General features: G+C 33.6%; 3 protein-coding genes across 3 annotated transcripts; all 3 read right to left on the bottom strand.

Moving 5' to 3' along the window:
- Window positions 1–25,549: 25,549 nt before the first annotated feature.
- On the bottom strand, window positions 25,550–27,358 carry LOC145283910 (uncharacterized). Its single transcript, XM_080133010.1, has one exon. The coding sequence runs from the start codon at window positions 27,356–27,358 to the stop codon at window positions 25,550–25,552; it is 1,809 nt and encodes a 602-aa protein (XP_079989136.1).
- A 24-nt stretch (window positions 27,359–27,382) lies between these two features.
- Window positions 27,383–28,378, bottom strand: LOC145283911 (uncharacterized). Its single transcript, XM_080133011.1, has one exon. The coding sequence runs from the start codon at window positions 28,376–28,378 to the stop codon at window positions 27,383–27,385; it is 996 nt and encodes a 331-aa protein (XP_079989137.1).
- A 95-nt stretch (window positions 28,379–28,473) lies between these two features.
- LOC145283912 (uncharacterized) lies at window positions 28,474–31,182 on the bottom strand. The gene has a single exon (XM_080133012.1). It carries the CDS (start codon window positions 31,180–31,182, stop codon window positions 28,474–28,476), a length of 2,709 nt encoding a protein of 902 aa, XP_079989138.1.
- Window positions 31,183–52,500: the final 21,318 nt, after the last annotated feature.

Raw genomic sequence — 52,500 nt, forward strand, 5'->3', positions numbered from 1 at the left:
TTAAAATATAATAAAACCATATAATAGACAATACTCACCGGAAGCATCTGATCAGCTGACAGAAGTACATGTGAGTCACATGGTTCTAGTTAACTGAGACAAATAATTGGAGTTGGAATTTGGACGTTGAGCAGGGCGGACGGTTTAACAGGAAGAATACCAAATAATGGTATAAATTATTTTTTATTATTTTTTCTGAAACGTTTGTTGATATATACCTTTTTCAAAATAAGATGTTTCTTTTTTGCTTTTCATTCTACTAGTGGTATTAATTAAAAGATGTAGACTCCTCATAGGGAGATAAAAATATACCTTCAATCCTGTCAACGGTTTTTGAAAGTTTGAATTCGATGTGTTTGCATGGTTAGCGTGAATTTGGACTAGAAGGAGTTTACTGACATCTTTGAAAGCATTATTTCGTAAATGTATCTGAGATATTTTAGAACACGAAATAATGCAATATATCTTTTTAGTAAATGAATAGAATATTTTTCTAACTATTTCTACCAGAGACTTTCGGTGGTATACATGTTTTTCAAAAAGATTTTTCTATTTTTTTTTTTCATTTTTATTGTGCTGATGATATAAATTGCTATGGGTTTTATTAACTGTTTACCGTTGATCAGTAGAAATAAAATCTATATTTTATTAAATAAATTATAGCGTTGAGAGGTGACTGTGTCTGACAATTAATAGACACGTCAGTGAAAGCGAAAATAATAAATATAACAAAATCCCTGGTTGAAATAAATCCATATGAAACCAAAAAAATACTTTTAATTACTATTTACCATATTATCGTATACCTTTATTCGCATTTCATATCTAAATGGCATTAAAGTTTTTTCTATATTTGCATTTTGCATTATATTGACTCTTTTCTCTTCATGTGAGAAGCTTTTAGCTTCGAAATACTTTGACCTAAAGAGGTTTTTTTCTTAATTTTTTCCTTAATATTTACTTATTGTTGTGATGATATAATAAAGTTATATATATATATAATTTTTATTCCTCGTCTATCATTCAATATTATCGTTTGCCCCTCTTAATAGGGTTCGGTTTTTCTTATATTAATCAGTTTTTCTTTTTTTTTAATTTACTCTTTACTGGAGAATATCGAAGGAAGGTACGAAAATTTTCTTTTGAAACCAAAGATTTCTAAAGGTGTGTTGTATTCCTACACGTCAACAAATAAATAAAGAAATGGAATAAACATTTATACCTTTTTTTTATTATCTTACTCTCTCTCTCTCTCTCTCTCTCTCTCTCTCTCTCTCTCTCTCTCTCTCTCTCTCTCTCTCTCTAGCTAGCTAGCTAGCTATCCTTATCTATGTATCTTTAAAAGTAAGAATGTGTGTGTGTGTGTGTGTGTGTGTGTGTGTGTGTGTATGTGTGTGTGTGTGTGGACACTTCTCAACTTATATACTCAACGAATTCTTTTTTTAATCTACAGACTTAGAATTATCTATAGAGTATACTTAGACATGTGGAAAATTATTAATCGGTTCTAATCAAGAAAAACGAGCTGCTAATGATGATGGTCAAATTTGAAAAGTTGTTACGTGGTTATCGGATCTTTAGCTGTTTAACAACCGTTTCACAAATGCGCATGCGCAATATATTCATTATGTAAAGAATAAATAGGTCCGAAAACACTTTATGAAGGTCATATAAAGCTGGCCTAATGGTTATCGTATTTGACTCGCTGTCTTTAGGGTTTTGGTTTCGATCTCAGCTCGAGTATTTTTTATATGCACATATCTTAATTTTTGTATGAAGTCAAATATAATATTTATGCGTATTTTACTATTTGGCAACGTTGGGCGGCCTATATATATATATATATATATATATATATATATATATATATATATATATATATATATATACCTTCTTTTTGATTTTGCATAGGCAATAATATGTCGCTACACATTCATGATCATGTTTCGGATTACAAACTTTGCTTTCATATAAGCTATATCAACTAAAGAGGTCTCTACTTGCTAGTAACTAGCTGACCGAAGCATGCTCGTGAATGTGTAGTGCCATATTGCTTATGTAAAATCAAATAGAATGTATACCTTGCTCTACTTCGGTATTGAGCACTCTTGTATTAACCTCGTAAAACTTCATGTGTTACTTTATCTCTGGAAAATATTAGCTTTATATGATATATATATATGGACAAATGATTAATAAAACATGTTAAAAAACATCTTGAAAAAGAGTTAAAAAATATATTTAATTTTAAAAAGGAAGCACAAGATAAGTGGATAGTCCTTAATCCGGGGAGTTTCGAAGAAATACTCTCCTTCTCATCAGAGGGTAGGTATTATATATATATATATATATATATATATATATATATATATATATATATATATATATTCCTGTAGAAATATATTTTTCTAATATATACCAATCCTTATTTAAGAAGCTCAATGTAATTACAGAGCAATATAGAGAATAAATAACAAAAAGTTCTATTCCAAAATTCATGATGCTTACCATCTTATAATTAAAAATAATAATAATAGATACAAAACTAATAAAAAAACTAATAATAATAAATAAAATATATAATAATAATAATCATAATAATAATAATAACAACAACAATAATAATATTAATAATAATAATAACAACAACAACAATAATAATAATAATAATAATAATAATAATAATAATAATAATAATAATAATAATAATAATAATAATAAAAGTACATAGGATAAGGGGGTTTAAAGTATAAGAAAATCGGAGTTGGACATGGTCTATAATTTTAGTTCTAAACAATATTTATAAATCTTATTAACTTGAATTAAAATTAGAATTAGTTTTCACTTAAATATACATTTATTTAATTTTAATTAAAATAACATGTTATCTGATTAAGAAACTCTGAAACATACTTATTAGAAAATTAGTATATATATACAATGTTAAACTTAAATAAGTAATAAGTTCGTAAAATGTTTATTAATATTAGATTGTCGTATGTTGAACTGATTAAAGTTAGTGAAATGTAAAAATAAAAATTATTATTTTCAGTATAAATAATAATGATGGTGGTGATATTGATAATAAATAATATAAATAAATATATAAATAAATAAAAAATAAAGTGAATGTAAGTAACCAATTAATTCACAATTCAACATTAGCAGAAATGAAGTATAACTTAATAACTTATGACTATCGATTGAACTGATTTTTAATACTAACATTGTATATTGGACAGATTAGTGAATTAATTTATAATATAAACCGATTAATTTTTTAAATAATATTTAGTGAAAGACATTAAAACTATATTAAAATCAATTATTAGTTGAATATGGATTACCATGGGTTATGAAATGTTTATAACATGTATGTTAAAAGAGAAGAAAAATGAAATTAAAGACGAAAAAAATAAAAATAAATATAAGAAAAGTTAATATCTCGTTAGATTTGTTCCAAGGGAAGTAACTCTGCCTCGCTGTAATTCAAATAAATTTAATTATTACAATTACGATTAAAACGAGTTTTCAGATAATTTAACGTAACTTAACGTAAGTATAGGTTTTAAATTGTATGATTCTAAACATTATAATTGTAATAATAATAAGCTTGATTATAATAGTCAACAGAATGAATTATGTATGGTTTTCAATTAAAATCAAATGATTAATTATAATAATCGTAATAATAAATCGTTTTTTAAGCTTAGTTTAGTTTCGTACATACAAAGATGTATAATAGTTTATAATTTATTGATGTTATTTTCATAAGTATGTATACACAAATTAGAATAAATAAGTTTACTAATTATTGAATAGAACATCTTGGTAGAAGATTCATAAAGTAATGTAGATTGTTAGTACGAATAGTTGGGTTTAATAACTTTGTTTGATAAAATTCAAAATGGCGTAATGGAAAAACTAAAAAAAAAAGGTATATGCAGCGTCTCTTCCAATTTTCGGATTTTAACCATGTCAAATCACACTTCATTTCCTTTTGACGGATTGATTGTTGCTATTTGGTCTGATGAGTTTAGGGCATAATAGATTCACTGATTGATATAACAATTAAGACATTGATTTTGCGCTACGAAACAGATACCGTCAAGAATTGTATAAGTCAACTGAATTAAAGGAATAAATTATAAGATAGTCAACATCATGAATTTTGGAATATAACTTTTTGTTATCTATCCTCTCCTTCTCTCTCTCTCTCTCTCTCTCTCTCTATATATATATATATATATATATATATATATATATATAATGAAGAAGAAGATTAGTAATAAAAGTAGTAGTATAATTTCGGCATAAGATAGTCAGATACCAAATCTCCATAGATAGATAGATAGATAGAGAGAGAGAGAGAGAGAGAGCAAGAGAGAAAGAGAGAGATGAATAATAATAGAGGGAGAGGTATACTTTCGGTTTTAAGCAGACAAGTTTAAAATATCCATTAGTATATGATGCAAAAAAGAAAGTCATTATTTATCCGTTACATATTTTAAAGCCGCTATAAAGATTGCCACGAGAGTCCATCATATTAAATTGCAATTCATTCTGATACTACTAGTTCTCAAAATGAATGGTAGTTGGATGAAGATGATGTTCTTTGGGGGCGATTTACTACGCTCAACATTCACTTTGATTCGAACTTGTAAATGTCAGCTTTTCGTAAATAAATACGTATATGGTAGAGATGTTTATTATGCACCAGGTACAAATAATTGCAATCTTAAATAAGTGTAGGCAACATGTGTTGCTTTGTAGTTAATTAGAAGAAAAGGGTGAAAGTTGGACGTTTAGTGGTAAGGAAGATGCCTTAACTGAACACTGATGCGGACGTGATAAACACAGCCATGATTAATGGCTGCCCTGACCTCACCTCAGAACGTGCCGCTTGGGTTGCCTTAATTTAATCACCTTTCCAATTAAATAATTTGGCTATAAATAAGGAATCGATAAATCCAAGACAGGTTTGACTCGAATTTTATTGAGGTTAAGGATTTGGGAATCTTCAGAGATTATTGGTGACTTTAATAAAGAGGAAGAAGTAGTGCGTTGTAACTTAGAGTCATAAGAATATCGGTCGCTAATTTAAAATGCGCTCATAAAATAATGTCACTTTGAAAGTGGCAATCTTGTCTGACTTGAACGATACTACCTCTACTGATTAATATGTGCTTCCACTAAAGATCAAGGCAAATTCAATGCATTACGGTTTTATTACTATAAAGAGACAACGTAGAAGTAATATAATGATTATCGGTGCTAATCGTGAGATCAGAATGTCGTGTTCAAGTTGCGTTGCAGTCGTGAAGTAACTTTCACTTATATCTACGGCTAAAGCATGGATCATTGTTCACTCCTTTAGTTTACGATAAAATTATTTAGTGTAAAAGTATTTATATTCGAATCATTCTAGAAGGAAACTTCTAAAATAATACCTTCATTGAGGTATATTTCTTGTACATTGCTGTAAAGTATTCATTTGCATGCTACAAAGATTTTGTCTTTATTTCCACGATATCCAATTCATATGTTGATAATTTCTTGTTAATGTTCAGTACTCTATTCGTCGAAATAACAGGTAAGTTAACTGCTGTGGAATTCAGTTTGAATCTCAAAATGAGCGTTCTAATACGTTGATTGTCATTTGAATCGCCTTTAGATTTTGAGCTACAGTGTGATTTTTCTTGAATTCCGTCTTTTTTTACCATGATCTATTTCGTACATAAACCTTACCTTACTTACAGTTTTAGCATTTGTGTTCTCTCAATCATTCGTGTCGTTGTCATGACCTATTTGTATATTCGTACCAATATCTAAACCACTTCCACGGTTTTGAATACAATATTATTTCTTTTGCACTTCGTCTCTTTGCTTTGAATTGTTTTAGATTTTTTAATCTCATTATGAAATATTTTACAATTAACGGTTCAAAATGAGTTATTTCCCCATTCTGATCATCACTTTGAAACTCACATGGATCTGCTTTACACTTTGCATCTCACTATGCTCTCTTAGATATTTGAGCTTCAGTATCATGTTATTTGTGGAATTGACATCTATATTTACTTCTATCTTATCTGAAAATGTTCAGTAGGGTCCAGTAGTCCTGGCGACTATGTCGGTTACCTGCGACTCCGTGTAAGCATATTCTTCAAAGCTCTGTGATAGAGAAAATGAACATCGTATAACAATTAGATTTGATGAAGTATAGAGCTCAGTCTATCAATCGATATCTGGCCCATATCTCTACACAGTGCCGACCCCAAAAGTGATATATATATATATATATATATATATATATATATATATATATATATATATATATATATACACTTGTGCCCGATATTATTCATACCCCTCCTTGAAAATTGAGTTTATTAGGTGTAACTTTGTAAGAATTTATTGTTTACGTCCATATTGATACATATTCTTTATAAACCTCTTCTGATCATTTTCGCCATTTTAAAATCTCGGGATACTTGTAATAAAAGAAATATACAGCTATTTATAAAATCTGCAATGTTCAAAAATAATCATACCCCCTTATTTTTTCAGTATTAATCGAGTTTCTGACTGTTTGTTTCCTGTTTGATTCTTATTTTGAATGCTTTTATACAACCTTTGATTAATTTCATTTCGTTTTTTGCATTTTTCAGAAATTAAAATGATATCAACTGAAAACCAATAAAAGAATAAAAATTATTAGAATGGGGAAGAAAAAAGAGCTTAGTAATGATCTTAGGACTAAAATTGTGAATTCACATAAGGATGGTTTAGTTTACAAGTCAATTTCCAAGAAATTTGAGGTCCCTACAGCAACAGTACAGAGCATCATCAAAAAATTCCAGAGCCACCACACAACAAACAACTTGATAGGTAGAGGAAGGAAAACGAAACTGTCTGCTAGAGCCACCAGGAATATTGTAAGAAGTGTTAATGCAAATCCAACCACCACTACTAAGGATATTTTAGAAAATCTGGAGTCTTCTGGCATAAAAATATCAAGGCAAACATTGCAAAGGTCTCTGCATGAAAATGGTCTGAAAGGAAGGAGACCAAGAAGGCTTCCATTGCACACCGGAAAACACCTTGCTGCACGTCTAAAGTTTGCTAGGACCCATGTGAATTCTCCAGAGTCTGTTTTCTCAAGTATTTTGTGGACTGACGAAACAAAAATTAAATTGTTTGGCCATATGGATGCTTCTTACGTTTGGAGGAAGAAAGGAGAAGCTTACAACCCAAAGAACACCATACCCACGGTGAAACATGGTGGTGGTAGCCTAATGTTTTGGGGCTCCTTTTCGGCTAGTGGTCCAGGTAGTTTGGTCAAGATAGATGGAACCATGAAGAAGCAGCAATATTTGGAGATACTCCAGAAAAACATTAGACAGGATGCGGAGAAGCTCCATTTAGGACCAAACTGGGTCCTTCAACAGGATAATGATCCAAAACATACTGCCAAAATAGTCAAGAAATGGTTTGAGGATAATCAAATTAATGTTTTGGAATGGCCTAGCCAGAGTCCCGACCTGAACCCTATCGAAAACCTCTGGCACATATTGAAAACTGAGCTTAAAAAGCGGAAACCTAGAAATTTGAGGGATTTGGAGAACTACTGCATTGAAGAATGGTCAAAAATCAGTGTTGATGCTTGTAAAAACTTTGTTGATAAATATCCAAAACGGTTACAGGCAGTTATTAAGAATAAAGGGCATGCTATTGACTATTAGTAAGAGAGGTATGAATAATTTTGAACTAGTGCCATTATTGTTTTTCTTTGTATAATGTTTCAAACTTGCATAACTTATTTATTTGTTGAGTTTAAATTAAATACTTATGCTTGATTTATTGTTTGAAATCCCTTTAATATTGTCTACCTTCTGGTTTGAGCAATATTCTTATAGAAATCTCAAAGATCCGAGGGGTATGAATAATATCGGGCACAAGTGTATATATATATATATATATATATATATATATATATATATATCACTCATTCCGTACATATATAAACATACGTGCTATAAATCGATGCGTTGCTCGGGAGTAAATGTTTTTGAGCGAAGCGTTGATATATCTTATAGCTTGATCCTCATATTTCTTTTATCATTTTTCACAAATTTATAATATTTATTCGGTTTTATTTTTATTTTACGTCATTCCTTAACTGTTAAACTACGGTTTTTAATCCAGTATTCAATAATACTACTTAAAAGGTAAAAATCCACATGTATCCTCCATCTATAACTAAAAGTCTGTTCAACACATCGTATATAATGACTCGATTGAATTAGAAAGTGTTCACCGATATTAACTAATTAAAAATTTTGATGTGCCACTAATCCAACTAATGAAACTAATGAAACGATCGCCAACCTGATGGGTCCTGAACTGTCATCTATGCTTCAGCCTCTGTCCCATCGACGTAATGTTACATCCCTCTGCCTGTTCTACAATGGTGAATGCTCGGACGAGCTACAAGCCCTTGTACCCCCTCGACGTAAACACCCCCGTCAAACCCGATAAGCAGCAAAATCCCACCCCTTCACAGTAGAGATTCCTAGATGTAAAAACGCCTTCTTCTCCAATAGTTTCGACCCAAGAACTGCTAGACTTTGGAACTCCCTCCCGAGTTCCTGTTTTCCCAACTGTACTGACATTCAGAAGTTCAAGTGTAATGTGAACAGATATCTCGCTGCTCAACTAATGTCACTAAAAAATTAAAGTCCGCATAGCCTTAAACGGTGATTTTTTTTCATTTTTTTTTAATGTTACAATCAGCAAGATCGCACATGATCCGTGCAAAATGAATTCGATATATTTTTCTCGGTATAAACATTGTGTTAATTTGAATTAAAATTCGATAGTTAAAAAGACCACTCAACGCACACTTTATTCTTCACAAAATATTGTAATGTTTACATTATGTTCATTTTCCCTATCACAAATCATTAATTAAGAACTTTGATTTTCTAGTTACACCATGTCGCAATGAAAATAAAACTAAAAAACAAACTGATTTCACGCCTAATGAAGACGTATATAGTCGAAACTAGGTTGATTTTACTGTTTTCAATAAATATCTATTTAAAAGAAAATTTGCGCTTCGTATGGACTTTTAACCTACAAATTCAAATTTACACAACGTTTACAAGACAAAACTTCTTATTAATTAAGCGTATCCGTGTGTGTCAATTCTATATCATAGCCATTTTTTCTCAACATATAATTCGCATCTTCAAGAGTACACTGATCCTTTCTTTAAGGTTTTGCCAAAACAAAAAGTTCAGTAGGGTTAAGTCTGGCGAGTGTCGGCTACCCACGACTTCGTGTAAGCATATTATTCTAAGCTCTATGATAGAGAAAATGAACATCGTATAACAATTATTATATTTGATAAAGTATAGAGCCCAGTCTATCGATTGATACCTGGCCCATATCTCTGCCGCTATCACAGCATACACAGTGTCGACACCAAAAGTAAAAAAAATATTTATACCCCACTCATTCTGTACATATATAGACATACGTGCAAGAAGTCAATGCGTTGCTCAGGAGTAAATGTCTGTTTGTGGTCATCCTGTATTGGCATTGCATTTTTATTTTTTACATTTTAACATTCAATTTTTAGATTAGGGTTAAAATATGTACTAAGAATTGATTTGGGTTAAAGGTGTATATGTAAATTGGAATTCATTAATATTGTTCTCTGTGGAAGCATAGTCTTTAACTCATCGACGCATACTCGGCGTTTTCCAGGATAATCATTTAGGATTTTTCTGTACTCTTGCTTAAAACTCACCCCTACTATTAGCATTTTTATTCCTCCTCTTTTTGTCTAAAGGTTTCAAGTTATAAAATAAATTAATAAAATAGTTGTATTTCGTTTTTCAAGCAGTTTAACGCGAACATAGAAATCAACGATAATGTTTAACTATCTACGATAAGTATGTATTATAGCTTATTTGGCTTAACGAAATAAACATTCACTTTGGTTTATTTTCAAAACAACGTCAACAAAAAAACACAAAATGTGCAACTTGAATATATGTCTGTGTGCGTGTGTGTATGTATATATATATATATATATATATATATATATATAAATGTGTGTATGTATGACTATATATATATATATATATATATATATATATATATATATATATATATATATATATAGTAATTTATAAAATATATATGGCGATTAAGCTACACTGAATATTCGGCGTTTCATCCACTCTAGGATTCCTTACGCTTATGCGCATAAGCCTGAGGAATCCTAGAGTGGATGAAACGCCGAATATTCAGTGTAGCTTAATCGCCATATATATTTTACAAATTACTAACTAGCTCTACCTACGTATTGAGCACTTTTGAAGTAAATACTTAAAGTTTACGCATGAATCTATACTTTCGTATATTAATTTTATGTGTGTAAATGAACTAGTTATTTATATATATATATATATATATATATATATATATATATATATATATATATATATATATATATGAGCAAACAGTTAATAAAATATGTTAAAAAACACTTTGAAATGAGTTAAAAACATATTTAATCTGAAAAGGAAACACTAGATAAATGGATAGTCCTTAATCCGCGGAGTTTCGAAGAAATACTCTCCTTCTCATCAGAGGGTAGGCATTAGCAAAATGCGGGAGATCGGATTCATATATATATATATATATATATATATATATATATATATATATATATATATATGTATATTCAGCTCATTTGGTATAGATATATAGATATAAAAATGACTATATAAATGCATGATTAGGATCAAAAAGGTATTTTATTTGGAAGGTTTTTATCTGTAAAAAGTTTATATATATATATTTATAAAAACAACTAGCAGTTTAGCCCGGCTTTGCTCGGGTCCTATGTAGTTCATAACTTGCCCTCCGTGTGAATACACTTTATGTAAGATTTCAAATGTTTAGACAAAAAGTTTTCTGAGTAATTTCGTAGGGACCGTAGATGTCAATCTTTTAAACTTTGAGCGCAGTTTTGACCCCTTAACATGAATTATTTTGGTCTCAAATCAAAACACAATGTTTTATCCATGTCCAAGTTACCTACGTCTAAAATTTCAAATGTTTAGACCCAAGATTAGCGGAGGAATTTGGTAGAATCTGCAAAGGTCAACTCTTTCAACTTTGACCTTTTGGCAGCCAAACTTTCGCACCAAAATTAATTAAACTTCTTGTCGCATGTCTAAATACTCGTTATGTATAAATTTTAAATGTTTAAACCCAAAATTGGCTGAGTAGTTTGCTAGACATCGCAAAGATAAAATCTTCTGAACTTTGAACCCTTGGCGGCTCAAATTTTCGACTCAAACCGATTAAAAATCTTGCCTCATCTCTGATTATTCTTTATGTAAAATTTCAAATGTTTAGACCAGAAATTGGCTGAGTAATTTGGGAGAGACCGAAGAGGTCAATGTTTTTAACTTTGACCCCAATTTTGACTCCTTAACATTTATTTGTTGGGGCTGAAACCAAATCAAAAAGTCTGACCCATGTTTAAGTAACATATATTTAAAATGTCAAGCGTTTAGACCCCAAATTGGCGGAGGAGTTTGGTAGAGTTTTCAAAGGTTCAATTGTTGAACTTTGGCACTTTGACAGCTAAATTTCTGACCAAAACCCGAATAAAAAGATTTTTTCAATGTCAAATCTCGATTCTCTAGACAGAAAATTGACAGAGTTATTTAGTAGGGAAATATACACAGGCACACACACACAGAGACATTTTCACTTTTATAGATATATAAATTAAAATTCAATGTACTTTAAACAGGTTAACTTTTATGCACTGGCAATGCCTTCTCGAGAAAAAGCTGTTGCTATTTTGTATGTAATGAACATATATATTATTGAAAATAGTAAACAAAAGTGTTTAAGGTAATGTAGGAAAAATTGTTTCCTGGATTAATATATATGCTAGCAGTTCATCCCGGATTTGCTCGGGCCCTATGTACTGTTCATAACTTTCTGTGCATATGTATATGTATTAAAAGTTTGACTCATCTTCAGGTAATCTACATCTAATATTTCAAGTGTTTAGACCCAAAATTGGCAAAGGAGTTCGTAATAGTAAACTAAGGTTGACTTTTTCCACTTTGACGTCTTGGCAGCCAAATTTTCGTCCAAAAACTGATTATAAAGCTTGCTGCAAGTCTGATTACCCTTCATGTAGAAATTCAAATGTTTAGACCCGAAATTGGTTGAACAGTTTGCTAGAGACCGCAAAGGTCAAATCTTTTGAACTGTGCCCCCTTGGCAGCCAAATTTTCGATCAAAAACCGATAAAAACTTGGCCTGTGTCTGAATATGCTTTTATGTAGAATTTCAAATGTTTGACCAAAAATTGACTGCGTAATTTGGTAGAGATCGCAGAGGTCAAGATTTTTTTTTAACTTTGACCCCAATTTTGACCCCTTAACATTTATTGTTTTGGGCTTAAATCAAATTAAAAAGTTTGATCCATGTCCAAGTAACCGACATTTAAAATCTCTAGTGTATAGACCCAAAATTGACGAAGGATTGTGGTAGAAATCATTGAACTTTGACCCCTTAACAGCCAAATTTCTGGCTAAAAAATGATTAAAAAGATATTTCCAAATCTTAATACCCCTTATGTCATATATATGTGTGTGTGTGTGTGTGTATGTGTGTGTGTGTAATCTTCTTCTCTTCTCTTCTCTATATAAATAAAATGAACTCATTTTTTCCCGTCTGATTTTGACATTAATAGGATTAAAAATCAAGATATTTCATGCAAATATAATATGCACAAACGGCAGAACAATATCTGAGGTGTGTTATAGGCTTATTATTTCTCAAATTCCTCGATAATCTTAGATTTCTATACTTTTTCTGCTGAGAAGTCACGGCCAAAATCGGTTAAGATCAATGGAAGTGGTAAAATATTTTCTCTCTAATAAATTCCTCCTCCCCCTGCCACCACTTAACACCGTTTGGGGATCGTTCACAAGGAATAGTTGAGAAGAGAACACCGATTTGGCTTCGTAGTTCTTTCATGTGAAGTTATTTAAAATCACAAAACTAAGCTGCAGTGCTCTGTGGCATAGTGGTTAGCGTGCTGGACAATTCACATTATATTTTCACGTTCGCGCCAACCTACCGTAGTCGTTTTTTTTTGTTTTTTTTCCTAAACAACTGGAATGGACTTTTCTTGGTGGCCGAACTGTTAACGTTGCAGATGTTTTTTTTTTTGTTTTTTTTTCACACTTTATTTTCCTACTTTTACTCATGACTCCGGGTTTGATCCTTCCTACTTACCTACCATAACATTTTTTAAAACTCCCCCCCCCGTCCCGGAAACAAACACTCGGGCAACGCCGGGTACCCCCGCTGGTATATATATATATATATATATATATATATATATATATATATATATATATATATATATATTAACACAATTAAAGTTGCAACGATTACATACATTAATTAATTACGCCCATAAGTATATATATACAAGAAAAAGAGAGAGAGACAACTAGACATATAATGTATCTGTCTAAAGCATTCTATTACTGCTACATATTTACACTTCTAATATATCTTACGTTTATACATTTGCTTTTAATGTTTATTTAGGATATCTTTAATTCATTGATAAAGATTAGTAGTAGTAATATAAAAGTAAGCTTAAGGCAAGTTTCTGTTCATTCGGGCATTTTATCCTGACGAGTCTCTACTGGGTTACCTAGGTCTACCAACGTATTGAGCACTATCAAAGTGAATAATGAAGATCGCTATATAAATATTATCATATAATAGTTTATGTGGCTACATGGAATATATATATATATATATATATATATATATATATATATATATATATATATATATATGGAGGGTGTTGATGTGCGTGGAAGACAACCAATGGTTGTGAATCAAAGGAAGAAAAGTCTTAGTTGAGTAAATAAGTATAAATGCATATTTTTCTCTCATTCTGAAGCGACAATAGTCTGTTTTCCATTTTGGCATTGCATTTCTCTTTTGATAGGCCATCAAGTTTGATATAAAAACTTCTTCAATAGTCGCCAAGAATATCTCCTCATTAATCACCGCCCCTTGGCGAGAGTAGTCTCACTCTTTTAGTTTATTACATTGACAATAGAAAATGATGAACGTTCATTTCTCCTGTGGAACTTTAGTCCAACGAATTTATTGCAGGAAACTTTGTATTTTATTATTTCTCATTAAGCGTTTAAATGACGCCTTCTGGACACAGAGATATATGTATTTACGGGCCATTGTTTATTAGTTTATTAAATGTTACAAATTGACAGAGTACTAAATTTATTTTCGAAAACGTTTAACACAATATTGGGAGTATGAGGCAGCGAGCTAAGATTGAACCTGTGAGTAACAATGTTGGATTTTCCGTGGCGATCGTCTGTTCGGCTTCATATGGTATCTCTTGCTTCAGTTTGAAATTAAATTTCTAGAAGCCATCCAACACATGTAAAACCAATGATCTGCATAATGATCATGATTAGCTGTTCAACTAGTGACCATTCCTGAATCGTTATCTTATAATCATTTACTTTTTCGTAGTGGTTGGTTTACAAGAAAAAGGAAAATAAGAATTGCTAAACATTGATACAAAGATATGTAAAAAGAAACAGAAAAAATATGGACAGAATTGTATCCAGTTGGCAAGAAGGTTTTTGCGGTTTTTAACTTTTAAATTTAAATGAACATACATTGGCTCAAACAGAAATTTATTGAACGAAAAGAGAAATATCAGAATTAACACACTTTTGCCAACGCAAAACAAGTAGAATTCTGTCAGTAACGTGAAAATCTTGCGTTCTGGTGGCGATGAAGTTGCTAAATGTGTTTTTAATATCGCTTAGAGTTTAGAAAATTGTCAAGATGCTTGAAAAGTGGTACTGAGAAGGTGAGAGGTCTGGAGAGTATGGCGGATGAAACTGGCTACTAAACAATAAGCATGGCCTTCTTTTGGTGCGACTCTGGCTTCGGGGCGTATAGCAGAGCTTCGACGGCGGCTAACTATTGAGCTGGGCGTCGCCTTTTGTTGTAAACAACACATTTTTTCATTGCAAGTCACAACCTGGTCAATAAACGGGTCGTTCTTGTTGCGTAAAAGAAGAGAAGATGACACTTTATAATAGAGTTGTGTGTGTGTGTGTGTGTGTGTGTGTGTGTGTGTGTGTGTGTGTGTGTGTGTGTGTGTGTGTGTGTGTGTGTGTGTGTGTGGTTCAGTTCGTTAGGCGCCTATTTATAAAGATTTTTGTTTCCAATCTCTTTCAAGTGGTTGGAAATCGTCGTATACGTTACATATAATTCAAAAGCACTTTATCGAACAGTTGTGTGTGGAGTGACTTTAGCCAAGGCTCTTAATTGATCGTTGTCATTATGTGATGGCCGACTACGCCGCTCATCATTTTCAAGATTCTCGTTGCCACCACGAAATTTCTTTAGCCACCATTGTGCTGTGCGTTCAGTAGTGGTTCCTGAGCCAAACGCTTCACGGATATCGCAGGCTGTTTCAGCAGCATTTCAGCCTAGCTTGAATTAAAATGAGAAAATTGTTCGAATTTGCATTTTCCTGTTGTATTCAACGTTCTAAAATGAAGAAATTATTGTTTTAAAAAGATTGTAATTAAAACGATTAAATAAAGCGAAAGGCGCTCTATAAAGTGATATACGAAGTGAATGTATTATAACGAAGACTTATTTGAAAATACATCCTTTGAAATCAAAATTAAAAATTCAGTAATAACTTTCTTAGAATGTCTGTCTCATGAATTTATGGAAAATTATCTGTATTAACTAAGGTTTCATTAAATTTTAAGCTCTAGTTGTGTACTATTGAGCTATAACTTCACAATAATCATGTTGAAACACCAGTTCCCATCAAATCTCTGAAGTGAAGCAACGTTCATCTTGGTCAGTACTAAAATATTATTGAATATTCTAAATGATGTATGTGTTTACCACTTATCTCGGCATTGTTTCCTAAGTGTCCATATGTGGGTGTGGGTGTCATACATGTATTAGACACACCTTAATTTCTACTACACCGTTGATCTTGTAGTCCAACTGGGTTTCCTCTGTTCTCGGAGGGAAGCTGGAAACTGTTTGAACGAATGCATTTCACTCCAAAACGATGGTTGGTTTTATATTAGTTTTTATTCACTTTCCAAGTGTCTAACGCAGAAGAATGGAAAGTGAGTTTATTTGCTTGTGGTTAGTTCTAACCTCCAATTTGAAGACACTTGCATAATTTGACCCGAATTGTTCAAATGTTGAAACACCAGCTCGACTTTTTATTTTATTTATCTATTTTTTTTTCTGTTATGTTTTTAGTAATTTTTAAGGTGATATTAAGGGGGTGACTTTTTATTTTCTGATTAGTTACTTATTTATTATTTATTATTATTTTTTAATTGAATTTTCGGGAGTTTGGTTAGCAAATGAAAAGGCGCTATCTAAATGGAAGCAGACGACATTCGAATTGGAATAAAGCGACTAAAAAAAAGCTGACAAATATATTTTCAAACTCGCCAAACAGAAAAATGACCGACAAGAAAATAAATCTATGCGTGTTAGAAAAAGAAATGAAAACATCGATGCAGGCAATCTCTCATTTGTCAGGAGAAGAAATTGCCGTCCCAAAAAATGAGGTGCAACAATTGTAAACACAAATCTTTACTTAAAAAAGTGGTCGTGTGTAAAGGATGGTTTCTCCTGGAGATGTACAAATGGGCAGTGCCACCAAAAGAACTTGACTGAACAATAAGTCTTGAAAATAAAAACAAGAAAAAAATACGGTTACAAAAAAGAAAAGAAAACAAAAAAAAATTGTACTTACACCTAAAAATTATACGGCTAAAAAATCTTTTCTTGTAGAAAAAAAAACTTTCTGTTGATAAATAATTTGCAAAAAAATAGATATAAATACTAAAATGAAATAAACATATTTTCATTTTTCAAGGTAGTTTTCTTTTGTTATTTTTGATTATTGCATTTGTATTTTTTCCGTTTTTTTTTTTTTGTTTTGTTTTTTTTTTTTCATTAGTCTGCGTCTGTTACAACCATCGGCTAACACCGATGATTGCCGGTCTCACCTGATCCATGCTTGACGAGAATTCCAGTGTCCAGTCAACGTTGATTTCAAATAGGGGATTTTGCCCTATTTTTAGCCCCTTTTTGAACTCAATGTTGACTGAACCCTAACAACCTTACTGTTGGAAACAGAATGTCTGAGGCCCCATCACTCTGAAAAACATATTTAGTATCAACAGATGTAAAAATAACATTTCAAACTCTCATTTTAAAAAAAACTTTTTACGAAATTATCTGAAGATAGCAAAACAAAGCTTGAAAGGCGTTACAAAAATATTTAAAAATAGAAATATGATAAAAGGCTGAAAAACACACAATTGTTGATGGCTACACTCTTTTAAATATATATTTTTCTCTCGTTGGAACTACACAATCATCACTTTAAATATATATATATATATATATATATATATATATATATATATATATATATATATATATATATATATATATATATATATAATAGAATACCGGTCCCAATACATATATAAACGATAGATATAATATAGGTTTTCAATTGTAATGTTTTTTGTTTTGTTTTGTTTTTTTTTGTTTGTTTTTGTTTGTTTTTTTTTTGGGGGGGGGGCTCCCATAGTGTTTCAGTATACTAAATCGTATATCTATATAATTATGAAACTCTGTAAATGGTCCGGGTGTATAATAAATTGTATAATAATAAAGTCCTATTTCTGTCTGTTCTTTTGTTCACAGTTTGATTAATATGTACATAAGACACACTGTTTCACAAACAAATTTTCATACTGAAAACGAACATTTATGTTCCAGCATGATTTCTATATATACTATGTATTCAAAGTGAATCCACATTCAAGTAACATTGTCCTCATTGGTCTATTTAAAAAATATTATTAAAAGTTTATTTATTTTATTCATTTTAAATCAATTTATATCTTTAAAAACAAATGAAGTATTTTTATTAAATCCGAGGGTTGTTTCCCCTTTAAGCTATTTTCCGATTAATTTTCATAGATGAAAATTGATGTATTTTATGTTTCCATAAATCCAACGTGTCATTAACTTTCAGAAAAATTGTAAGACGTTATTATATACGTTGTATCTTATATAGTATGGGACTAAACCGCTAATATGTTCCAACCTGACAACGTCGGGTATATATGTCTAGTTAAAGATAAAATAATATGGTAATGTTACATACTCTCTTTCTCAGAATACATATTCGATCAATCTATATAATTATAAAACTGAAATGACCTTGTAACGAGTGATGTAACCCACTTTCCGGTTTACGACATCTGGTTGCGCATGCGCGCATAAACATTAACCCATAACAACGTAAGAAAATAAACATAAATCGATTTTTTTACAGATTTTGACCTGCGCACTAAAATATTAACGTTATTATTTCGAAATTATTATTTAACATGTGAAGAGTGGAGGGCTTTGCAACTATTCTTTATTGCAACTATACTGTCGCTATTTTCTTACAACTAAACAACTTTAACCCGTTGACAAACATAAGAACAATTGTAGTAAAGCCAAGACTACTACTACTACTACTGCTACTACTACTACTACTACTACTACTCTCTATCCGTCCCTTTTCCTTCCTTTCTTCCTTCTTTTTTTATTTTTTGTTTACATTTCTAGATACAAAATAGTTGTGTAAGAACGGTGAATTTGTTGACACATTTACTAATCTGTTTCAATATTAGTTATATTTTATTTTATTTATTTAGGTTTTATTTTTTGTTTCAGGTTTCATGAATTATTTTTTTATAGATTTTAAGTTTCTATAACTTGGTTGAAGGATTCCAATATGGGGTTTTATTTCTTATACTTCTCATCGGTAGGTTCATGTGCGTTTTTGCTGCTAAATGATTTCGTCGGCGTTCGATTCGTAGGAAAATCATGTTTAATTTTCGATTTTTGAGCGATTATTCGGAAAAATAACTTTATGCGAATAGGGAGGATTTTTTTTAATGTTTGAGTGATCCATCTGGGATTTTTCATTTTAATATACTTTCATAGAAATGTTTCTGTTATGTCAAAAAAAAAGACTCATACATAAATTCTATAGCTAATATAACATACTGACCCAACAGGTCACGGGTAGTCTAGTCTATATATCTATAAAAGTGAACGTGTCTGTGTGTCTGTGTGTGTGTCTGTTTGTGTGCCTGTCTGTGTACATTTCCCTACGCAATAACTCTGTCAATTTTTAATCTACAGACTTTAAATTTGATATACAGGGTACTGAGATTTGGGAAAATCTTGTGGAACTCTGTTTCGCTGGCCTGCTTTCAAGCTGACTACAATAAAGTCGTCTTTAAATTCAATAGGAATAAGTTTCTATTGAGCCGTCTCCTTAAATAATCAAATTATACTCAAATTTATACCACTAATAATTGCTACACTGTTGTGCCGGTGTCCACGTATATTTATTGACCTTTATCCTCGTGTGGCATTCGGACCTTGATAAGTGTTTTTTTCTTTGTTTTTGTGTTTTTTTTTTTGTTTTTTGTTTTTTTTGTCATATCAACTGTGTTTATGTCCCTGGGTGTATTCGTGTGTACATACTAAGATATGACAATTACAGGAAAAATGTGAAAGCGAGAAATTATAAAACACATTTTTGAAAAGCATAGACATAAAACTGTGTATATAAGTGAGTGTATGATAGAAAAAGAACCATAAATACGCGTGTGTTTTTGTAGTAAAAATGACTATTTTGAAACGTTTAAACGGTTAAATGCTACTTGATGTTTTAACCTTCTATCAAACAAAAAAAATGAAATATGCTTAAATGAAACATGCGACCATATATCGATGATGATTAATACTTAAATCTTTCATAGAAAATATATTTTTACAGACAGAAAAAAAATCAATCTAATTTTCAGGGTCCTATCTATATATCTATAAAAGTGAACGTGTCTGTGTGTGTCTATCTGTGTACATTTCCCTACGCAATAACTCTGTCAATTTTCAGGCTACAGACTCGAAATTTGATATACATAGTACTGAGATTTGGGAAAATCTTTCTAATTGGGTTCTGCTAGAAATTTGGCTGTTAAGGGGTCAAAGCACAGCAGCAAAATATACACTATCTTAAGCCAGCAATCCCAGACACAATTTAATAGATATACCTTTTCACTAAGAAACAGCCACACAAGTAAAAACACATACACGTGCATGACAATCCCACTGACACTCCCGTAACCGCACCCGATGCTATTGGCACGGATCACATATTTTTCAACATCACAGCATATTATCGACTGCTTTTAAATGTTACTTTTTTACTGCGAGTACACAAATAAACATGGCAGATTCGCCGTTATTATGGCAACGCATTTATCTTAAGTAATAATGCTGCAAGCACATACTTTTAGATTCTAGAAGTTATTTTAGTGGAAACGATATAAATACGGTTTTCATGATTATGCACGTTACGTTATGTGATATGTATTGTATTGTAAAAAAATAAGGCACATTGCAACTCTTATTTCTAACGACATAAATATCTACTAACTGTTGTATAGTAACAGAAAGGGGTAACGTGAGATCTCGTGAGTGACGTCACGAACGAGAAGTGGTTGACAACAGTTGATCTCCTTGGAGCAAGAACCTGATTAATACACACGAGGCGCTTGTAAAAAAATACACTCCAACCAGGTCAGCAAGTCATTTATAAATAAAACCGCAGTTTTTGAAGAGCAATGGGTCACGAAATAATGTAACTGGCCAGTTTATAATGAAGAAATTGAACCGTATTGTTAAGATCGTTTTCTTTGCTTATCACAATGTGACTGCTGAAGATTAAGTTCTGCGGCACAAGGTAGACAAATAAAAATGAAACAACCTGAGCAATTAAAATAAACAATGCAAACACAGAGTTATTTTCAATCGGGAGGCCTTTAATGTGATTATAAGGTTGTGTGAAGTCACTCATTTGTTAGTATTGCGTTGTAGTAGTAATTCTTCTAATGAACTACCATCTAAAAGATAGATCTGCTCTGTTTGCTCTCGATACGCGAGAGATGGAAGAAGAAGAAGAAGAAGAAGAAGAAGAAGAAGAAGAAGAAGAAGAAGAAGCGGTGAGCGTGGTTGGTTTTATTGGGAAAAGGCGAGACTACCGGCGAGAATTCCCGAGATTTCAGAGAAATAAAAAATAAATAACCAAACTCGGACGAATAGGCAGCTGTTTTTTTTTCTTTGTTTTGTTTTTTTGTTTGTTTTTTATTTTTGTTTTTGTTTTTGTTTTTTGTTCAAAGCAGTAAAACAGTAACAAGAGAAAAAAAAAGTAAGTATCTAAAGAAAGTTCCGGGGTGTGAGACTGAAGGAGCCAGCAGTTTTCAAGGTGCCACAAGTGTGGAGGTCCCAATCACTTTTCCAGAGACTGCCAGCCAAGCAGGTAGGGTTCTTCCGAAGATAGACTATTATAACTGGTGCTCCTCGTCATAAAGGTAAGTTTCGATGTGCTAGATCGAATAGCCTTGGTGGATTCTGGCTGCTCATCATCGTTGTTAGTGGGTCGTTATGTCAACCCAAAGAATACTGCAATTGTGACGGCAGAACAGATATGTCTTTGCAGTATAAGATTAACATTAGCCAACAGGAATCTCCTGAAGACTGACTTACTGGTGGTAAAAATCATTGGGGTTTGACCTCCTTCTGGGGATGGACACCATCAAGAAATTTGGCGACGTGCATATTGATAAGAGAGGCAAGTTACATTTTGTTTGGACGGCTTTTGCTCTGGATGCGATAATTGAGCTGGAGTTCGACTAATGCACCAGAACCTGGACCGTGTTGTGGAAGTGATCCGGTGATCAGCCGCCACAAAAATTATGCAATAGAGTATAAAAGTATAACATTCCTGCAAAAGCCTGCGCAAACTATGATACTGAGCTACAAGCTTGAATTAATAATGGGTGGTGTGTCCCGTATCCAGAGAAGGAATTGGGGCCCCCAAAGATCCCGATCCCACTAATGGGAGTCATTCAGCAGAACCAACAAAAAGTGAGGCCGATGCTCGACTATCGGGAATTAAATGAACATGTGAACCCATTTACGGTCCTCGTAGACATATGCACCGAAAATTTGAGTGAATGGCGGCGGCGGAATCAATTGTATCGGTGTTGGACTTTCGCATACCTTCAAGTAAGCATACAAAAATCACTGTGACCCTACCAAAGTGTAATAATCAAGGAACAGATGTATTGCCTGACTTGCATGGGGTTTGGACTCAATGTGGCATCGTCCATCATGCAAACAATTACTGATGCTATCCTGACGAAGGAGAAGGGCACACAGCGGGCAACATCCGCTTATACTGATGATATGTATGTGAACGAGAGTTTTGTGCCTGCAGCACATGTGAAGAAGTATTTCTGCAACGTCGGACTTCTCAGCAAAGAACCAGAAAGATTGCAAGATGGTGCGCGAGTGCTTGGTTTGCAGGTCTGAGGAGAGGATAATTTCGCACATATTTTATTTTACATTGGAGAAGAGGGAGCAAAATCCCAGACATACCTCATGTCGACATGTGACATGTCGACATGTGGAAAGTTGGCAAGAATTCCCGAGACTTCAGAGAAGTAAAAGAGATAAAAGACCAAGCTCAGACAAATGGACAACTGTTCTTTTGCTCAAGGCAGAAAAACGGTGAAAGAAGAAAAAAGAAACTATCTAAAAAAAGTTCCGGGTGTGAGGCTGAAGGGCCCAGCAGTTTTCACACGTCCATGTCCACTTTGACTTGACCTATTAGTACCTGTAAAGGTCACGTGTTAGGGTTAAATATAATATCTTCTTCGTATGGCATGAAAAGACAACCTGTGGTATAGACATGGATTTACATGAATAAATACTGAAAGAAAACTCCATATATACATCTTTGAATAGAATTAGTTTACCGAAGTGAATGGATCCGGTATTTAATAAGTTTTTTACAAGAGAATCACCTTTATGTACAGAATAATCATGTTGACACCGGTTCTCGTTAGATTATCAAAGCTAAGCAACGTTGAGCCTGGTCAGTACCAGATGGGTGGCTAAATTGGGATTTCTAGACGCTGTATATAGGAGGACGTCGACATCTTCCAGTAAGAGTTGCAAAAGTCTAACGTCGTCATCTCCCCTAACGGGGATACACATGCGACTAGGGAGCGCTTGTAAATTTCATACTCACATGGAACTTCCTCCTTTGGGGGAAGCCGGTTAAACTCGCATAGAGTTAGTGCTGTTTCCATTTTTTCCAAGGGAGTCACCGCTTACCAAGGCCAGAAGACAGCTCCAGAATAATGGTTAATGATTATCAAAGGGTCGGTGCGGCAACACCATAATGATGAGTAGTGATGGGGACTGGATAGTATTTGATTATTATAGAAGACAGCTCAGCAAAAACTTGTATACATTAGCCCGATCCAAAAGGGTTGATATGCCGCAAAGAAAAAAATAACAGAGTAAGTTATTATTCAGTATGTGACCGTCTGTACGCCTTCTTTAGCTTTTAGCTTAACAAAGAATGCTATTTTCTCAACCTCGAGTAAGAAGTGATTTTAACTCTATTCAACACGTAACTTGCCTGGGCGCGTTGAAAGTTAAATATGTGGAGCAGAAGGAGACTTTCGGAACTGGTTTTAAATGAACGAAATCGATAAGAAGATCTACTTAAGCTGAAGTGTTATAGTGAAGACCTAATCATTACGCTCGTATTGAAAAGGGGAAAGTCCAGTTGACAGGGGAAGAGCGAAGATAGTGTGGAAAGTTGAGAACATGCCTTATTGTACAAGATCGTTGAGAAAATAATAGCAAGACGATGTGCAAGTTGATTGAGTAGACGCAACTGACACAGGTCACGGCACTTGAATAGATGACAAAGTGGAACGTCCAGTCAGAATGCTCAAGTGAATACGATAGACAGTCGACGTCACGTTCAGCCAATTTTCGAGAACGTATCAAGGATAGAAGAGTAGGGGTGTCGTGAATCGTTAGACATCATGTTCCAATTCATCTAGTGTTTACTTTTTAAGAAAAAAAGGCTGCAGTTTTTGTCTATACTGACTGACAGGTTATAATAATATTTTTAAATGACATTTCTTTATATATAGCTTCATTAACAATGTCCTATATTTTATATACTTCATCAAATAACAATAGAGGGGCAACACCGATTTTTCGGCACCTGATGTACTGTTCCTTTTTTAACCTGGAGAAAACAACGAGAGCGAACTAAGTAATCATATTGCCGCCAAACTATGTTATCGGGCATCAAACAGATGTCTGTGTGTGCCGCACCAGAAATAGTTTCTTTACACTGCACCTGCCGGTGGTAGTCTACAATAGTTTGCATCTGTATAAACCATAAAAGAAATAATGTTTGTTTACAACTAGCATAATTTATTAAATATTCACTGTTATATTGATTGTATAATCGATAAACATTATTTAATAACGGTGTGGAGAACTACAACAATAACCACCAACGATTGGCGTGTGCCTTCTGTAAAAAAAAAATGTGTTGGCATTCGAACTCGAAACCCGTCCGTCACGAGAAATAAGAAGATAAATGTAAATTTAGACGCTATCATGATTCGAGGCGGCAGTATAAAAAGATGTCTGGTTGCTTTCGCTGCTGCTGCTGCTGCTGCTGCTGCTGCTGTTGCTGCTGCTGCTGCTGTTCAACATTTAACAACAGATTATCCCGAAATTTCTGTCAGTCAGTAAAGAGACAGAAAGAGAATTACGACAGCGGCGGCGACGATGAAGGAAAAAGAATAGGACGCGGATTGTTAAGAAGATTTCTGAATTCGATCCTTTTTTTCTTTTTTCACTATTTTGAGAACAAGAAAACGTTACGTCGAGCACGAACACGACTTGTACGTCGGACGAATTTACGTGATTAAAATAGGGATTAATTCCCGGAGACAAACTACCGACAACTGTCGATATTTCCTACCGACGAGTGTGGGGGGGGGAAGAAAAGACGTTTAACTTGCAACGAAAAATCACCTCGTTGCTTACAAGCAAACGTATTCTTGTAAATGTAACGTGCTGTTAACAGTTGTCGTACCGGCCTGATAGATCTCTAACAACGATAAGAACAAAAAAACTACAACAACTACAAGCCTACAAAGGTGACTGTTTTTATAGTCTCAATCTCTCGTTCAGCGAGACTGAAACGAGACTGGAATGCCCATTTAAGCCACAAGGAATAGACATCCTATTTTCTTCATTAACAAACACCAGGCCGGCCCGTCCACAGGCATGAGTGTCTTTCCCTTCCCACCGAGCCACCCTCGGTAAGTCAATCAATTTAATTATCACACATTCCCCACAAAAAAAATAAAAAATAATAAAAAAAAAAATCTTGATTAAGGGAATAAAATTTCATTTAGACTCCTGATAAACTGGGTCTACCAGGTATAACTCCTTGAGGGTCACAAGTTGAACAGAACCATTGTTCATCTTCTGGTAGTGCTTCAGTTAGACCCACACAGCTGAAGTGGAACCAGTCATTACATCTGTCGCAGGCTATCATAGGTCTGCTATCCTCAGGTCTGTTACAGGTAGGACAGATCCAAATTGTAGTACTCTCTCTCCGTTGTGGGTCCTGACTCATATCCTGTGAATTCGGAGGTTCCATGCTTATAGGATCGGCTTCTCCAGGCTGTGGAGAGAATTCCAGCGGAAAGAGATGTTTAATAGAATATATGTCTATAACTCCATTACCTTTCCTCACTTTCATCATACGCACCAAATTGTCACTTCCTTGGATTAACTGCAGAACTTCACCTAGAGACCAGAAAGGTCTCGTCTTCAGAGGGCTTTTTATGAGCACTATGTCCCCTGGTTTTACTTTATCTTCAAAAGAACAATCAGCTAGGATCAGAGCCCTTTCTCTGAGACTCAACAAATAGTCCTCATTCCAAACCTTCCTAAATTTAGTTAGGCTTTCTTCCCGGGAACGCAGGGTTTGAATCAATTCACTTCGACTTAGAGGGTCCATTGTTTCCAGGTCCTGGTTTTCAACCCTCATCATTATTCCCTGACCAATATTTGCATTCATGAGAGAGTTAGGGGTTAAGATATTTAGCTCAGAGTCCTCAGAGCTCCTATATGTCAGGGGGCGGCTATTTACTGCCCTTTGCACGTCAGACAAAACTGTAAGTAGGCCAAAATAGTCTATTTTACCTCTTCCTATTGTTTTATATAGGCAGGATTTTATGGTCTTGATAGACCTTTCCCAACTACCACCATACCAAGGTGAAAACAGTGGAATCGTACAATGCTTCAAGTCATAAGAACTGAATCTTTCTTTGAATTCGTCCGCTAGCATTCCCCGGTTAATTATTCTGGCAGCAGCATTGAATGTGCGAGCGTTATCCGAATAAAGGTGCGTGGGTATTCCATTCGCGTTCGTGAACCTAATGAATGCTTGAATAAATGATTTTACAGTCATATCCGGAACCAGTTCCAAATGCACAGCCCTAATACTCATACATGTAAAAAGAAGAATGTACATTTTGTAATCTCTTTCTTGTCCTTTAACATAGATATGACTGGTAAAATCCACACCAGTATGTAAATAAGGCCTGACAAAATTCACTCGAGGGGCTGGTAAGTTGGTCGAATTTGGTACTGAGAAGGAAACGGCATTATATTTTTTACACTTCATACAAGTACCAACCACATTTTTAATAGCCTGTCTAGCTTGTGGTATCCAATAACCGCCTAACCTTATTTCATTCAGAGTAGTGGCTAAGCCTAAGTGTTGGCTTCTCTGGTGGTATTCTTGAATGATCAATTTTGTCAGGTAATGTTCTTTTCCTAATAAAATAGGATTCTGTATTTCATATGGGTGATATTCAGAGTTTCCTATTCTTCCTTTTGATCTTATGATGCCTTTGGGGTCTAGAAAGAGATTCAAGTTTTTGACCAGTTTCGGCATGCTCTTTCCTCCAGGGTCTAGCAGGAAGTCTAACTCTCTTGAAAGGGATTGTTTTTGCATAGTCTTGATCAGGTAGGCTTTTGCCTGTAACTTGGGATCCATCTCCCTCTTTCTTAACCTGTTGATGAATTTAAATACCAGTGAAGTCACACTGATCAACTTACTCAAACTAGAAAATTTTTCCAGTTTGATTTCTGATATAGCCACCTCATTCTCTGCGGCATAATTTACTGGAGCACTAATCCGTTCCATTTGAGCCTTAGAAAGGCAGCCCAATTAACGATGGCACCAGGAGGATTCTTCTTGCTTTATCCATTTAGGTCCCTCATACCAAAGATACAGTTTTTCCTTAAATTTTCTGATGGTCAAACCTCTGGTGATGTAATCCGCTGGGTTTTCAATTGTCGATGCATACTTAAAGTTGACTTTTACGTTGAAATCACATTTGATTTTCTCTGTCATTTGAGCTATGTCCTGTAATCTATGTTGTAAAAACACGTTTTTCGTTTGGACAAAATCGGACAGAATCCAGGACAGAACCACCTGAGCATCCGTGATTACATAGACATCCTTAATAGTAATGTCCTTTAGTGACTCCTTTATAAAAGGGAGGCACTTCACGGCTAAAAATACCGCTAGAAGTTCTAACGTCGGGAGGGATTTTCCCTGCAAAGGAGACATTTTTGCCTTTGCAAAGACCAAGGATGAGTTCCCACCCTGTACAGCGTACACCGCAAACCCATATGCGGCTTTAGATGCGTCGCAAAAGAAAAATAATTTGGTATCCTTTCCTTCATCTAAAGCTCTCCTTGAAAATGATACAGTGTTTAACGCGGACAGATCCTTTGCCAGCGTTCTCCAAACTGAACTCACACTTTGAGGAACCACATCATCCCAATTTAATTTTTGTTTCCATATTTCTCTCATCAAGAGACGACCTCGCACTGTCACAGGTAGATAAAGAGACAAAGGATCAAATACTTTGGAGGTCTCAGACAATATTTTCCTCTTAGTAGACGCCTCCACGTCGCATGATGGTGGGCAAACACTTATTGAATCCTGGACAGGGTCATATTGATATCCCAACACTTTTTCCCAACCAGAGTCGAATCCTGACAATGTTCCATCTGCCTTCATTTTCTTTTGGAGTGTTACATAGTTGGAATTGCAAGATTGCAAATCAAAATTTCCTTTCTGTAAACGTTCTCTCACAGTAGTATACAAGGCAGATAGGTTTTCTGCATTATTTGCAGTTTTCACCAAGTTATCCATATAAAAATTGGATTTCAATGTTTCTGAACAGTCATCCAAAGGGAACTTATCCGCATGAAACTTTAATACATAATTTAAAATAAAGGGACTTGCTTTCATACATAATTTAAAATAAAGGGGCTTGCATTGAAGCCAAATATAATGGTTTTGTACCGGTAGCAATGCAAGTTTTCACCTTTCTTTAGAAAAAAGCAAAATCGATTACGATCCCTTTCAGATGCCAGCCGAATCATCAGAAATGCTTTCCTAATGTCAGCTAGCAATGCGTATCGGTTTGTTCTGAAGCGGATCATCAATTTTATCATGTCTGTCATCAGGTTTACTCCAGGATATGCTGCTTCGTTCAATGATACCGAGTCCTTATTCTTATATGAACAATTAAACACTGGTCTCACTTTGGTAGTAGTCTGGTCAGTTAGCTTTAACACTGGCCTATGAGGTATCCATATATAATCTTTAAATTGTTCAGGTGGCACAATTATCTCTTCGATAATGCCCTCATCTTCTTGTTGTTGAAAAACTTGCAGATATTGATTATACAAGTTTTTCTTCTCCAGATCTTTGGTAACCCTTTCTAGAACTCGAATAGCAGCATTGTGATTCGAAGGTACTGATTTTATTTTATCTTCATACCACTGAAGTCGCACATGATAAAGACCATCTTTAAATGTGATGGAATCTCGGAATTGCTTAACTTTCTCTTCATCCAAGGTGGAGAATTTCTCGTCAGTGGGTAATCCAATGGATTCAAGGTTGAACATGTTCTCCAACCCGCGCTGGACATTACTTTCTTCGAACCAATTTTTTAAAGGGTCTGGGTAGGATTCCTTTGGGTGAACCACATAATTGATTCTGGCAGGTGGAAGTTCAGGAGTTCTAGCCAACACTTCTGCATAATTAAGCTGTGTTCTTTTTTGGTTTATAATCTGGTGTTTATAGAGAAAAGAACACCTGTTTCCAAAGAGGATTAATCCTTTTTGTGTCTCGAATGCCACTCCATACATGCAAGGGATTACCTTTAAAGGTTCCAGGTACTGGATTGCGTCGAGTCCTAGTAACCCATCTATTATAATCAAATCCCTCTTGGCATCAAACTTTGCAGCCAGCCTGCGATTTTTTAAATTCCCAAGAATCTGAGTAAGTCCTTCAAGGCGATAGGATAAGTTCAACTGGGTTGCTAGAATTGGGAGAGTATGAGTTCTCCCAGTAACCAAATTTAATCCCACAGAGATTTCCTTAAAATTTTTAGGACTAGTGCCTAAAAAGGTTTTTACCTCCATTTTTTTATCCTTGACTAAGGAGAGGCAATTCAGCTTTTTTAAAATTAAAGTGTCAAAATAAGTCCGTTGACTGCCAGTGTCCAACAGGCAGTTCACCTTCACCTTTTTTTCGCCTCTTTTCACTATTATGCCAATTATGGGTGACAGGAAAGCATCATTATAGCCCTTTGTATGCAGGCAAGTATCAACCTGCATACCTCTTGTAATGGTTGAGCACATAGCAGTTATGTGTCCCTTCGAGTTGCAATGATGACAACAAATTTTTCTTGATGTTTTTAATGGACACATATTCCCCAAGTGAGACCTCTTTAGGCACCGAAAACAGAGACGCAACTCTCTACACCTTGTTATCCTTGCTTCATGAGTAGAATAGCTGTCACAATCTTCAGACAAATGTTTATTCGTTTTGCAAAATTCACATTTTGCCTCGGATATTAACTTAGTATTAAAGGTTTTGAGAGACGAGGTTTCAATTGTCTGTTCTGGCTTAAACTTAGGTTGGAGTCGAGTTTTGGCCATTAGTATCTTGGTCGGCTTCCTGGCAACCAGCATCCGTTTTACTATACTTAGGGTTTCCTTCAACAGTGTAGACAATGTTGGGTATGAACTCCCGGAAATTCGTAACAGTTCTTCCCTTATTTCAGGAGGGAATTTCGTAAATAACACTTGTGATATTATTATCGCTCCAGCTGACTTATCGTCATATAAGTCACAATTATAAGAGGCCCTTAGTTCCCACATATCTGCCTGGGTCTTGATCATAAAATTTTTTAATCCTTCCAGGTTTTGGGGATTGTCCAACTGAAAATCTAATATTTCCTGAATTATTTCCCCTATTATCTCCTCCTCGTCTAAATACTGGTCCTTCAGTAGCTTCAGAGCCATCAAGTAACTTTCGTCAGAGGGTGAAAGATGATTTATAAGTTGGAGTGCTCTGCCTTCCAAGGAACATCTCAAAAAATAGAGATTTTCAGTGTCAGACGTAATGGATTTGGCACAATTTTCAAATTTTGTCAAAAAGTCCTTGAAGCTCCTCTTGTTGGTCTCAAAGTCCTTCTCATCAAAGCGTGGTCCCTTCAATTTTAATTTGAATGGCTCCACTGCAAATGAAGAATGGGCTTTTGGTTCGAAGGGTGGTAATCTTTCAGTGTTTGGAGTAACCGGGTTCTCCTGACTTGGAGTAGAGTCAATATGTCCTTCCATTAAAGTGGCTGCTGGGTTCTCACTCTGGTCAGCTTTGTGCAGAAAACTTAAACGTTGCCTGGCTTCATATTTGAAGCGGAAGGAAGCTAGACTTAAGCTTGCCAATGCTTCTGCTTCTCCCCTTGCAGCAAAGTGTTCCTCCATGCCAAAGGAGACTCCTTCCAGCTCTTCTAACCAGTCCTCTATTTCACGTTTAAATAGAGAAACCACTTCTTCAGAACTCTTCTCCTCCTTTTCTAACCCTTCCAGGGTAGTCTGTATTTTTCGTTGAAGAAGTTTCTGTTTCAGCTTCAGTTCCTCCATCGAGACTGAATCCTCCATGTTGTTAATTCCGACTTATCTCGAGAATAATTAAATTCTAAAGTTGGTTGAAATTCACAGCCGGACGATTTTTCGTTGCAATGTGTCGATATTTCCTACCGACGAGTGGGGGGGGGAAGAAAAGACGTTTAACTTGCAACGAAAAATTACCTCGTTGCTTACAAGCAAACGTATTCTTGTAAATGTAACGTGCTGTTAACAGTTGTCGTACCGGCCTGATAGATCTCTAACAACGATAAGAACAAAAAAACTACAACTACAAGCCTACAAAGGTGACTGTTTTTATAGTCTCAATCTCTCGTTCAGCGAGACTGAAACGAGACTGGAATGTCCATTTAAGCCACAAGGAATAGACATCCTATTTTCTTCATTAACAAACACCAGGCCGGCCCGTCCACAGCCATGAGTGTCTTTCCCTTCCCACCGAGCCACTCTCAGTAAGTCAATCAATTTGATTATCACACAACCTTTCACATTATTAATAGCATCAAAAACTGATTGGTACATAGTTAATTAAAATTTTCACTTCAAATACATAGTGTGCATAGACTTTCTTTTATTTAGACATAATTAATTTATTACAATTTACAAATTACATAAAATAATCACGCACGTAATAATCTTCTTTCCGTCTATAACGTCCCTCTCGGATATGAGAAATACGCATAAACCAATCTAAAAAAAAATCGATACTGTGTATGGGATTTAAATATAAACACTTATTAATGTAGCAGAATGAGGAACTTGCTCGTGAAATTTTAAACCATTATTTAGTTAGGATAATTATGTAATAATTACTTAAAAGAGTGTCCCACGTAAAATATCTTTGATTATTTACGTCTAAATATAATTTTCACAGCGGTTTTAAGTCATAGTTGCTGTGAGACTACTAGTTGTGATGTGCTTCTCTTTCCATTTAGCTGAAATTTCTTTACTTTCACTTGCTTAATAGCTTAAGCAAGTTATGGATTATAATTCCAAAATGGCAACATTTACATCTCCTTATAGATTTTACTTAACTTTGAACGGGTTCATGATATTGCAAACTGGGAGTTTAAATAAACTCAAGGAAAATAATGCAAAGTAGTCAAAATATACAGTTTTAAAACAAACCTTACTAAACTGTTTCTCTACTGATAAAATAGTTTGTGCCAAAACACCATGCATTTGTGTATAGAAATGTGTATGCAGATTCATTTGTTTTGTGAGTGTAAATAGTTTGTTATTGATGAATTTTATTTTTTTGACAACAGTAATGTGTTCCAAGCTCAAAATAATTTAAAGCAATCAAACATATATCCTGTTAAAATAAGATTTATTTTAATTGGTACGATTGTTGTTGATAGTCATGTTACAGTAATATAAAATTAAAACTAATCTGGTTAAATCCACCTTATAATAGAAACGTAAAATATAAACTGAATATATTCTTAAGAATATCAGATAAGCATTTCCTTAAAGAATTATATTACATAATATTAGTAATAGGAATAGTATTAATCTTCGTTATTTCTGAATGAATACTATGCAATACATAATTAACCCAATAATAAAAGGGTTATCAATAGCAACATAATTTTGATACTAATAGATTTCGTATTAATATGACCAAATGATGCAACTGCAGTATTAATAAACAATTCTCAATCTATATAATTATAAAATTTAAATGACCTTGTAACGGGTGTTGTAACCCGTCATCCCGTTTACGACTTCCGGTTGCGCATGCGTACAAAAACCTGAACCCATAATAGCGTAAAAAAATTAACACAAATCGCTGGACCGGTTTCGTTCGAACAAACGGAAGTCCTTAGAAAAGCGAATATCTTAAATTTATTGTATAAAAAACTTCAAGATATGGGAAGCAAACGCAAAACGTGATTACAAATAATACTTATAATCATTGACCTGTTTCATATATACGATGTATATTATACTAAATAATCAACGCGACAATAAAACGTATTGTTTTACTGTGTACGTTTTCAGCATCTCAATTTTTTTTCGCGTTTAAATTTTCCAACTAAACAATTGTTAATACTTTCTCCATTTTTTTACATTGTTCATTTCCGTATTACGTTTAAGTTATTTTAACGCAATTTTCTTACGAATAAATCTACTTTAACCCGTTGACAACCATAAGAGTATTTTACAACAGTGATTTACCCACCGCCTTCCTGTTTTTTTAATTTATTCTCAATTTTTAATACACCTTTCTTAAAAACATCCATACATTTTCTTCTACACTACCAACATAAATAAATAACTCTGAAAATGTTTTTAATTGCGTTACAAATAAATAATCAACGCAACAATAAAACGTATTGTTTTACTGTGTACGTTTTCAGCGTCCCAATTGTTTTTTTTCGCGTTTAAATTAAAAGATATATCAAAATTTTAATTTAACTTTAAGTATTATGGTATCTGTTCAGTACACATTTATTTTAAGTATGGCAAACCATTTATAATGAAATGGCTGTAAGTTTTCTTTTTATTTCAAAAATAAACAATTATAAACAGAACAGCTCATAGAAATCTATCTATATTCTTTTTACATTTTAATATACCTACTTTCATAGAAATGTTTCTGTTATGTCACAAACACTATTTTCTGTACGTCACAAGTGTAACGCTCATACATTAATTCCATAGCTAATATAATATACTGACCCAACGGGTCACGGCTAGTCTAGTAATTAATAAATGTATAACAAAAATATCAGATACAAATCAACAGTAAATAATGCTAATAGTGACACCATGTATAAATTCATATACAAAACATGTAAAATAGTACGTAGATAAATTTAATCTCTGATCTGTTCTTGTTTGCTGACACAACAATACATAATACTGATGATTAATGAAACTGGAATAAAGAAGTAAACGATGTGTAGTTTATTATATATGTGTATATATATGTATGTATATATACATGTCTGTATGTACATGCATGTGTGTGATTGTGTGTGCGTGTGTGTGTATATCATCTGTTATCTATTTTTCATTTTGTTTGTGTGTGTGCGTGTACTTATGCTTGGGTGACTGAGTACATGTATGTATGCGTTTGGATTGGGAAGGACAAAGAAAACTTTAACCAATATATGTGTGGTGTGTGAGTGGGTGGGTGGGTGTGGGTGTGCGTGTGTGTGTATGTGTGTATATGTAGATGGGTGTATGTATCTGTTCTCCTGCATGTGTTTCTGTATATATGCGTATGTGTGTATGTGTGTATGTGCCTACATGCTTATGCGTGTGTATGTATATATATATATATATATATATATGTGTGTGTGTATATATGTGTGTATGTGTAGGTATATATATATATATATATATATATATGTGTGTGTGTGTGTGTGCGTGTGTATATATATATATATATCATATGTTAACTATTTTCCATTTTGTTTGTGTGTGTGCGTGTACTTATGTTTTGGTGACTGAGTATATGTATGTGTGCTTGGATTGGGAATCGAGAAAAAAAATCGCAGATCTTGACCCACACACATTCACGCACACGCGCGCACAACAGACAACTCTCGCCTTAACACACAGGCACACACTGACACACACATACACACACATCAGAAAATAAAGAAAATCATAAAAAAAACATAAAAGGATTCACCAAATAGACCAAAAGCCTCCTCGCCTACTAAATGGACTTAACTTTGATTGAACTCTAGAGCAACACACCGACTATTGGTGACAAAAAGTTTGAGATTGGCATTTCTCTGAAAAACACAATCAGTGTTGTCAGAGTTAAATTTTTTTCCAAAATGACATTTCAAACTTTCACTTAAAAAACCCTTATATAAAAATATCTGAAGAGAGCTGAACAAGGCTTGAAACGCGTTATAAAAATATTTTAAAATAAAAAATGATAAAAGTCTGAAAACCCCACAATCGTTGATGGCTACACTCTTTTAAATATACATTTTTTTCTCTCGTTGGAACTACACAACAATCACTTTAAATATATATATATATATATATATATATATATATATATATATATATATATATATATATATGCTCAATAGATATTTATCCTTATAAACAATTTAAAATTAACTAATAAAAAAATCGATTCTAACAACGGCATCCTTATTTTCAAATAAGTAGATTCATTTTGAACGGCAGTTTCCCCATTAGTCCAGAACATCAAGGTTTTCAATCGTATCTTAAATCTCCCAGGACAATGATTCAGCAGAAAATTTATAACTAGAAAAGCATCAAAAACAATCGAAAACATTACATTTAGATCGCGTTTTGCTAAATCTCTCGTGTATTTATTCCAAAACTAACGCTATATTTGATTTTACACACACGCACACTATATATATATATATATATATATATATATATATATATATATATATATATATATATATATATATTGTGTTATTTTCAATATCTTTCGGTTGATATAATCTTTTTGGGGTGTATCTCTTTGAACTCGGGAATCTTAGCACTTCTACAAGGTCACGGCTGACAGAACGAGAAAATGCTATGCCCGTGGATTAATTTAAAGGGGTTCGTTCAGAATTCCGTGCAAATTTCTGAGTCCGCCATTAAGATTCCTGAGTTTGACATTAAGATTCCTGAATTCGACAGAAAGATTCCCGAGTTCGACAAGTAGTTCTAATAAAGATAAGAAGTTGCATAGATCTAAACCTTGTGAAAATAAGACTCAAGATGAATATGATAGTTTTAATAATTCAAATACGAATTATCAATCCTTAGCTTTAAAAAATCCTCATAAATACACCCACTTTACGTCCATCCTGTTTCATTTCTACTTCGGTCCGCCATCTTTTATTTTTATTTTCACCAGTTGTAAATTTAACGACGTGTTCTAATTTTTTCAGCTCTGTATTATCACCACTTGGGAGATCGTGTCTTCCTTGTAATTTGTTCACGACATGATTAGATTCCCCTGCTCTATATTTATTTAATTCTATTTTGTTTCTCTTTGTTAGTTTCATTTTGTCTGTAGATTTTTGTTTTCTTTTTTCGTGTATGTGTTTCTTTTTAAAAACGAACTGTAACGAATCGCTATGTCCTTAAAGTACACTCCCAGTGTTGCCCCTTTCCTTCCTCTTTATTTATATCCATTAGTGTTCGCAAAAACAACGTCGTTTCAAGATTTGTTTTATGTAGCACGTCTCTTGGGGCATTTTGTGGTTGTTTTCTTAAATAGAAATGGTACAGAAAAAGCCGGTTTACGTCTTTTTTTCCAATTTTCTTTGTTTAGCCAACAATCAAAATAAAACATGCTCCAATTTCTCCATTGGTCATTAATGAAAACTGAACCAGAAAAGAATTTTTTTCCAATCATATATCCCTTGCAACAAAGATAACGCAGTTAACTCTAGAAACCAGATTTATTTTGTTACGGAAGGATATAATAATCTATAATACGTTTCCTCAACGTTGCTAAACACTGACACAGTTTTCAATCAGAACATACGACGGCATATACTTATATTCTCAACGTCATTTCGCACATATTTTACTTATATGGAGCATGGGTGTATTATAAATGTACTGTAATATCAAAATAAGTCAGAAAAAGGAAGTGTCCATTAAAAGCAGATAAAAAGTTACGCTAAAGTTTTATCATGAGAGGAAGTATGTGTCAGAGAAGCGCGATTGATTCTGCGTTTTGGTTTGTATTATTTTGCTTACTCGGACTACTATTCTCATCTTGAGTGTTATTATCACAAATTTTCGACCGATGTCACCTTCGAACTTCTTCACGTGTCTCTTGTCGAATTCTGAAATGTACACAAATGAAACCCTTTATTTTATCCACGGGGTTAGCATCCTCTCATTCCGTCGACCATGACCAGGAAAAGGTCTTTAGCAATTTACAATTGTATTCTGAAGATTAAACCTTACACATTCAGAAGAATGTCCTTACACATGAGCGTCACCTATTACTTTACTCGATACGCTATGGGTTCTTGTGGAGAATTCTAGTATGAATTTTGGTGTTCGGCCTCAAAGCAAACAAGATTGGTTTCCAGGTATCAACAACTCCTACGGGCATTAGCCAGAAAGATACAGTTCATGTAGACGTACATATTGCCAATAGCTGTAAAAAGTGAACTAAATCTCAGAAAAAATAATTTAATTGTTTCTATTATTCAGTCACAAAAGAAAAAAAGAAGAGAGAAAAGTCAACCAACTTCTACCAATATTACTGCCACCAATGCTAAAAAACGTCACTGCACTATAATTCAACTACTTACGACGTGTTAACGAGGGAACCACCTGTCTTCTTCCAATATTATGAGTATGGTCTCTCTGGTAAGAATGTAGGAACTCGGCTCGCAATATTACGTCTTGGCTTCTTTAGTTTTCTATTTAACGAATATGCGGACGTTTTTGTTTAAGACATATTTTGTATCCATATTTTATATTCTACGCACATTTTGTTTCATTATATTAGATAGGGGCGCAGTATGAGAGATGCCAGAGACCATGATTCGAGGAACAAGACTATATGCAAAATAAGTTAGTACTTAAGGTTGTCTGTGTATCACATCTCAGTAAAGACAGGGTGTCTCAAAAAATGTACTCACACTTTAACCGTTGCTAACATGCTGTCTTTTTTGTGTTGCAGGTGTGAGGTGTGAATCACAGCATGGCAGGAAATCAACTTAGCTTGGAAGAGAGGAAGTTTGTCCTGAAATGTTATTGGGAGACAGAAAACGCCTTGATGCAGCTTTTCCAGACACATGAATTGGACGAAGGAGTGCCATTGAATACCCTGCACGTTCCCCGGACCTCACGCCCATGGACTTCTTTTTGTGGGGATATCTCAAAGACAAAGTTTATCGCACTAAACCAAGAACAATTGATGCATTGAAAATGGAAATTGAAAGACAATGTCGCAATATTCCTAATGACCTGTTTCGTGACGTTTACGAATCCCTTGGTGCGCGTTATCAGTATTGTCTGGACAATAATGGTCATAAATTCGAACATTTGCGAACATGATTCTTTAATCACATTTATCTTCTGTATTTGAAGCTATTCCATTTCACTGTATGTTCATAAATAAAGTATTTCTCGTCATTGAAAGTGTGAGTACATTTTTGAGACACCCTGGATATTCATAGACATTTATGACACAACTAACCGACCAAGTAACAGATGATAAGCTTGCAAAATTCAATTAAACACAGATGCATCAATTAACTTACTCGTCACTTTCTTTAAAAACAAAACTCCACCCAAGTGTTGATTGTTTTGTAGTGTCGTGTACTTTTGCAGATTATATTATTTATCATAGGCATATAAAGGATCGAATAAATATATGAACCTGTACACTTGTATGGTCCTCTGTTCACAAGAGCACTGCGTTTTGTGTTATCAAGAATCTTTTTATGTGAGGTCGCCATGGTTTCTTTGCCTAAGCAACCGTGTTCGATGGTCGTCACAGAAAATACAATTATTCGTAAAGAGTAGTCGTGTCCTTTCAGTGTTCATGCACATTAACAGCTAACCTCGCGAAAGACGTTTCATCACTAAATGCGGACGATCATTCATTAATCAGAGGTTGTATTTTTGTGCGTGACATAGTGTTGAAAAGAAGAGAAATTAATCGAGAATATCTTAGTATTGTACTCTATAAACTCTTTAGCCATTTATAATTTAATAAAACATTCTCAACTCCGTAATAAAGCCCAACGTTTATTTTTTTGTATATTAATAAATATACTTCAATCCCATTACATAAAAATTAGCAAGCAAAAAACGTGTCTTTTTCCTAGCGTTCGGACAAAACATTTTCAAATAGTGAAAGAAAGCGAGAAAGCAAATAGGAAGTCAGACAACTGCTTACTCCTGAAACGAAATCAGGAAGAAATCCTCCACTCTAAAGAAAGGTTAACGGGATGTGTTTTTTTTATTCATGAAGCCATTAAAGTGGTAATAATAAATTATATATGAAAAATTAAATCACTCAAAATTCTTTGATTTTATACAAATATTATTTCGATTACGGAAGAAGCATAATATTATCCTCATAATTGACAAAAAGTGTACACTAGTATAACGTATATTCAACGTTGTCAGTATTCATCTATGCGTTTCAAGCCAACTTAAAACTTAAAACCACGAGAAATAAAATGCAAGATGTTAACGTAACAGTCTACACGTAGAAGGTGCATATAGCAGTTAAAAACATTACAATATTGTAATATGTTGTTTAAATCAATAAAAACTACTATAACATGTTTGTATTTTATTTTATTTGAATAATGCTCAGCATAGGGAAATAAAAGTAAGGACCGGGGAAAATTTAATTTGTATAAATAATTAATTGTAGGGATTATTGTTAGACTGAGTAAGCTTTCAGAGTAGACGGAGAAATGTGTTTAGTTTTTTTCAGTCATGCATTAATGTAAGCATAAATGAATGTTTCTACGTATTATACTTATTAGAAAATTATAAATTACTAGCTTACCCTATTCGGCGTTGCCCAATATTATTTTTACTTTTATTTATATATTTCATGATTAAAATGTAAACAAAATTTTGCATCCTTTTAAAAAAAAAAGTAAAAAATAAATCAAATAAAGGTAGATAATTTTGTGTGACTAATACAGAGTTACTTCCGTGTCAATACTAAAAAGTCGAAGTAAGTGTCTCTGCATTGACGAATACAGAGTTATATCCCGTGTTTCTGAAAATCATTACCATAAAATAATTTTGAAAACGAATTGAATCGAATTACATTTTTCTTATTAACAACATGCACCAACGTTGCACCAAAAAGTACTGACAAACCAGAAACAAGCATTATTTTTGTAGGATGAAAACTATCGGTGATCAAAGTCGACAAAAGCTTTATTAAAGATTAGGGTCGTCTGTAATTATGGAAGTGTGATTTTCAAAAACGATTGCGTGTCGGGTATAATACTCAAACTTGTATTTTCTCGTTCACGCACACACGCAATCTAAATTGAAAAGGCCTCAAATCTAGGCCATTATTCATCCATGACAGTGACAGAGTGGTTGAAATGGAATACTTTATTTGAAAAGTCATAACTTTTTCTTTTAATTTCAATAAATTTACATATTTTAAACAGTTTAAATACGACAAACACATTCATCATTGAAATGACAAAATCTAATTATTACTCGAAAATGTTTATATTTGTAGACTGATTTTGTTTCGCGTTTAGCCATAACATTATTCATCAATTAAACCGCGAAAGACAACACCAAAGAATGAAACGTTTTGATCAAAGCCATTTCTTCACTTTGCAGTTCATTTACTTAATCCCTTGTCTTCTACCTATTCTTTCATCGAATCACGTACTCTCACACGTTAATATGGTAATGTAATCTAGAATAAAACGTAGTTTACTTTTATCAGAATTTTATCAAACAAAAAGCTACCCGCCGTCCGTTGGCTATTTTTATAATAGTTATTTTTATTTTTATTCTTTTCTTATGTATAATATTAGATCATTATTCTTTTCTTATGAATAATATTGCATATCTGTCATATAAAAACTAATAAGTTTTGCTTAAATTAATCAACATAATATTTAAGAAAGGGTTTGGCTGTTTATCCTTATATCACTTTAATTAGTTATTGTTAATATCGGCACAAATACATGAGCAACGCCGGTCGGCCTTCTAGTATTAATTAATTACACATTAATAAAAATGAATAATAAATAGACATAAAAATATTGAATTTGAGTCATTGCTCTCAACTACATATCCATCCATAGCCCTTGAGCTCCTGGAGGGGCATAGGCCATCCACAACTTTGTAGATGCTTTTATATCGAGGAGTTCTTTTTTCGGGATGAGGGTGCTGGCTCCACGCCCAACTTTCCCAGAAGGTACATACAGCGCCTAGCCTTTCCAAATGGTTACCGAACTGGTAATAGCCAAGCTCAACTTCGGTGATTTGGCGAGAACCGGTGTGTCAACGTGATTGTGCCGTACTTTCAACTCCATATACAGTATTTAAAAAGACCGTGTTATGAACTTGAAATGAACGTCGTATTTTTAAATACCCAAAAGATGTACATAATAACTTCGCCTCACAACATATGATTATCATGTTTAAGTTTAGAAGCAATGCATATTTTTTTTAAATATATACATTTTGACTCTTACCACGTTTTATGTAAGTATGATCATGTATGTACTTTATTATAATTAGCTAATTAATACCACAGATTAGCTATTTAAAAAAACATGCCTAGTATGTGTTTCACAGTTGTATAAACTGCGGGTAGGTGAGCTTTACTGTTGACATTAACTTGTTAATAGTACTATGATAACAGGTAATTATGTGGAATCTAAATCCTTTCTTCTTTTAAAGTTGTCAGGTCGTAAAATATGCATAAATATTTATATTTTAATTCATGCAGAATTGTTTTTTATTACACACAGAAATACATTAGGTATTAAACGTAACGTTTAATTCCTTTTTAAAAATGAAGTAAAAAACGGAAAGAAATTAGACATGTACATGCGAGTATTATGGGGATTTTTTTTTTTAACAGTTCACTTTTTGTAATAAAAATATATACGAACTGTGATTGAAACCCAAAAAGGGTGAGTCAAGTATGACAACTGTGAGAATTGAAACTCTCAGGCTAACTCGATTGTTGCCCTTTAACTCTGATAACCGGAGAGCGACACAGCCACGTGACTTCCTGTTTCTTATATATCTCCCTCTTTTCCGCTGAACCCTATACCAGTCAACATGTAACCAAGAACTACACCGGTTGGAATTGACACCCAACCAGCGCTCCTGACTAACCCGTCAACCTCTCATCAATCGCAAGTAACGCTACTCCTTTCTCGACGAACTCTCTTTCTCAACGAACTCTTATTCTTACTATCTTTATTATTTTTTCATGTATATTTATGTAAATAAATCTATATTCTTTCACTAATATATATCGGTAATTTTTCGTCATCATTATGCGATCTTTTACTTTTCAATCACTCTACCATCCAATTTATTACCAAAGCACGAGAACAGGATCGTCTATAACATAAGCCGACCATCATGTCCTCCCACTACACAACCATTAGGCCAGCTTAGTATGATTTATAAATAGTGATTTCAAACGAACTTATACTTAACATAAAGAAGCTGTCATGTTTCACGACCACGCATGCACAGTCGTAAAACTGTTGAAAACAGATAAAAATCCCATCACCCTCTACGTACCCATTTTTCAATTGTGACTCCTTGGTAGCCCTTTAAAACCGATTAAAAAGTTTTCCACGTCTTTGAATATCCTATAAACCAACTTTAAAGCTGGTAGATCAAAAATTCGTTGAGTATATAGGTTGAGAAGTGTCCTAACGCACACATTTTCACTTTTATAGATATATAGATTACTATTTTTATTACTCTAACCAATGAATTATAATCAGAGCCTAATCCATGCATACACGAGATTAATTTATGGACAAGAAAAAAAAGAGCTTATTTCTAACCTTAATTAATTTCGCAATAATTTTTATTCGTTAAATTTTTAAACTTGTTCAAAATAGTTATCTAATAGCAAGGTGACTCGCCGTTGCTCGGGATTGAATGGGGATAAACGAATGTTTCACCCTCTAATAATTTATTGTTATCGAAATCAGTGAAATCGCCCAATTTTTAGTCAAATTGATTAATTGCTTGCTCCAGTTGGGGATCCACCGCAGTGCACCGGAAGGAAGCTTTACATGCCTCTCGCAGTGACTTAGTCCACAATACATTGTAGTTTACATTACACTGTAGAGAAACTACTATTGATTTTATAAAATTATTTTTATATAATAGCTTGAATTAAAGTTTAAAATGCGAAAGTCGAGTATTATCATTTAATTGTGCTCTAAAGAGAAACAGTAAATTCGAACGCGCCCCTGTCATATCAAAGAACCTACTGTTGATTTAATATTCCTGGCCTTTCTGATAGTGTAATAATAAAACTTATCAAAAGCACTTGTGATGTTAGGAAGTATAAGGCGTTATTTTTAGTCAAAATTGTCTGTTATTTCTTTTATAGAATTTTTTATGTCATCGATTATTGATACTTATCAATACCATTCCCATACAAAATCTATCTAAGATCACTGCCAGGTACATAAAGTACATTTGTAGAAATTTTAAAAATAATCAATCCAGCGGTTTAGGAGTGCATTACGATTAAGTCTATGGTTACAGTTTGCTCCGTGCCACAAATCCAGGCTCTTCCTGGTGATATGAACAAAATGAAAAATAAATGCCACTGGAGAATGTAACGCGGAATGGTGGACAACTATTTGTGGGTTTATGTGAATAAAAAAAACTCTGAAACGGTTTTTATAAAAAAAAGTCATTTACATGAATGGATTTCAACCTTTTAATTAGGTAATAAATCTTGTTTATTTCTACAACCCGAATTTCGCCCGTTTTTATATAGTAGAGGTATTGTGGGAGCTGTCGTACAAAAAAAAATTATCGAATAACTTTAAATTATATTGGCCTTGAATTTATTTTAGTTTAGTTTTAAAAGTTAAAGTTTGTGAAATCAGGTTATGGTTTTCTTAAATCGTTTTATCTTGATTGCCATTAATTATGGATACGTCAAACACTTTATGTTTTGTTACTTTTTGCTACGAACCTAAGTCATATTTGCATAAACTTTTGAGATCACAACTATATATTTAGTACAATATAATAATCAATGGAGTATTTGTTCTACAATAATAAATACGAAACTGCATGAATTAAAATATTTTTAAGCGTATTTTACGACCGGATCACGCTTGTGGGTGGCACTACTAGATATTGAGTAGAATATAATAATCAATAGAGAAGTGGCCCTACATTAATAAATGCTAAATCTTCATGCATTAAAATATCATATTTAAGCGTATCTTACAGCCGAGCAACTTCGAGCGGAGTTCTAGTATATATATCCTATATACATATATATATGTGTTATGTGTGTGTATGTATGTATGTTATATATATATATATATAGATATATATATATATGTATACACTAGAAAAACTGATGCACCTATCGTGCTCAGATTAATTAAATCAGAAAATTGAGTTTTAAAAGCAAATTAAATATAGCAACATAAAAAAGACAACGTCGAAAAATTATCTCTCATCCTCTCCCTCTCTTTCTCTTTACGTTTTCTATGCCTTCTTTTCTCCCTGCTCCCTTTTTCAATCTCTCTTTTCATCTTTTTCCATTTCTATCTTTTTTTCTATCTTTTTCTTTCGTATCAAAAATAAGTAAAAAGTATTTATTTATGAAGATCAACTTTTTATAATTACGGATGACGGAAATAGCATCTGAGTTTTCTAAACCTTTCCAAAAACAAACATTGAAGATCGGATATAGACATCGAATAAAAATGTAGGTCTAAATAAGTCACGCATTTATTCATGAAAGTCAAACTAGTTTAGTTAAATGCTAAACTATATCCACTTTAGCATTAAGAAAAAAAACGGATGAGAATTCACTGATAGATCATTCTTTTAAAAGTATTAGTTATGGAAATATTATTTGTGAAAGGCATTAGTTTATTAATTTGTAATACGGTGTCTGCTTCACAGAATATAAACATCTTTATTATGAAAAATTGACTTTGCATTTACAAATAACTTTATTCACAAAGCAACCATCTATTTTACACGTCCTTTCTTTCAAATTTCTGTCCATTCACCTAAGGTTATATATATATATATATATATATATATATATATATATATATATATATATATATATATATATACATATATATACATATATATATACATATATCTATATATACACACATATACATATATATATAAATATACATATATATATACATGTGTATATATACATATATATATCCATATATATGTATATATATATATTCATATGATGATGATGATTGCAACGTCTTGTCAGACGAGTGCAACTCCCTCAGACATTTAAAATCTATGAGCCCAAATGCCTGAGGGAGTATCTATACAAATATGATGTTACAGAGTCTTAGCTTTGTACGACAGCTAAGTCTCTCTCTCGGTTCAAAATGTTGAGATCCAGCAACAAGCAAAAGCAAGATAGCCAGCAACAAATTAAACTGCAGACCAGCTTAATGCGGGTAATGGTTTTCCGCTTTATGGTTTTTTAAATCAGAGATTTGCTTCTCCTAGAAAGGTTGCCTTCACCACGGCTTACGGGAGCCCTCTCCACCCCAATACGCATATACACACACACACAAATATACACGGTGCTAGTTAGCCGTTGACCCCGAAAAAGGGTTCATTCGCCCTTTGGAAGGTCTTGTTTTTAATCCTTCAGGGAGACTAGCCGCCCTCCTCACCAAACAAGTCTGGTGGGGGAACCAGTTTAGTCGCCGGTGACCCGACCATGAGTCAGGTAGTACTGGGTTACATGGTACTAGTAGAACATGACATGACCTGACATACAAATATACATATATATACGTATATATATATACAAGCGTATATATATAAGTATATATACGTATATATATATGATGATTGCAACGTTTTGTCAGACGAGTGCCACTCCCTCAGACACTTAAAGTCCATGAGCCCAAAAATGACTTTTTTTTAGTCCTACCGTTGAATTCACACGCTCAAGCAGGCATGACATTGAAGACAGTCATTGAGATTAATTATTACATGCTTCCAGCATTTCAAGCCTCCACGCGTCATAACGTTTCCATCGACACAGGACCATTTTTATAGACAAATGCCTGAGGGAGTATCTGAAGACAGATTATGTTACAGAGTCTTAGCTTTGTACGAAAGCTAAATCTCTCTCTCGGTTCAAAATATTGAGATCCAGCAACAAGCAAAAGCAAGATAGCCAGCAACAAGTTAAATTACAGACCAGCTTAATGCGGGTACTGGTCTCCTGCTTTATGGCTTTTTAAATCAGACATTTGCTTCTCTTAGAAAGGTTGCCTTCACCACGGCTTACGGGAGCCCTCTCCCGCCCAACACGCAAACACACATGGTGCTAGTTGGCCGTTGACCCCGAAAAAGGGTTCATTCGCCCTTTAGAAGGTCTTGTTTTTAATCCTTCAGGGAGACTATCCACCCTCCTCACCAAACAAGTCTGGTGGGGGGACCAGTTTAGTCGCCGGTGACCCGACCATGAGTCAGGTAGTACTGGATTACATGGTACCAGTAGCATATGACATGACCTGACATATATATATGTGTGTATATATATATATATATATATATATATATATATATATATATATATATACTGATCTTGGTAAAATCCGTCGCCTCTCTTGAAAGTTTAAGGCAGACACGCAAACAGACATACATCCATACATCTATATATTGGTAACTAAAAACTGATGAAAAAGCTTGCCCTATCTATGAATACCCTTTATGTAAAATTTAAAATATTTGGACCAGAAATTGTCTGAGTAATTTGGTAGAGACCGCAGAGGTCAACTTTTTTAAACTTTGACCCCTATTATGACCCCTTAACATTTATTGTTTTGGACTCAAATAAAGTTATTAAGGGACCTATATCTAAAATATCAAGTGTTTATACCCAAAATTGACGGAGGAGTTTAGTAGAGTTCTCAAATGTCAAATCGTTGAACTTTGGCCCCTTAGCAGCCAAATTTCTGGCCGAAAACTGATGCAAAGATTTTCCCAAATCTCACTAGCCTGTATATCAAATTTCGAGTCGGTAGACTGAAAATTGACAGAGTTATTGTGTAGGAAAATGTACACAGACAGGCATACACACACAGAGACACTTTCATTTTTATAGATATACTAGCATTTCAGCCCGGCGTTGCCCAGGTGTTTTGAGATGTATGTTGAGCAAAAAAAAAGAGGTTAACTTTTTAAACTTTGACCCCTATTATTACCCCTTAACTTTTTTGTTTTCGGCTCAAATAAAGTTATTAAGTTTGATTTATGTCCAAGGAACCTATATCTAAAATTGCAAGTGTTTAACCCGAAAATTGTTGGAGGAGTTTGGTAGAGTTCTCAAAGGTCAAATCGTTGATCTTTGACCCCTTAACAGCCAAATTTCTGGCCGAAAATCGATCACAAAGATTTTCCTAAATCTCAGTACCCTGTATATCAAATTTCGAGTTATTGCGTAGGGAAATGTACACACACACAGACACGTTCACTTTTATAGATATCTAGATAGATGTGTGTGTGTGTGTGTGTGTGTGTGTGTGTGTGTTAAGGACGACTGGAAACAATGCTGAGGTAAGCGGAGAGCACAGAGGTTTGGATTTAAGCCAAAGATAATGCTACAGAAACTATAGCGAGGTAAAGGTAGATAAATATGTAAATACTTTAAGGCCAACTACACACCATATTTAATCCATATATTCAATTCTCTAGTACACAATAAGAGTAAAATAAGAACAAATTGGATTAACAGGAACCTGTTCTAATTGTGCTTGATCAATAAGTATGTACCTCTTTTATTTCGTTTAAAGACCTTAACGATTTATTCTAAGAACAAGCTGAATGATGAAATTAAATATATAACCAAATATTATTGAATAAACTATCGAAAATAAAATTTCAAATTTTCATCAAACTAAAGCAGCTTCTTTTGACAGAAGTACCATTTACCTTTGCTTATTTTTGGCTCCGTAATAAAAGTGGTAGATTCGCAAAAATACTTCCGTATAACAATATAAATAAACTTTGTATACACGTGTTGTTTTTTATTTATTTATTTAAATATAGTTTCCGTTTACATTACGTTGGGCGACGCCACAAAGAATACACATTCGGGTTAAATGACACGTGTCCACAAAATATCACTAGGTAAATTATTTACCATGAGATCTTCTTAAAAATACTTATGCGTCACCCATCGCCGAACATCTTATAAATAACGGTTTTCTTTGCCTCCAATTATAATATTCACTTATTTTCCCATTCTCAGCGATTCACACTCTCTTTCATCTCAAGAATCTAGAAACCATTTCGATTAAGTTTTTGCAACATTCTTTTCGTAAGCAAAGTGGAAATCTTCTCAGACTCAATGTAATTTCTATTTGATTTTTCTCCCCTTCCCTCACTATAATGTCTTATTACTATTTTATTTTCCTAATTCAAACCTCGATTTAACTGTGTTGAGCAAGGTTTGAAATCTGTTACCCAGCCCTTTGAATTTTTAAATTCACACACACACACACACACATATACGCGCACACACATATACGCGCACACACACACACACACACACACACACACACACACATATATATATATATATATATATATATATATATATATGTATGTATATATATACCAAGGAAACAGCATCATTTTTGCTGTTACCTTGCAATATATCGGTTACGCAATCGAATAGGTAAGTACGGAAGCCAGTACAAATTAAGCAAGGTCCGCTAACAAGACCGAAACAAAAGAGTCGACTACCAGCTTTTTATGGATAATTTTAAAGTATCTACCATCTTAAACACTGATTTAAGTCAACCCGTGCAGGTTGTACATATTTTCTCCAACAATATTGTAAGGAGTTTGGATTGAACAAATGTGTAAAGTTCTCTGTCAGAGCTGGAAAAAAGACTCACGCGTAAAAAAATATACAGCTTGATGAAGGGACTGGCATCAATGAAGAGCAGAGACAATACAAATACCTTGGTATCGAGAAAAAAGATGATTCATTTCAAAATGAGAAAAAACTGACAGACGATATGTACGCTATGTAAGAAAAATCTTCACAGCTTACAAGTAAATAGAAAATAAGCAAGATTAACCAACTTGAGATAGTTCTGGATATGAAACTATATCCGATGGTGACGCCCCAGCTTGCAGGCCTCAGGGAGTGTGGAGCCACCCTTTAATTGCCATTGCTCCCAGGTCCACTCTGACCCGGATTGGTAGCACCTGTTAGGGTCCCAACTATGGGTTAAATAGAATACGACTTTAAAAAAAAACAAATATACTACATTAAAAAATCGTTCTTCAAAATCACCAGATTCGGCATTAAATAACCTGAAAAGAGTTGATATGCCGTAAAACAAAACAACCAACCAACCAACTTGAGATGCCGGTCATATCTATAGACTCAACACAAAAGGACATTAACAGGCTAGACATTAAAACAGAAACTACGTTGACACTGTACGGAGTAATTCATACGGAGGTGTCTCTACCAAGGCTGGATCTTCCCAAAAAAGCAGGTAGTACAGATATTAATGATCAACGTCGAGTCACTATAGTAAGTACTTACGAATATTTGGTTAATTCCAGAAATCCAAGTCTTAAGATTGGACATGAATATAAAAAAATTATTGTCAGTAGAAAACTTTCATAAAAAACTGATTAATATTTTGGACAAAACTCTTACGAATGGAACTAAAGCACTAACCATGCATGCCACAGAAATAATCCTAATATATATATATATATATATATATATATATATATATATATATATATATATATATATATATATATATATATTAGGGAATAAATGGCAAAAGACTATATTCCAAAATTCATGATGTTGACTATCTTATAATTTGTTCTTTAATTCAGTTGGCATTTACAATTCTTGACTGTATCTGTTTCGTAGCGCAAACTCAATCTTAACTATCATATCAATCAGTGAATCTATTTTGCCCTTAACTCATCAGAAGAAATAGCAACAATCAATCCATCCAAAGGAAATAAAGTGCGTTTTGACATGATTAAAAATCTGAAAATTGGAAGAAAAGCTGTAAATACCTTTTAATATGTTTCTATTACGCATATTATATATATATATACACACACACACACACACACATATACATGCAACTGTACGTGAGAGCATGTTCGTCAATCTGTCCGTGTATGTGTTTGTTCGAGTCTCTATTTTTATCCATGTGTGTATGCGTGCTTATAGGATTGTGTCTATGTTTATACATGTATATGCCCTACGTTTCCTATATTTGCTTCCACCTTTATTTATAGATATTTCTTTCTTTTTTTCGTATTCTTTACTCGCTGTTTGCCAACTTCTCTTACAATCTTCTTTAAATACTTCTTTCTTGTCTCCCACCTACATTTGCTATATTGACTTTGCAACCTATTTCCCGTTTTTACTTACCCGTTAAATTTACCTCCATTATTTTTCGAACATATTGTTCTCTCTGTCTTCCACTATCTTATGTCCACTATTTGATTCCCCGCTTAAATTCGTCTATTGCTGCAACATTTTTTTCTGTAAATGTTTCAATTCATATTTCCCATGTGAAACGACTTTGCTATTATTTACGTCTCTGAAGATTTGTATCGTGTTTTTCTAATCTGATTTTGAAAAATTGTTCATTATTTCTTCTGGCGAGTTTTTTTGTTTTTTTTTTCTCAAGTTCTGAATGTAAAGCCGCCATATTTTTTTAGAAACCTAAACTGGGATATCCGATTATTTGTTGTTATTGTTCATTTCAAATTATTTTAACTTTATTGGCATTTGCAATTTCGCATTCAAATTATTGTTTAAAGTTTTATTATGATATAGTTCTTTTTTTTTCTAAACCGTATTAGATTTGTCTTTGCAACTCTAAGATATGTATTGTCGATCTGCCTGTCACCTTTCTATTTGAAATAAAATTTTCACTGCTAAATGCGTAGATGTATTAGACATATTTATAGATTAATATATATGTGGAAATCGCTCCAGACAAGGTATAAAGCCACTTGAGGTAAGGAGAAAAAATACTACTTCAAAGATAAAAACTTACATGTAAGATGGATAGATTCTGACCTATAAAACAGCAATTCTTCCCCTTTGTAAAAGACATATCTCATAGAATGTGTGAACTAAAGAACAAAATAACGGAAGTGAGAGTTACAATACGAGCGAAAGTAAACTCAAAGTTTGCTACTCTCCTACATCTTATTTTAGATGTCCAAACATCAATATAAATATCTCTGCCCGTTGATTTGTTTGTCACGCTCAAATTTCAAATAGCATTTTCGGTAGTTTGTACACATTTAAATCTGAAATCAAAATGTCAGTATTTTTTTTAACGCTTAGGTTAGGAATAGTATTTTCGGATTTTTGTGGAAAAGTCCCGCCAGTTATAAAAAAAATGGAGTTTCAAAAGAAAATAGTCATGTGACTTATGTGCAGTCCGTGCACGCGTCCTTGGCCTTTTTGAGGACCGTCTAGATTTTTAATCTTATCTGGATATGCTATGGGTTAGGATTAGATTGGTGTTAGTGTTATGGTCTCTTCACTGAAAGCGTTAAAACTCATTTCTTTTCGACGCACAAAATGAAGAATAAACGCCATTGTGGAGTGCAACAGGAAATGGTGGAGAGCTATTTGCGTGACTTATCTGTGGCGGCCGAAATATAAGGAAAACGATCTGTTTTATGCAAATACTCAATTATATGAAATGATCTCATCCTCTTGAATTAATAATAAAAAGTTTTCATTAGAAAGTGCATTTATTCTTAGGATTGCGGGTGTACTTTTGGCGGGGCTCTTGAACAAAAGGTGTGCATTTTGGCTCTCTGTCACGCTCAAGGTCGGAATAAAATATTCGGCTCTCTGCCAAGCTAAAATTTCGAATACCATTTTTAGTGGTCTGTTACAAAATAATGTTAAATAAGTTTTAATAAAAATACACTCTTTTATGATATAAACCAGGCATGCCAAACACGCGGCTCGTTGCAAGTTTATTTGCCACCCTTGAAAAAATAGTATAAAATATTTAGAGTGTCAGAAAAATAGTGAAAATTTGTTCTCTATTCTAGCTTTAGGAAAATTTTGTGTGATATTAAATTTAGTGACCGAACGTCACGAACACAACGTTTTCGAGTTATTTTTATAATCAAAAAGGAATAAGCAGTTATATTATGAAATATGAAAAGGAATTTACAATAATTCACGTAAAAACTTTTAGGGACTAAATTGATTGATCATCACTTGTCATTATTGATAAAACTCGGATATGCACAGAAATTTCAGTTTCACATACCAAAGATTATCGACGTAGGGTGTCAAGTCCTGGACCAAACATAAAAATTGTTGAAATATTTGTCTAATTTGAACTTATGTGATTTGTGTGCATTTGGATTTGTTGATGTTACATTCGGATAGAATTGGACAATTAATTTCGTTTTATTAAAATAAAAACACACTTATATCTCATAGTAATTTATTTCGTTATATTACGTGTTAAACTAAACGTCCTTTAACGATTGGATAATCTAAATTAAAAGACTCTGGCATCAATTGTGATGGATGGCTCTCGTCTGGGTGAGGCCCCGTGTTTTGACAAGCTTCTGGGTTTG

Source organism: Euprymna scolopes, chromosome 8, assembly GCF_053919585.1.
Source record: "Euprymna scolopes isolate OS-2025 chromosome 8, ASM5391958v1, whole genome shotgun sequence".
NCBI classification, from domain to species: domain Eukaryota; kingdom Metazoa; phylum Mollusca; class Cephalopoda; order Sepiida; family Sepiolidae; genus Euprymna; species Euprymna scolopes.

What these genes read in the sequence shown, in the direction of transcription:
- LOC145283910 (XM_080133010.1), bottom strand. Translation starts at nt 27,358, where the DNA reads ATGGAACGGATTAGTGCTCCAGTAAATTATGCCGCAGAGAATGAGGTG.
- LOC145283911 (XM_080133011.1), bottom strand. Translation starts at nt 28,378, where the DNA reads ATGGATAACTTGGTGAAAACTGCAAATAATGCAGAAAACCTATCTGCC.
- LOC145283912 (XM_080133012.1), bottom strand. Translation starts at nt 31,182, where the DNA reads ATGGAGGATTCAGTCTCGATGGAGGAACTGAAGCTGAAACAGAAACTT.